Raw genomic sequence first — 72,089 nt, forward strand, 5'->3', positions numbered from 1 at the left:
GAGAAGTCCATTTCTATGATTATTGGGGAGATCTCCAATAAGGAGTACTTGTCCCTCCATGTTATTGGTGGGACTATGCCCTAGCTGAACCAGATCGTAAGGTTCCCAAAAGGTGCTAAAGTCCATTAAGGATAAAGTGGCGATGGCCGCTAAGTCAACCGCTCTGCCCCTCGCTATGGCATCGGCTAAGTCAAAGAAGAGAAAGGGTGGTGTTAGAGATATGGGCCTAGGGTACTGTTGTTATTTCTTAAAGCAAAAAAAGAAATAATCCATAAGCGCATGAAATTACTAGTGTAGCATTTCACCTAGAATTATCTAGGGTATCATATTTCCACAAGGAACAGAGGTACTCTTCTAGCTAGTTCATCCAAGGACAACACAAGGGTAGAGTTCATAGAGGTTGAGATGGATTCTAAGGTTCTAGGGTCTAAGGATAGATAAACTCTACTTCTACTTGCTTGCTTTGGGCACAGGTGAATACTTGGTCTGCCAAGAATTGTTAGCCTGTAGCTCTACATAAAACCCGGATGTGGGGGATTACAAGGGATGGACAGGGCTGTCACCACCTACTGCTTGCCCCTCTACCGTGGGGAATGAGGCAAATGAAGGTAGCTTCTAGCCTAGACACCACGTCTACTCTATCGACTACTACTCTAGCATACTAGTAAGGGTTATGCGTCTTTATCAAGGCCCTTCTACTAGAGCATCCGCCGTGGGGACAGACGATGTGTAACAACCCAGGTTTTTGTGCAACCAAAAATATGAACTTTTTAAAAATTTTCTAGCAATGTGTGAAGCATGTAGTCACTAGGTCAAACCTAAGTCAAACTTTTCCCTTCCCCACCTAACTTTAGGAATCCCAATTTCAAAAACATTTTTGCCACAAGCCACTTATCATGGTGTTGACCAAGTCAACAACATGACAAGAGGTATATTCAAAACAAAATATTTTTAGAGTCAAATAAACATTGGTTCCGCTCGAATTCAACCTGTTAACTCTCACATGATTTTGATTTATATCTAAAACAAAAACCCTAACTCTATTCCCTCCCCTCGCTTCAAAGAGACTTTGCAATATAACTTGATGCACTCATATAACTTAGTTGCATATTTGAGTGCCTTGAGTTGGTTCTTCGTTGGGAGTTTATTATTTGATTGTAGGGTTAAATTAGCAAGTTCTTTGGACCTTTTCCCATGGCAAGAATTAGAGAAAATTGCAAATAGAAAGCCCCTTCCTTCCAACCAGGCCAATAGGCCTTAGTCGTCTCAGCCTGACCCTCCTTTTCCCTCCTTCCACGCTGGCCCACGCACCTAGTCCTAGCCTAGCTACGCTGGCCTCCACCTCCCCCTCTTAGCCTAGGTCACTTCCTCCCCGCTGCCTTCTCCTATCGGCCCACCTATGCCTGTCCCTGTCCCAAGTAGCCGTGGGCCTAGCCCTAAGCCCAAGTGCTGCACCCCTACAACCAAACCCTAGTGTGGAGATGCTCTTAGGTGGCCGACGCCACCAGAGCCACTCCCCTTGGGCCTTTCTCGATGTTAGCAAGTAACACCTCTGGTGTTTTAAACCCTAAAATATGCCATGTCATCATATGCATTGCACATCATTTTGGTGTTAGTAAAAACTTTGATATGCATTCACTAAAACAAATTTATTTTTATGGTTATATGTGTTGACTTGTATGGATGAATCAAATTCAAAACTTTTGTATTGAATTGGATTCCGAAAACCCTAGTTTCCAGCATTTAATTCTACCCTGGAAAACCTAATTCAAAATCTAAGTACATTTTGGGGTTGAGCCTAAAAGGAAAAGTGTAGAGCTTGTCAAGGTGTACAAATTTGGTTGTTGGAGTTTTCAAAATTGTTATATAAAATTTGAAGTAATTTGAAAAGGCGATAAGTTCTTAAAGTGTCCTCTTTTGATTTTAATGTTACATTTTAAAATGTAGACATAATTTGAGTATGGTCGTTAAAGCAAAGTTGTAGAACTTTGAATTTGGAGCAACTTTTATTTTTGGAGATTTTTGAGTTACCATACAAATTTGAGAGTAATTTGAAAAATGGATCGAGTGGCAATTCGGTAAATATTGTGAACAGTGCTAGCGGGCGACACCTCACCGTCGGTGATCTTTCGACGGCTTCCAGTCGCGCCCGTGGCCACCTCCGACTTTGCGCTGGCATGGAGAAGTTACTGCGTGTTGTCTCTGTGTCCTTGGCCGCGCTATAAAGCTGAGACGACGTCGCGTTCTCCTCCGTTCCTTTCCCCTGTTTTTCCCGACGTCGCCGCTCAGCTCCGTCGAGCTCGTGCCGTCGCCGTAGCATCCACCTAGTCGTAGCAAAGCCAGTCATAGCTCCGCCTACTCCTTGCGAACCTAGCTGACCAGTTCTAAGCGCCTGATTTCACCGTGATATGCTACTCGCCGTCGTTCTTCCTCGCGGCTAGCATCGTCGCCGTCGAGCTTGCGTCATCGTGGCCATCACTCTACGATGCGTCTCTGTCCTTGTTAAGCATGGTTCCATCTTCTCTATGTTGCCGTGATGCTCTATGTCTTGTTGGTTGATCCATACGTCCACCGCAGCCACCGGAACGCCGCCATCGACACCAGCTGAACCGCCGTACTGGACTTGATCGACAACAAGCTTTTCTGTTGCTCCTCCGGTTCAGCCATCATCTCGAGCGTGTTTGGGGTGAGCTTCTGAGTCCTCCCAAGCTTTTTGTTTAACCACTACCGGCCTCACTTCGCCGGCGTAACATAGCCATGCCGCCATGGCCGCCATGGCCAGCGTCGAGATCGAACCAAGCCATTTTAGTTTAGCTAGTACCCCCAATGGGTGCGCCTTGTTGTGGGGGACATGTTAGTGCCTTGGCCGTCAGCGAGAAATCACCGGTCAGCGAGCTTCGCTGCCGTGGTCAGCGTGGGGCACTGTGCCCACAAGGGTGACCCACCTGTCAGTGACGGTTTGAATTAGAAATGGAAATTTTTCTTTTTCAGAAAATAATGAATAGTGTAATTTTTTTTATTTTGTATAGAATTAAATAGAGCTCCAAAAGTTATGAAAATTTTTGTGTGACCTCTATGAGATGTAAACTATTTAGGAAAAATATTAAATGTTACTTTTCAGTATATTTTGAATGTGATAAAAATTACTCAAATTAATTAATAAATGGGTTTCCATGATTTTTCTAGGCTTTAATAATTATCCAAAAATTATGAAAATTGTTTTTTCCACTTAGTTATCATGTGTGAGTCTTCACAAAATTTTTTAGCTCATTTGGAGAAAATTAATTTATTTCATAATTATTAATCTGTTATTAATTAATAAAAACAAATAGTAAACCCTAATGACTTAGGTTTTGTTTGAATTTTTGGATTGCGTGATGACCTTGGGTCATTAGCATATAATGATCCTTGGCAATTAAAGTAAGTGTTTGAGTTTATGAAAAGGGTTATTCAGTTGTTGGTTTGCAACTGTACCGCGAAGGAAAGTTGTATTCAAATTATTAACTTTTGCATCCATCGTCAAGCATCATGTTTTATATCATGCATCATATTAAACATGGCATTATTACTACGTGTAGTGAACGAAAGTGAGAACGTGGTAGTCAACCAAGTTGTTGAGGAAGTTAATCCACCTGTTAAGGTCGGGTTTGATATTTGTGGAACATCCCCGGAACCTGACTTTTCCGATAATCAAGGCAAGCCCCGGATGCATTTAAACCTACCTTGTGTTTTATAAATTTATATCGCTTTTGCTTTTAAATACTGCATTAAGTGATTAGGAGTTGAGTGAAAACCTAATTGGTGCATTACCAACCTTGTTTTTCCATATCAACCTTGTTACCTGTTTCAATCCGAGAATGCTTAATTATGCTTAGCCATGCTTAGAACGATAAAAGTCAAGTGATTACCGATCACCTATGAGATATAAATGGTTTCTTGGATACGACTGGTTATTTATGTTATCATGAGATCTGAGCATGTGGAGTAATAAATCTAGACCAGGCGGACTCAGTGTATGAGAGCCACAAGACATGGATGTCTTATGAGCGGGTTCTTTCCGCCTATGTTGATTAAGAACCGTATGTTGTTGAATTGCATGAGGTGAGACTTTGTAGTACTAGCCACATACTTCGGTAAGCCTTAACTCAGCTATTCTATTATGAGAATGGCTACTCGTGCACTGGGAGTGGAGAGATGGTGGGAGTAGCATGTACCCACGTGGCAATGGGCTGGATTGGTGGAGTACTATGCTCTCGGGTGGCGTGGACTCGTTCTTGTTTTAGAGGATCTGAGGGTGGGTTGGTATATGTAGGTCAGGGACTTGCATATGTCATGTGGATGGGAATCCCCAGCTGGGTTATAATCGGTTTGAATCGTCATTGCTCCTCGGTTATGGAGACTCAACTCACTGTTCATCATCGTAGTTAATAAATGAAACTGGAGAAAGTTTTGAGAAAAAGTTTGATATGAAGGTCATGATCTCAATACGGATCATGGCAGATTCATATGTGATTTTGATAAGGATTAAATGTTGAAAGAAAGAATCTTTTTAAAGAGCTTTTACACAAAAGAACCTTGTTTATTGCTAAAGCCTTACCTTGAATCCCCAAGCCTGCATTCCTGAGTCTTATCTATTGTTACTTCGGTTAAGTCTTGTTGAGTACCTTTGTACTCAGGGTTTGTTAAACCCTTGTTGTAGGTGAGCCTCATGCATAGATCTGTCTTGGATCGTGCTACATGACGGTTATTCAAATCAATGATGCCGAGTAAATGTGTGGCCCTTGGGCAGGGCACTTTCTTTGTGTGTTATGTTTATGTTACTAATGCCACTCCACTACTATGGTTTGTAATAATAATCGTACTTAGTTTGTAGGTTTGAAACAACTGTTTTGTAAACTAAGTTACTATAAGACTTTTGCTATTTCACTCTGATGTAAATTAATGAATAAACTGTTGTAATACTGCAATGACTCTGTAATGGATCCTGTTCAAAAAAATCATGGATGATTTGGGGTTCTCCGAGGACACCCGACAGTCTTCTTAAGTTATTGGGAATATATGCATAGTCATCAGAGGTCATTGGACAGTGACAGGTGCATGTGGGCCCTATAATTTAGGAGGTTCTACCACATCGCTCCACCTGCCCGTACCTCATGATGCTCGACATGTGGACAAGGAGTATGGACGCTGAGGCATCCCACTATCGATGCCATGTGAACCGTAGCCGTGCATGCCCTTAAATAGTGCCACAACCACTGCCCTCAGCCTGTCCCTATACCTGCCACTACCACTGCTTCCCTCCTCTTCCTTCTAGCCACCACTAACTCTAGGAGCTGCAGCCACCGCCCATTGTCCTTGCTAACCCAACAGCGCTCAACGCTGTTCGTTCCTACGGGCCGACACACTGGTGGTGGTGAGCACCCCATGGACCTCGATGAGCTATGCCCCTATTCAGCCATGCTGGAGCTATGTCGACCTCAAGCTATGCCCCGACCTTACCCAGCTAGCTATGGAGCGGCCATGTCCATGGTGCTAGGAGCCGCTACCTTGAGCCTCTGCCTCACCCTCGTTCCTCGATGAAGCCCTGATGTGCCATGATGACATCGACCCAGAGTCGACCCTAGCCAGCACAGCCTGCCTCACGGACATCGTCGACCAAGATGAAGCCGCCACCACTCTACCTATGGACTCAGCCTCCGCACCAACCACACCCGCATCGAGGCCATTGGTGCCCTACCTTGCCATCATGTCATGCCATGCCGACAACCCTGCTTCGACCTGTGACCCTAAGTAGCTCGTCGTTGGCTCCCTACTACATGTCATTCTAGAGACCAAGCTCCACCACCTCCCTGAGCTTGCACCAAGCCAAGGCACCAAGGCCACACATTGCTACTCCATGACCACATCGGAATCACTGGATGCTGTTGCTACCGTTGGAATGAACCTCGGTGGGCTCCTCCAACAACAACACCATCATGATAGTCTCACCACATAGCCATGGGTGAGCACCCTAGCCAAGCTCCCTCCTTTCTATACCAATTGTTGTTCTGAACCCTTTTGCCTTTGCCATGGACCGATCGGTGACCACCACTGTGATGTCGGCATCGCCTTGGCCAAGAACTGAAGCTGACGAATGAAGCGTAGACATGTCTTTGCCCATGCCATGACCAACCACTACTTTTCCTACGGCAAGCTCCAAACCAAACCCTGTTGTGCGACTACAATGACGTAGTTGGGCTAACCACAATGAGCCCAACCCATGTCAAGCGGCCTACCATCCGCAAGCCCATGGGTGAGCCTTTCCTCAACCCAAGCCACACCTTTTTGATGCCTCCATTGCCACCATTTCCTAACCAGCCTTTGCACTACTAAAGCTGGAGCCGTAGGAGTCACCTTAGGACCTTGGAACCACTCTGAGTAGGAAGCCACCACCTAGGACCATCACTGCCTCAGCCATAATCACAACCCTACTTGTCCACAGCCTCACCACTAGTTGAAGGCGCTTACCAGACACAGCACCGTTCGAGCCCTTGGAGCTGCTACCAACCAAGACCGTGCGCCAATGATGTCGTGCGCATGCACGACAATGCCATGGCACCAAGCTCTCCCTGCACCACATCAACTGCCGCTGATGAGACCCATGGTGAGCGTCGAACCCCCAAAGGCCCTACCTTTTTGCACTACCTGTTTCGACCTTCGATGTTGGCTGCTCTGGTTTTGCCCTTGTTTCCCGATCGGGCTAAGGAAAGTGGTAGCAACCTACTCAAGCTAGCTTCAACAAGCCCTAGCGGAACTTGCTAAACCTCACACCAAGGAACACCACGTCTATGGTTCCAACTCTCCTGAATACTTCAGCGACCTGGTTACCCAGTTCATCAGGATGGTTGCCAATGACGATGAAGATATGGCTGACATACTAGAAGATTGGGAACATGCAGAGGATTAAGGGCTCATCTTTGATTTTGATCAGGATGAGTATGATTAGTTCCTCCTCAAAAATCATGAATTAGAGGAGGAACCACCCAAAGAGGAATCCACCAAACCCTTGGAGCACCCCAAATGCTACATGAGCATACAAGATCCTGAGCCACCTCAGGAGGAACTCGAGAAGCTTGAGTTTGGTGGTCCTACCCCTCATTGGGAGATGCTACCATCCCTAATGCCACCTATGAGACTAGCGACGAAGTGCGCCTCTACCTTCTTTTCTAGAATGATGATCTCAAGGCAGAGAACAACCACCTTCATCAACAGCTTGGCAAGTCTCCTGACACTCAGCAGATTCAGCCCATGAGCACCCACCCAATGGGTGGATAGAACCTGGTGGACCGCCCCTACAAGACCATCAGGTTGCTTCAATCGGCCACTAGAGTTGAGCAAATGATGCTCTTGATGACTCGACAGCCTCAACCCAATCGAGAGACTCCCAAGGTGTGCCATGAGCCCGCGCTATGTGACCAATGTCAACGCTCTCCAAGGATCAAGGGCCAACCAATGGGAGGCCCTATGGCACACTATCCCCTCAACTCGATCTACGGTTGGCCAGGGAATGGACAAGATGCCCACCTATTGATCAACATGTAGAAATAGGAATGTGGCACTCATGGCCCCACGCAGCGCTTGATAGACCCTAGGAAGTAGGCTCAACCACTAATCATACTCAGATACACTATCCTGAGGATTGTCCCAAACTCCTACAAGAAGCAGGCCTACCAGGACATGTTCAGCAGATCATGAATAGTCCATGCCAGAACTATGGCTTCGTTGTAACCCACCTCGCTAAAGATTGCGTCGCCTATCATCAGTGTGTTACTCTAGAAGCCCAAAAGCGGATGGAGCAAGATGAGTACTCAGGAGACCATGATGATGACCATGACGTCGATGCAGCTGCTAGGATCTCCATGCTCATCTTTGGTGGTCCCTAAGCGTACCAAGACTGATGGCTATAGAAGCTAACCTATAGACGGATCTATGCGACCGCACCAGCCACCCGCTATACCTATGCTGGTCTGAATGGCTGATCACCTATTATCGAACTAATCATTCAGATTTGGTGGTTGAGGTGGGTCGATTCCCTCTGGTGGTGACTGCAGTCATTGAGAATGTGAGGGTCATGAAGATTCTCATGGACAGAGGCAGCGACATCAACATCCTTTACAAGGATGCCTTCGACAAGCTCAAAGTGGACATAAGGAAGTTGCATGCATCGTAGTCTCCCTCCATGACTTCATTGTCGGGCAGCGCATCATGACCCTAGGCATGATAGACCTCTCTGTGACATTCATCGATGTGGTACACTGCCAGAAGGAGATGCTCTCCTTTGAAGTTGTCGACTTCTAGGGACCATACAATGCCATATTCAGGAGAACATGTTATGCCAAGTTCATGGCGGTCCCAAACTACACCTACCTCAAGTTGAAGATGCTAGGACCATGCATCGTGATTACATTGTCAGGAAACTTCTAGAATGAATATCAATGCGAGAGGGACATCGTTGAGTACTCGGAGGCCAACAACCTAGACTCGAGAGCTCCTAGCCTGCCCTACTCCATGTTAGGGAAGAAGCTCCTATCGATGACTCTTGGACAATAGCCCACCGCCATCCTTGACCCATTGTCCTTAGCCCCAACGTTGGCTCTGACCCCCACAACCATCGTCATCAAATCTTGAAGTGGAAGCCGACAACTCATGGTTATGTTTGCCCTTTATTTTTCTCAATTTTAGTTATCATTTAAATCTTGCAAAGAACATTTATTTGTTACATGAATAAATCATGATCTCTTGAGTACCTTATGAAGAACCTCTCTGGGTTGCTTGGGGGCTAACCTTTGCAGTCACCATGTACGCTCTTATCCAGCACGTTCATATATTACACTAACTTATCAACGCACTCAGGGCACTACTATGATAACTACATACGTCGCCCACTCATACTTTCTTCTTGATCGATCAATGTCTCATAGGCCTTGAAATGGCGTGACCTAACAAGACCTTGCATTGACTCGATCAAAGTGTTTCATTCTGGTCGAATAATCACTAGGTAGTTGGTCCAAAGCTTAACTAGCATCAAATACTAAAGACAATGAGAGAAAGAGTGCATAAAATCAGGTGCAACACATTACAAGATGGCCTCAATCGCCGCCTGAATCCTCTAATGAGTCAGGTATACTGCCTTGCACTATCATGGAGAGATCCAAACCATAGATTATAGCCTTAGAAGGCTATATGGACTATTTGTTGAATCTGATGGTACAACAAGGGATCCGTGTCAATGGGTTTGCCCTGATGGAGCCGATGTTCAGGTCTGTGTAGATTGTCCCTACGGTCACTAGCGCCATGTGTGCCCCGGTGGATAAGCTATACTAGGAAACTTCCTCTAGATGCCTTGTGATCCTCCTCAGCTAGGAAACCACCTTTGATGAAGAGGCAAGCCCTCTTAGGCTGAGGATAGGCCACCAGGTAGGCAACTGCGGCCAGTCGTGACTACACCCCTGAGCTCATCCTCAAGGGACAACACTTGAGATACATACTTTGCCTCCATGGCCAAAAGAGTCCCTTGCGTGTAGCCACTCAGCCTCAGTAGCCACAACCTCTAGGTTCGTGTAATTAGACTTATGTTCAGCAAGCTCATTCTTAAGGCGCCTTGCCTTAGTCGACTCCACTATTAACAGAAGTGTTAGTCGAAAACCCACATACAATCATGACACAATTCATTGCTAGAAAGTATAGACACCTTGGATCTACTTTTGAAGCTTCTCTATCTCTTCCTAAGCAAGCACTCACTTCTGCCTTTCCCTCCAATATGCGGAGCCCAAGGCACCAAGGGCAACCTTCTCTTGAGACATCCCAACAATGGCTTTGGCAGCGGCTAAGAAGGGAACAAAGGTTTTACAAACCTCATCAAACATGAGGGAGAATGGTCTTAGCAGGAACCCTACCTTGGGCCTCATCTTGATTGCACTTTAGAACTGCAACCTCCTTCTCCAGCTCAGCTATCCACACCTTTACGTCATCATCTAGCTGAGAAAACCAATCTCGGATGAACGCGGACTTGGCCGAAGAATTCTTCTGAAGATACTACAAGCGTGAGACAACATAAGTCTTAGCTTCATTCATAATGAATCAACCAAAGACTTGAGGGGAGACCCATCATGATCCACTACGTGGTCCTGAGTGTAGCCCAAGGGCAACGTCCACTCGGTCCGACCACTAGGCGGATGCTCGGGGGCTAGAACTCCCAGCATGGATTATACCTCTAGGGTAGCGCTAAGGTAATCGATGGCCAAGATGCTCTTGGTCTTCATGGTGTCAGTAGGGCTTGTAGCATGGAGAACAAACTATCTGCATGCTTCACTATTTCATCCATCTCTTCAAAGCCAGAGACAAGATGACATCGTTCCTCAACATCATTGAACAAGCTCTCGTCTTTAGCGCTGAAAGCCTGCAACAACGGACCTCCCCCTACTCGTTTGGTCTGATACCCAAGAGGGACCAGGCAAATGTCATCCACCTATGGAGGAAAGTCAACCCATAGCAACACCCTCTTAAGGCTATCCTCTAGAAGAATTCCCAAGGATGACCCTGATGGGTCAAGCCCATAAACCGGCTCAATGATAGGCTCTTTTACTCGGGCACCCACACTGAGAGCCTAAGCAGGTTCACCCTACATAGGCTCCACCTAGATCATTAGAGAAACATCTTCCTAGGCATCCTTCAAATGTGGTGCACCTATGTTGAGACCAGCCATGAAATCATTAAGGCTACCAGCGACCCAAATCTTCTTTGAAATACTCAAATCCTCACTCTCGTTCGGGTGAACTCTTGGAGCTATGATCTTGCTAGTACTATCTAGCATGATTGCCTCAGGTAACCTCTCGGTTGATAAGGTCTTTGATCGAGAGCTACACCCAAAAAGCAAGCATTAGGAGCTCATCGCTCGACAAAATCATGAGATGAAGGAATTGAACTTACATGTTCAAATCCTTGGGAACATTCAGTAATGTAGGCTTCTTCAGTCACCTGCACAAGGTCCCAGAACCTTGCTAGAAGGGGACATACTCCACCTTCGGGCCAAAGTCACCAACAACCGAGACCATCCCAGTTGATGGCTTGTCTTCGGTAGGCCTAGGCGACCCTAGAGCCCTCGACACTACGAACAACTCATGGTAAGCCGAATTAACATACACCAAGGCCACAACTAGGCCAAAGATGACCGATGTACCTAGCACCACCGATGCCTGTGCTTGGTGTTGTCTCTTCTTCTTCCTCTTGGGGGGCTCCATTCCCCTTATTGGTGCTTGCAGGCTCTGCTGTAGCTCTACGCCTCCTCATCTGTATGCCCGAACTTGACGCACTCACTCTGACTAGCATGGCTTGGGCAAGGAGCAAGGACAATCGCACTCAACTCCTCTCGTAGTGATGACATCTCACTATTACTAGTGGATGCCCCCCACACCATCAATCCTCCTCTCTTGGACCTTATCCAAAGGGGACCTAGAGCGGTAATTCCATGGTGATCCTACAAAATGGAGTAAGTCATTGAACAACTGACACCTTACCGAGTTCTCATTGCCTCTTGGCTTCGAGCTTAGGGGCTCCACCAGACGGTCTTTGCCTATGAGCTAGGATTTTGTACCCAACACCTTGTTGGTAACAACAAGCACCTAAACCATGGTCATCGGCTCGATGGGCTCCAGTTGATGGACTCAAAGCATTGGGAGAGTCGCACATCCTAGGATGCGCGTTCCCTCAGGGGCTAGATCCACCTTCGAAAATAGGCTACTAGGCAAGCCTTACTAGTAATCCCCTCTCCTTTGGTGATAATCCTACAGGTCACTTTCGAGTTCATTCACTTCTTCTATTTTAGACTCAAGAACTTCCTCTTTCTCTGCTGCTGGTAGAGGGGGTGGGAGCTTGTGGGAAAAAGCTAGAGCCAAGTAGTTGTAAACATAAAACCACTTCTTCACCTAGTTTGGGATGTTGGAAGGGAGATTGAAGTGAAAAAAGGAGATTTATCATCCACCTTGATCCAAAGGCTGACAGCGACCTTTCGGTCCAACTAAGGAAGAACGTTGAAGCAATGGCAAAACAACACCTAGTGGGGTTCGATCCCCATGAAGTCCTCGCAATAGGAAATAAACATCACTAGAAGCAAGATCCCATTCAGGGGTCAGGTGATGTATCTACACATCATGGTATTAGAGGAGATCTTGGACGAACCAGTGGATGGGCACCCCAAATCCTGTGGCTAAAGAAGTTGACAAAGACTATGATCTCATTGAAATCAGGGGCGGGCACATCCTGGCCAAAGGCACACCTATAACCCAGAAGTTCCCTCGGTGCTAGGAATACCCCAACCACAAGATTCTTGATTCCTCCTTCGTCGCCGTCGACACCTCCCATGGAGAACTAGGGATAGGACCCTTGTCCCCCCTTGCTCTTCGAGCTCATATCTTCTTCACCTATTGACCTAATGGTTTTGGTTTTCTTAGGCCAGGGTCTTTCTCGATGCCATTACTACAACTGCCGAGAGTGAGATCTAGATGTGATGACTGTCTGCTAGGTAAAGGTAAGCAGAGGAGTTAGAACTACTGCTTTTGTCAGTGGCGGCAAAGGGATGGGTTGTCTCTACACTCGGCTACTTAAAAGGGGTGGCTAATTCTAGTCGAAACCCTTACGAACGTAGGACCCAAGGCCCAAAATTGCTAGGTGAAACTGTGTGGACCAACATTTGGGCCCCACCAAAGCCTGGCGTAGCCCACCAAAGCGGCAGGCGCAATCGGTGGTTCTGGCATATATCCAGCGAAAGCTGAAGCCTTGCCATCTCTAGAGTGAGGAGGAAGTTCGGAGGGTCGCCTAGTCGATCCTAAAGCCTTAGGCCTCGAGGCTACATAAATCTCTTAAATGTTCAAACAGGATCGAAGTACCTTGTTTTAGCGGATGTATGCCCCTTTGTGGGAAACTAGAAAACTGGTCAGCCCTTGATTGCAACCAAAGTATGAGCTCCTAGAATCTAGGAAAAGAGTTTCATGACATCCTAGAGGTTTATGTGTTCGCTATTCGCCCAAGTGATCCTTGAGCATTCGGGATCACTGGCTTCTGGAGCCACGAATGACCTACACCTAGGTTAGAGTAAAATTTTAGATCAAATCACCTACATAACCCATAGTTATACTAACTACCCATTGGGTCAAGAAGGGGGCCCATAAAAATGCAAGGTCGGTTTGACTGAACAAAAATCAGTCAAAACACCCTGATTTAATTGGGACACATGTAGCAGTGTTCAAAATCAATAAAAGCCATTCTTTTCTGATTAAACTATCACACCTTACATTATAAGATATGCAACAACCAAAATCTATCAGAAACTACTATAGTTATGATATCCTTGTGGGTGCAGGATCAACTGTGCACCCTACGATGGACACCTTGTGAAGCAGTAGAAGTCGGACGAAGGCACACGGTGACCTTCATGTTGCCTTCGAATCTTCATGAGTAGGGATGATGATTGGAAGATGCCTTGGGGAGGCCCCACCTCATGGAGCTTCCTCTAACATCTAGGAGGAGGAGGAGCCTCGAGAGGAGGACAGGCCCGGCACCATCTTCTACTGATGTTGAGGTGGAGCAAACAATGACAACCAGGTGGCCTCAAGCCTCTGAATCAGTTTCACGAGATCTCCTAGGTCTAGATCTATAGGGCAAAAGGTTTCCTAGCAATTGCATGGACACCCTTTGCCCTCTAGGGTTTCCCATGGATATTCTAGCCTAGAGATCTCCTATGCACCTGACCATCGGCAAGCCCAGCCACCGTGCCCTCGATGGCTCAGGCCACTAATGGTATTGTTCCTCCCCATCTTTGTGGAACTTCCTCTAACACCAAAGGAGAGCGACCACTGACTAGGCCACCGTGGAACTCGATCCTGAAAGCACCGTAGACCATGGCGCGTGGGTTGAATCACCACTCTTGCACTCAGTCTAAGGCTAGGGGATTTGGGGAAGAAAGGACGAGTGAGACTCACTAGCCTCCCTACCTTCTGCTTAAATAAGCGCTTCGAAGATGGTAGTGGGGGGGTCGGTGGTTGTCATTAAAGGCAGACCCAGGCATCGAGAGAGTTCCACAAAGTAAAAGCGCGGGGAATGGAACGGTTCGAGTCCCCAGGAACCTCCATCCTTATCTTTCACAGGATTCAATGACGCGCAAACTGATGCGTTCAAACGGGTGGGGGACTTCCACCCACATATTCTTTTTCCTATATTTCATGAGCACAAAAATACAGAATTAAATCATTTTAATCCTATTTTCAAAAGAGGCAAATTTTGGGGTGTTACAATTTTACCCCCTTAAGATGAATCTCATCCCTGAGATTCGGAAGACGTCAACTAGGGAGATAGGGATGCTCTGTCTTTGAATTCTTCTTTACTTTCTTGTGCAGTTTCATCTTCTTGATAAGGATCTCACTTTACTTTGCACACGATATCCTTGCTCCGAGTAACTTACCAAACTGATTTGCAAGATTCTGATAGATACTACAAACATTCCTCAAGTAACTCCAATTACTAGGCCACCTTTCCTTTTTAGTCCATACTTATTAGACATCTTTCTTCATATGTTCACCTCACAATGGAGCCTCCTTACTCTCTTGATCGGAAAGAGAATCTACCACCAATCTTCAAAACATTAATGATTCTGATTAAATTGCTCGAACTTGGTATATAATTCTTAGTCCTTGCTGTCATCGAACCTTCTTAGCACAATTCTCCGTTGCTAAGGTCATCGGCCATGACTTTTGCTTCTCCAAGTGATAGCATTGTTCCAAGTCATAATCAATTTCATTCCAACAAGGATATCACAAGCTCAAGACCAACTTAGTGAAGGTGTCATGTAGATTCTTGTGATCCTCCTAAATGTCACTTTTACGCCCCAGAAGATAACACTTACATGCTCCACAATGGATAACTCCACATAACATGTTAGGTAGTTCAACTCATGCTTCCTTAGTTGACTTAATGAACAAGCCACTACTTTTCTTCTCGTATAAGGACACATCCCACACCTTGATAGGGTGCATCACAGTGGATATAAAGTCCTTGTCCTGATTTGACAAAGCTAATACATATGTTTTACTTCAACCTCTTCTTGGATTCCTATCGACAGAATATCATCGGCAGTCCTCCAAGGGGTATCCCATGAAGGTAGATTGATCGGTAGAGGAGCATGAGATCAAGAACAAGAAGGCAACAGAGACACACGAGTTAGACAGGTTCAAGCCGTCAGTATGACATAATACCCTACTCTTGTGGTCTGTTGGTTTGTATTAGCTATCGTATGATATTGCGTGTGTTTGGAGGGGGTCCCTGCCCACCTTATATAGTCTAGGGAGTAGGGTTACAAGTCAGGTTAGATCTGAGAGATAACCAGGAAAGTAATAACTGATTATAGGAATCTTGGGAGCATACATATCCTAACAGATCTCGTAGTATCTTCAGGATATCTTCCCGGTGTCTTGTGGGAGGCACCGAGCAGAGTCATGCCCCGCAAGGCTTCGTCTTGTGGGCTGGGCCACCCCTATGGGCACAGCCCATGTGGCCTGCCATGGGTATCTGGGGTCATACACCCCACTAGCTAGTCCCCGAGCACCTTGTTACCCATTGTGCAACGCCATCTTGAGCTCATTTGAGTCGGTGCGAATAACGCCGAGCAGTCAAACTCATTGTCCAACCACCGTGATGAATTGCCGAGCAGCGTGAACTATCGCTGAGCAGCGTTAACCGTTGTCCGAGCAGCAGTGACCTATCACCGAGCAGTGTGACCCAAGTACGGCTTGCCATAAGGGTGTAAGAAGCTCAAGTTCAGAATCGAAAATTTCTTCGCAGTAGACCAAGTGTGCCCACTTAGAGTCCAAACAAAGTAGTAGGAGTGAATCTTCTTCTATAGGCATGTAGTCTTCTAGGAAAAATCCTGCACACTCACCATGAGGTGAAGTGTGCCCACTTAGTCCCTGAGCCTGATAGTAGATGATGTAGTCATGTGGTGCCAGGGTCAGAAACTAGAAGAATAGTAGAAAACCAACTGAGCAGGCAGCGAGTCCCCGTGCATGGCCCAAAAAGAAACAAAGCACATTCACCGCAAGGTGAAGTGTGCCCACTTAGTCCCCGAGCCTGATAGTAGGTGACGTAGTCACGTGGTGCTAGGGTCAGAAACAGAAAAACAATCAAAGACCAGCCGAGTAGGTAGCCAGTCCCCGAGATGCAAGCGGAGACATCAGAGAAATCAAAACATGGAGAAAAAACCAGAGTAATGGCTATACAGTGTCGGTTACTGAGCCTCAATAAATGGTGGAGAAGTCGGCGATTTTTCAGCGAGTAGCAACTGATGGCAGTGATAAATGGGCGACATGGGCTACGGTTGCGTAGAAGCCTAGGTAACGGCCCATATGCCACATCGGAGAAATCAGAGCGGCGCAGATTGCGGGAACGGTTCCCAAAAAACCCTTGAATGCAGAACAGGTGGGGAAAGTCCTTTATAACAGTGCCACTGCATACCCCATTCCCACCTTTTCCACTTCATCTTCCTCCTTATCTCTCGCATCACCAAATCCGCAACCACATTTACCTCCGCTGCCAAACCCTAACCAGATCTGGGAGATGACAGTCGAAGAAGGGAGCTGCGAAATTGAAGAAGACTAGTCCCAAGAAGACGGGCATCGTGGCCTGACGCGACGAGGAGTGGGTGCCAGTCAGTGAATAGGAGAAGCGGAGCTAAACAGATTGGTGGAAGCCGGTGTTCTCCCTGACCATGCTAGCGCCAGATGGCGGCCAGCCCTCGGTGAGTCCTTCCCAACACCCCATACTGAGGAAGCAGTGGTATTCGAGGACTATTTCTGGTGCGGGTTAGGATTTCCTATTTACCCATTTCTGAGGGATCTGTTGGAGCTCTAGGAGGTAACTCTATGCAACCTCCACCCCAATACCATTTTGCACATCTCAATCTTCATCCATTTTTGTGAGGCATACCTCAAAATCCTACCCCACTTCAATCTATTCTGTCACCTATTCTGGCTGAAGAAGAGAGGCGGCGTTGGTTCTAAGATGGTCAGCAGGGGTGTACCTTCAGCTGCGGGATGGAATGGCAAGCGAATACCTGACCGTGCCACTTAACATGTCACTAAAGGGGTGGAACACCAAGTGGTTCTACATGAACCAAAGCCACCCAGCGGTTCGCTGTAACGCCGACCACATCCTAGAAAGCCTGAGGAGTTGGTCGGAGCTGTCAAGCAACGACAATATGGAGCAAGTGAAGGAACTTCTTGGCTTAATAAAAGCTTGAGGACCAATGGCAGATTGGTAGTGGCAAGTTTCATAGTGCACCGCGTTTAGCCCTATAAAGAGAGGGCGCACCCAGGCTTCGAATTCAAAGGGGAGACCGATGGTACTCGAGAGAGGCCAGAATTACTGTCCAGGAACATCATTGAAGAGCGGACTACTGAGCTATTCGCTCTGCTTGCCTCATTCAGATTGTTAGGGTACACAAAGCCCTTTAACTACAAGAATCTGCCTCCTCAGGTGAATATCCCGACTGTGTGTTTCTGAGAAGTTTTTTTATTTTGTCATTGCCAAGCAATAAACTGATCCTACTCATGTGAAGATCCATTCGTAGGATAGGGCAGTGTATTTCTCGGAGCATGCTGAGAAACGATTGGCCACCGGTAGTGGATGCACGACCACCAGCTCAACCTGAAGAAAGCTCCATTGGCGTTTCCTTGGAATTCGGAGGTATGGATGTCTGGTCGGACAGGAGAGTCCTACCCCGATGTCAGGCGAAAATCTAGGGGAAGAGACCTGATGGTAGATGAGCTAGCCTAGAAGAAGAGGAAAACAATAGCTACTACTCCCTGTAAACCTAGGCGGTATCTCACTTGGCGATGATTAGACCAATCAAACACGAAGGACCACGGAGCGGGGGAGACTGAATCACTGATTTGATACAGTGCAAGGCAAATGATAGATCTAGCCCTACCCACTTAGACTGAGCAGCAACCAGAAGCTGGCCTCGGAGCGGGGGAGATGCTAGTAGACCCCATCCTAGAGTCCCTGAGTGCTCGGGAGCACATGGGGGAGCCAATCGCTGCCCCTGGTGGGCTTGGTGGCAGCGAACGACTGTCTACAATGATGAACGAGTCAGTGACAGCACCTTTGGCAATAGCAGAATTAGGAGCGGAAAAGCTTTTGGCGCTAAAGGAGCAGACGACACTCCCTAATGCTTCGAAGGGCATGGTCGGACCTGCTATCCGACCACCGAGCCCCTAGGTGGTGCCCTTGGCTGCAATAGAGGAGCATGAGGTGGAGGAGATCGTGCATGACGAACCTCGACCCCAATCAGTCTGAATCCTCTAAAAGCACGGTGACAAAATAGTAATTGTCGAAGAGGAGGACACCACCAAGGAGCTTAGGAGACTAGAGACTGCCCTTACCGGTGTGATGAAACATATCAAGGTTAATACTGCATCTAGAAAGGTCCTGGTTGTTTTTTGGAATTGGATAACGATACTATCATTGTGCATTTGCAGGAAATAACTCGAGTTACCGAGCAGCACCGATAGCTGATAAAGCGAATGGAGCCCCTTGCTGAGGAGAATGAAAAACTCAAAGAGGCTAGGAACCTCTCGGAGAAGAATATCTAGAGGGCCCAATGCGAACGAGACCTTGCGGAGTCCAACGCGTGGGACCTAGAATACCAGAAGGGGGTCCTAATCGAAAAACATGCTGCTGTGTCCGAGTAGGTGTAGAGCCAGTCTGAGCAGCTGGCCGCTGTCTCTAGCCAACTGAAAAGTGCTTCCGAGCAGCTAGAGAGGAAAACTGAACAACTTAATCGTGTATCCAAGCAGAAAGCATGTATGATATATCAACGAATGTACTTTTGTATTACTAAACATCCACATTTTTGGTGATAATAGTTGCGCTTGTAGAGCAAGATGCTGAGCTCGGCCAAATGCGCTAGGCCATTGATTAGCTTCGCCAGGAGAAGGCAAAGGAAGCAGAGCGGGCGGACAAACTTGCTGAGGAGCTAAAGGTGAATTCCTCCTTGTTGAAATTACTACTGAAGTAGCTTCCTTATATGATGGATCATTGTAACGCTTGCAGGCTATCGTCATAAAGCCAAACCATAGTTTGACGTGCTAGTGCAGGAGGCCAAGGTCTAAAAGGAGAACTTCGATGCTGTAATCACCACAATTAAGCCGATGCTTGATTGCGTCGACCTAGAACTAGCCACTCAGTGTGATGGCAAGCGGCAACGTTCAGACATCGTCATCCAAAGGTGCAAGGCAGCATGGGAGAACTTCAAGATCTTCAACCATGACACCATTATGACCATCGCTACCCATGTCCTTGTGGTTGTTCGGTCCCATTACCCAACCATCGACCTTCAGTCAATAGGGGGTGGGTTCGCCGAAGAACTGAGCGATGTGGGGACCTAGCAGCTGGAGGATGAGGTGGAGGACGCATCGAAGATGCTAGCCAGCGATATAGATCTGTTTGGTGAGACGGATGGTAATGGCGGAGCTCAGTAATCTGCTCATAGATTATCATCTATAAAATCTTGACAGTGTAGTTAGAACGCGTGAAAGCGTAAGAAACAATTATTTATCGAATAAATATTACAAGGTGCATGTATGTGCAGTATATGCAGTTTGCTTGTATGTTGGCAAAAAAATCTTCGCAGTTTCAATCTTGACGCGATTATGCGTAGTTCAAGTGGCATCCGAACAGTTGGTTTGCTACTAATCCCTATGGCCTTGGCCAGCCCATAGTCCATAACATCGAGCGCGGAGCCCGTGCACATGTACAAGTAACAGGCGTGACCCAGGAACCGCAGCCAACCACCCATGACATAGAGCGCGGAGCCCATGGCATGTGTAGGGAGAGATCGGTGACTAAGTCTTCTCCATGAAAAACAACATGGAATGTGTGCTGCTCGGTGGTTGTTGTATGAACTTGGAGATAAAGGTAGAATAAGCGGCGTCTAAGTAATGTATTCTATGCTGAACTCTCGGCCTTGGTTGACCCATAGTCCATAACGTTGAGCGTAAAGCCCATAAACATGTAGGACAAACAGGTGTGACCAAGGAACCACAGCCGACCACCCATAACGCAGAGCATGGAGCCCATAGCACGTGTAGGTAGAGATCGAAGACTGGGTCTTCTCCGAAGAGAACAGATAAGAAAGTATGTTGCTCTCCAATCGGCGAAATATCCTAGAGATGTGGAGAAAAGTGTTTGACGATTTGGAGAAAACGTGTTCGGCAATTTTGGAGAAAACATGTTCGGCGATTACGTTTTGGAGAAATCGTGTTCGACGCTAACGTTGGAGAAAACGTGTTCGGCGATTTTGAAGAAATCTTTCGGCGATTTTGGAGAAATCTTTCGGCGATTTTGGAGAAACGTGGTCGGCACAGTTATGGCGATTACGTATTGGAGTTCATTATGAAGTAGCATGGAGCTCGGCGACTGCGAGTGGATGTTAAACCACAATGGAGACAAAACAGAGATAAGTTATGGGGACCAAAACTTTACTCAATATAAAAGTGGAGAGTACATATCTGGAGTATTTCAAGGATAGAAACGTATAAGGTGTTCGATGTGCCACGAGTTGGGAACATCAACTCCTTCTAAGTCACTTAGGTGATAAGACCCTGGTCGAGTAACCTCTTTGACAACATAAGGCCCTTCCCAAGGGGAAGAGAGCTTGTGCATCCCTTTAGTTTTTTGTTTTCTGCAGAGAACGAGATCACCGACAACAAATGAACGACCTTTGACATTTTGGTTGTAGTACCTCCACAAGCCTTCTAGATATTTAGCTATGCGGACATAGGTGATTAGGCATTCTTCCTTAGCCCTGTCGATGTCCTCTAACCGAACAACTGTGGCATGCTCTTCATCATAGTTTTCCACCCTAGGTGCTCACAAAGTAATGTCCACTGGTAGTATGGCTTTGGAGCTATAGACCAAGAAGTATGGAGTCACACCAGTGCTATGACTAGCTTGAGTACGCAGTCCCCAGACTATAGCTAGAAGCTCCTTGAGCCATCTGCTTCGGTGCTTTTCTTCTTTCTAATATAGTCGCTTTTTGAGGGCATCAAGGATCATGCCGTTCGCTCATTCGACCTGGCCATTGGCTCTTGGATGGGCAATGGAGACATATTTGACAGAGATGCAATGGTCTTTGCAGAAGTCCCAGAAGTGATGGCCAGTAAACGTAGTTTCGAGATCGGTGATGATGCTGTTCGATAGACCAAATCTGTGGATGATATCTTCGAAGAGCTCGACTGCTTTCTTTGCAGTAGCCGAGATGAGCGGTTTATATTCAATCCACTTGGAGAACTTGTCGATGGTGACATATACGTACCGAAAACCACCTAGTGCTGGTTTGAAAGGCCCGATCATGTCTAGTCCCCAGCATGCAAAGAGCCAGGAAGCTAGGATGGTTTGCAGCTCTTGCGCCGGCACGTGTATTTGCTTAGCGAAGAATTGGCATCCTTCACAATGTCGAACGAGGTCTTCTGCATTAGTGACGGCTATGGGCCAATAAAAACCAGCTCAGAAAGCCTTGCCGACCAGTGTTCTCAAGGCCGCGTGGTTGCTGTAGGAACCAGAGTGAATTTCGAGAAGTAGCTTTACTCCCTCCTCTTGGGTGATGCATTTCTGTAGTATCCCTTCCTTGTCACTTTTCCTTATCAAGTTGCCATCCACCAGCACGTAAAGCTTGCTTCAACAAACTAGGCATTTAGTTTCAGTCTTGTCAGCGGGTACCTCGGTGCTGGTGAGGTACTTGATGAATTGCTCCCTCCAATCGGCGACCGGCGAAGTTACCGCAAGTACCAATTGCTCGGCAGGGGGAACCTCTTCGATTTCCTTATCTTCTTTGATGGATGGAGCTTGGAGATCTTGAATGAAGACCCTCGGTGGGATCGCGGCGTGAGAAGAGCCCAGCTTGGATAAGTGGTCGGTGAGCTGATTTTGGTCGCGTACCACATGGTGATATTCGATGCCGTAGAATTTTCCTTCGAGCTTCCTGATTTCGGCGCAATATGCATCCATCTTCTCACTGGAGCAAGACCAGTCTTTGTTAAGCTGGTTAATGACTAGTGTAGAATTGCCGTACACCATGAGGCATTTGACGCCGAGCACGATGGCTATACGGAGTCCATGGAGACATGCCTCATATTCGGCGGCATTGTTGGAGGCCAAAAAGTGTATCCGAAGAATGTACCAGAGCTTATCCTTGGTTAGCGTAATGAACATAATGCTCGCTCTAGCACCATTGATGTTAAGGGCGCCATTGAAGTACATCACCCAATGCTCAGGGCAAGTGGCAGTGATAGGCTCTTGGATCTCAGTCCACTCAGCGATGAAATCAGTGAGCGCTTGTGACTTGATGGTAGGCCTGCTTCTAAATTTGATGGAGTAAGTACTGAGCTCAACGACCCACTTGATGATGCGGCCATTGGCCTCCTTGTTGTGGAGAATGTCCCCAGAGGGAACTCAGTGACCACGGTGATCTTATAATAGTCAAAATAGTGTCAGAGCTTGCGCGACGTAATCAGGATTGCATATAACAGCTTCTGTACCTAAGGATAACGAGTTTTGGGCTCATTAAGTACCTCTCTTATGAAGTACACTGGACGTTGCACCTTGTAGGCATGCCTGACTTCCTCGCGTTCGACGACAATAGCTGTGCTGACAACGTGGGAAGTGGCAGCGATGTAGATCAACATAGTTTCATCTAGTCGTGGCACTGTCATGATCGGAGGCTTTGTTAAGAACGACTTTAGTTGCTCGAAAGCTATGTCTGCTTCCTGTGACCAGGAGAAGCGCTCAGAGGCCTTGAAGAGCTTAAAGAAAGGTAGCCCTTTTTTGCCAAGGCGTGATATGAAGCAGCTTAAGGTGGCCATGCAGCCTATAAGCTTCTGTATATCCTTGACGCATGTTGGCCATTTCATATTGGTGATGGCAGAGACCTTGTCAGGGTTAGGTTCGATGCCTCAAGCACTCACAATGTAGCCCAACAGTATACCAGATGGAACTCCAAAGATGCACTTTAAAGGGTTCAACTTCCATCGATATTTATTCAAGTTGGTGAAGGTTTCCTCAAGGTCGATGATAAGATTATCGGTGGCCTTGGTTTTGACGACCACATCATCGATATAGGCTTCGATGTTGCAGCCAATCTATTGGTCGAGGCACATCTGGATGGCCCTTTGATAAGTTGCTCTAGCGTTCTTGAGTCCGAAGGACATAGTTTTGTAGCAGTAAGCACCGAAGGGCGTCATGAACGATGTCTTGATCTGATCTTTTTCCTTTAGGGAAATTTGGTGATAGCCGAAGTAACAATCAAGGAAGAAGAGCAGTTCGCAGCCAGCGGTGGAGTCTACAACCTCGTCTATCTGAGGCAGGCTGAAGGGGTCTTTAGGGCAATGTTTGTTAAGATCAGTATAATCAACACACATTCTCCATTCTTTATTCTTTTTTTGAACAAGAACAGGGTTTGCTAACCAATCTGGATGATACACTGCTTTTATGAATCCGATAGCTAAGAGTCGTTTTATTTCTACCCTAATAGCCTCCTTCTTGTCTGGCGCGAATCGAATGGAGTTTCTGCTTGATCGGTTTGGTGGTTGGCGAGACATTCAAGGAGTGCTCGATCTTCTCCCGTGGTACCCCTGGCATGTCTGTAGGTTCCAAGCAAACACGTCGATGTTGGCACGTAGGAAAGGAGATGAGCGCACTTTCCTATTTGGGGTCAAGGTGAGCCCCAATCTTCATGGTCTTGGAGGGATCGTCGAGGCCGAGGCCGACCTCCTTGACTTCCTTTGACTTGGCAGAGGCAGTGGGAGGCTCCAGCTCTGTGATCTCCAAGTCTTTAGCAGGCACTGTCTTGGCTTTGGTGACCATGCTAGCCATCTGGATGGAGAGGTCGGTAGCTTCGGCGAGTGCAAGACTCTCTGTCCTGCAAGCATAGGCGATGGTTAGGTGGGCCCACAGGGCCAAGACTCTAGCAGGCGAAGGCATCTTTAGCACTAGATAGGCGTAGTGCGGCATGGCCATGAACTTGGCTAGAGCTAGCCGACCAAGTATGGTGTGGTAAGAAGTGTTGAAGTCGGCGACGTAGAAGTTGATATGTTCAATGCGGTAGTTGCTTGCCGTGCCGAACTGAACTGGTAGGGTAATCCCTCCAAGTGGTTTAGAGGCCTAGCCTAGCACCACACCCCAGAAGGTGGAGTCGGAAGGTGTGAGATCGGACAAACCGAGGCCCAGCTCTTTTAGGGCTCCAGCGAAGAGGAGATTCAGAGCGCTCCCACCGTCAATGAGCACTTTTCTGAAGAGCACCTTCTATATGGTTGCGTCGAGGACAAGGGAAAAACGCCCCATGTAGGGAATATCCACCCACTAGTCGGCCCTGCTGAAGGTGATGGGGACCTCGGACCATGGGCGATAGCTAGGGTTAGCAGTGGCGTCTTCCATAGTAATGGAGAGCACTCGCCATGCGGCAAGCTTCCGCTCTCTTCTACTCTCAGTGGAGGCGAGGCCCCCGAAGATGGTTGTGACCACCTTATCATGGTCCTAAAAGGCATTGTTGTTGCCCCCAGGTGGTCGGCGACCTTTAGCTCCATCATTGGCGTCGTCGTCGAGCCTCTTGTCCTGGAACTCCTTAGCCAAACCAATGTAGTCTTTCATCTTGTGTTTGGTGTTCTTGTGAAGAGGGCACGGGCCATCGAGGATCTTTTGGTACTGCTCATCACAATTGCGCTTGGCGCAAGGTTGACTGACGGCGGCGACAATGTGTTCTGGCCGACGGCGGTGATTTTGGCTAGGCCTGTGTCCTCCTGTCTGATCATGGCCATTGTTGCGATGGTAGCTGCAGTCATCGGGGCAGTGGTCGTTGTGGCGCCAATCATCGAGGCGGTCATCGTAGCGGTGAGACAGGCAATGAGTGCCTGCATCCTCATTGAAGCGCACCTCGGCTTCCTCGGCATCAGCGTACTGGTTGGCCATAGTGATCATCTCGTTGATACCAGTGGGCAGCTTGTGGTTGAATTTGGAGCGAAGCTCACAATGGTGGAGTCCTCGGATAAAGGCTGGTGATGACTTCAGCTTCCATGATGTTGGGAATAGAGTTCCTCATCTCGGAGAAACATCAGATGTAGCCGCAGAGGAGCTCAGATGGCTTTTGGTTGATGTGGCTAAGATCATGCTTGGTGCCGGGTCGACTACATGTGGCCATATAGTTGTCGGTGAAGACTTTCTTCAGCTCTTCCCATGATCTGATGGAGTCTAGCGCAAGGCTAGTAAACCAGTTCATGGCAGGTGGCGTGAGCATGACGAGGAGATAATTTGCCATGATGCTGGTGTCTCCTCTGGCGGCATGGATAGCAATGGCGTAAGCCTGTAGCCACTGTGTCGGGTTCATTCCTCCTTCATAGGGCTCGACCCCAGTGATCTTAAAACCATGGGGCCACCGAAGTGTTTGGAGTGCCCTTGTGAAAGCTGGAGGCCCCTCACGGTTGTCGACACTGTCATCTGCGGTGTTGCGGTCAGGGATAGGCTCGAGGGCTGAGTCCGGGTTGCCGTACTCCTTCTCATACTCCTAGCAGCAATGCACTTCTTCTTCATAGCGACCGAAGCGACATTGCTCGATACGTCATCGCGCATCTCGAAGGTTGCTGAGATGCACTCGAGCATCCTGTTTGACCTCTTGGTCATGTTGGCGATGGTGTTTGGCATAATGGCCCCAGGCTCCCCCTAGAGAGGTAGGGACTGGTTGGCGAAACGGCTTTAACTGGGGGGCGATTGGATCTTGGCGCAGCTAATTGGTGAATCGTGCTTGTAGAGCACGATGGTCTCTAATCCTCACAAATCTCATTGACCTAACAGTGAGCCGCTTTAAGCATGGCGGTGATCTTGGTGAGCTTGGGTGTTTGAGGGAAATGAGCGAGCTCATTGGCGGCTACTGCCAGATTGGCGCTTGGAGTCTTGAAGACATCATGGCCGTCGACTGCGGAGAAATTCTTCATCGAGGTCACGATGAAGCGGGAGCGGTCTTCCTTGTGAATCGAGCCGATTATCCCTGAGCACCCTCGGCCCTTGCAGTGGTTGCCTTGTTTTCTTGATGCTACATGCAGTTGATGGTCTGGTTCTCCCAAGCAACACGCTCCTCCTCGATTTCACTGTTCCGAGGAGGGCTGTCGATGCTAACATTGAAGATCGCACCACCCCGGAAGGGTGGAAGGAGGAGTTTTTCGGAGAAGGTTTCGGCGAGGGTCTCCAGTAGAGCCCTGAGTCTCAAAGCCTAAAGTTTCTTCTAGGATGGTCTGGAGGGGCACCCCGGGGCTCCGGCCTAAGTGTAGCATGTTGACGGCTGGCGGAAGCTAGATGGTGACCTGATCGGCGAGTAGATCGGCGTAGTCCACTTGGTTAGTGAGTTTGCCTCTCATGGCATTTTGGTAAGCGGCGGTGGCTTTGGTGAACCTGAAGGGTAGGGCCATAACCCCTATAGTTTCTCGAGTAGCCTCCGATAGATCTAGATTGGAGGGTGGTCGGCGCTGAACCAAAGTGCCCAGAGCTGATTCGGCGATGGAGAGATAGTCGGCGAGCTTCAGTCTGACCCGATCGATGGATTCGATCAGATTGTTGTTGTTGATCTGCCTCCTCTGGTAGCGAGGAAGCGGACGACAAGTTGTTGCTGAAGGAGACCTTAGAATCAACTTCGAGATCGGATCTGCTGCTGCAGGTGTGGGGGTGGTCGGTGCAGAACCGATCTACCCTAGCATGAGGAGCTCTCCAACTCTGTCAGTGTTAATGACCCACGAGATGGATCCGACCGTGAAGATCTGGCCGGGCTGCGGAAGGGACGAAGAGCCTGTGGGAAAAGCCATCTTGTTTGATAAGGAAATAGCATGTTGGCCCCTACCTGGCGTGCCAACTGTTGACAGAATATCGTCGGCAGTCCTCCGAGGGGTATCCCATGAGGGTAGATTGATCAGTAGAGGAGCGTGAGATCAAGAACAAGAAGGCAACAGAGACACACGAGTTAGATAGGTTTAGGCCGTTAGTATGATGTAATACCCTACTCCTGTGGCCTGTTGGTTTGTATTAGCTATCGTATGATATTGCGTGTGTTTGGAGGGGGTCCCTGCCCGCCTTATATAGTCCGGGCAGCAGGGTTACAAGTCGGTTAGATCTAAGAGATAACTGGAAAGTAATAACTGATTACAGGAATCTTGGGAGCATACATATCCTAACAGATCTTGTAGTATCTCCAGGATATCTTCCCGGTGTCTTGCAGGAGGCGCTGAGCAGAGTCATACCCCGCAAGGCTTCATCTTGTGGGCTGGGCCACCCCTAGGGGCGTAGCCCATGTGGCCTGTCGTGGGTATCCGGGGTCGTACACCCCACAATTCCTTCAAACACTTACCTGAGGTTTCTTGATCCAAACTAACTTAAAAGCTTCTCCGGTAGCTCTACCAATATCTTGATGATCTTGGATAAACTTCACTTGAACCTCTGATAGGATCTTACTATTCCAAGGAACTCCACGTCACTCTTACATACTTGGGTGAGTTGCAACCAAACGCATCATTAACTTTCTTGAGTTCTTCTCCCTATTTTTACCATTAAAATAACATATCCCAAGACAAGAACTTCCTACAACAAACTCACTTGCTAACTTAGTGAAATGTTGAGATGTTATGAGTCTCAATTAAATCAGCTGTAGATGTCCAATATCTCCTGCCTTTGTCATCCATACCAACCTATCCTAGATATGTTGAAGATTGACTCCCAATTGTTAATAGCTTGAAGTGATAAACAATATAGGAAAATACACGAGCTCCTTGATCCAACAAGTAACACATATTTAGCAAAGATACCTGCACTTAATAGTGGCTTCCCATCTAGAGACATAACCTATACTTTCAAGTGAAGCACCAGAACGTATGAAGCCTTCGTCTTGCAACTTCTTTTGCTTGGCTACCCCCTTAAGAATAGATCAACTAGGGGACAAAAAAGGGTAGCTTCACTTTCTTCTAGATGAGCAAACTAGTATCACGACGTCCTGACATCCCAATGAGACTCTTGTGTATGGGCAAGGACAAGAAATTCTGAAATTCCTCGCGAGCAGAAAAACAGCAGCGTAGTAAAACAGCTATACCTCTCATTCTATTAATCCAATGAAGGTGTAGCTTATACAGTTTGAAAGTTTATCAAATTCTCCACAACTTCCTTATAGAATACCTTTCCAAATTCTGCAGTTAACTTGGTCTAAAAGAGTACACAAGAGAACTGTTCCTGGTTCCAAACAGCACAGATTCATTGCCTTGTGATTTTCGTATCTCCATAACCAGAATAGCTATCAGGATGAGTCTTGCGCTCGGAGAAAGATATCGAAGTGTACTATTGTCTAGAATTTTTCCATAAATTTAGGTCATCCAAGAACAGAGATATAAGCCAATAAAGACAGGTTGCTCCCAAAAGACAGAATAGAGAAAATAGGAGATAAGCGAAACCCATCTATTTATTGCATTAATCCTTATGCCTTAGGCCTATAAACTAAATGAAATTGTGGGAACACCCAACAATATCATTGCAGTCATTACAAAGATGCAAAACAATCATAAGCATAATGACAATTCAACAAGCAATAAAGGTACACAATTCAATCATTGACTCAACTTGCGATACTATCATCCTCATTGTACTAGGGTAACAATCCTGTCGGTGTAGAAAGTGACCAACAAGTAAATATTTATAGTTTTGCCGTACGTTGTGATCGGAGTTGGCCTAGCACTCAATGACACAGGGTTTATACTGGTTCAAGCAACGTGCCCTATGTCTAGTTTTGAGTCGGTCGGTGACTTTATTCTTGAGCCCAGGTGCTCGAAGTTTACAGTGGGGTTACAAACGAGAAGGAGAAAGATGGGGTGTACAAGAGGTCCAGTCGGATCTGGTCGGAAGGGCCGAGAGCGACAGGAGCTCCGCTATGAGCTAAGCATTCAAGCGTGTGCTTGAGGTCCAAACCTGGCTGTTCTATGGTTGTGAACTAGTGAACTTGGTCGATCTAATGAATGAGGAATAACTGGTATGAACTTGAATCAACTGAGTTTTCTTGGGAGAGAGCGCATCCCCTTTTATAGATGAAGGGGATGGCTTTGCAAGTGAGAGGGAAGGAGTACGTTTGCTTCTAAGCCTTGTTGCCCACGTCGGCGGGTACATGATGATGGTAGGCGCCCACAACACTGTTCGTTTGTCAAATGCACATGGGAGGTCATGTCATTTTGTTCGGGTATGGCAGATGTCGGTACCTGCAATACTGTCGAAGCCTAGAGGCATGTGAGGGCTTATACCATGTTCTCCTGGTACAGTAAAAGCCGGCACCCACAACACTATCAATGCCCAGAGGCATGTGGGGGCCTTACCGCATGGGAGTTAACGGTGCCCACAAAACTGTAGGGAAAACATTGGCGCCTACAACACTGTTTGTGTTAGGGCGGTTCTAGAGTACTGTCCCTATAGGTGTATAGAGTATGGTCCCTGGTATCATGTTTTGACTTGTGCACCTTGCCTCGCTTTCTTCATTCGTTCCCTGGTCCTTTCCAAGCGGGCGTCCCTGGTTGGTTGCTCTCAGTCGGCTCTGGTTACGCCAGTCACAGAACAACAGTGAGCAGGGTGTTTACATCCCCTGGTCATAGACGTGAGGTCAGAGTCAGAGGTAGTACCCTGCCAGGCCTTCTAGTCGGAGAGACCATTCATAGGCGGCTGGAGACCAAAGTAAGTGCTCCGATCAGAGAGGTGGGCTGGAGTCGACAAACGGGTGCTGCTCCTCCTCGGCCAGACCTTTTGGTCAATGACTAGATCGCCCTTCTGGCCTATTGTTTAGACTCTTGGGCTGGCCCATGAGTTGTGTGTTGTTTTCTTGGGCCGAGCCTTTGCGGAGAAGTTGGTCTACGAGGGACCCTAGGTTTATGAACCCAACAGGAGCCCCTGAGCCCCCGGGTGATTCGGGTAGAATTGTTTGTGGATTTTTGCCTTGATGGTGGGTGCGCGCGAGCACACCCGTGGGTGTAGCCCCCGAACCCTCGGGCAGTTTGGGTAGAACTGTCTACGGGGGTTTTTCATGTTGCCAGCGGGGGAGGTTTTTGTTTTATCAACAGGTGCGCGCGAGCACACCCGCGGGTGTAGCCCCTGAGCCCTCGGGCGATGCAGGCAGAATCGTCCGGGGGGTGTTTGTCAGTGGGCGTGTGTGCGTGTTTTTTAGTTTGAGACAGAATTGTTAACCAAGGTGTCATTGCGCTGCCGTGGCGTTTAGTTTTTTGGGGATCAGGTGAGATAGAACTCATTGATCCTGGCGTTGGTGCACGCCATGGGATCGGGCGAGTCAGAGTCGCAGATGGGTCCTAGCGTCGGTGCGCACTGTGGGATTTGAAACAGTTAGTTTTTTTGGGATCGAACAAGATGGAGCTCGTGGGTCCTAGCGTCAGTGCGCGCCGTGAGACCGGGTGAGTCAGAGTCATGGATCCTGGCCTTGGTGCAGCCTGTGCAGCCGAGGTACTTAGTTTAGTTAGTTTAGGAATAGGGCAAGCTGAAGCTCGTGGATGCTGGTGAGGCGAGTTCGGGGTCACAGACCAGGCGTTTGGTGTGCAGTCGAAGCATAGTCGGATGGGGCGAGTTTAGGGTCGAAGACCTAGGTGTTTGGAGTGTAGTCAAAGCATAGCCGGATGGGGCGAGTTTGGGGTCATAGACCTAGGTGTTTGGAGTGTAGTCGAAGCATAGCCAGATGGGGCGAGTTTGGGGTCGTAGACCTAGGTGTTTGGAGTGCAGTTGAAGCATAGCCAGATGGGGCGAGTTCAGGGTCATAGACCAAGGTGTTTGGAGTGCAGTAGAAGCATAGCCGGATGGGGCAAGTTTGGGGTCGCAGACCTAGGCATTTTGTGTCTTGAGCCCTCGTGCCCCGTTTGGGCTTTAGTAGGGGTCGGTTTGAGTTGTGTGTGTTACCTCGTCCTCGGTTCCTCATAACCGGAGGGGCTAAGTTTTGTCTCTTGTCTCAATCGCTCGGGCTCGAGTGACATGCTCGGTGATTTCACTAACGGGTATGATCAAGTGGAATCCAGGTCCGTCGTTCGTGACGGGGTCAGCATAGCCCTCTTGTGACATTCCATTGCTCCTTTACCTACAACCCTGACAGATGCCTAGGTCATTCCGAAGACTGACCCGGGTGGCCTAATGGCCTCTCCTCGATGGAGATTCTGTGGGCTTGGCAGAGGTGTAGGATCAAACAAGAAGGTTGAGATGACCCTATCTGCCAGACTAGGCGAGGGCCGCATGAGGCTCATCTGCATTTTTCCCCCCTGGCTCTGTAGTTGCTCATGTCGAATGAGGCAACTACCACTTCATGATGCAACATAGAGCATTGTGATGCATTTTGCTGCACGTGCGATGCTTAGTTCTCGAACCCCTGGGCGGTTCAGGGCCTGAATCATTCAGGGGGCACAGGCGTATGGAATGAATGCACGTATGGATGTATGAAATGATTTAAAATAAAGAAATAGCGGGGGTCAATAATGTTACCTTGATGACTCGAGCGATGAGGATTGAAGAGCTCTAGTCGGAAATGTCCAACCAGGACCCATGCTCATCGTTCATGATGGAGTCAGCATGGCCTACATGGAGCATCCCTTTGCTCCTTACCTATCGCTCATTGTGTCTTTCTGAGTCATTCGATCGACTTAAGAAGCCCGATGATCTCTCCTGGCGGAGATCTCATTTTGGATTTTTTCTAAGTCCCACCTAGGGTTGCGGAGAGCTGCCTACGCATGGTGACTCTTTGGTTTTCATGTCTGGTCATGCGATAGTGGTGGGCCATACCTAGGCTACGTCTCATCTTACTAGGCGCCGTTCCGTTTGACCCGGTGTCGTTCCATCGTTCAGCGTGCGTCCCATTGGTTAGGGTGTGTCCCATTATTTCCCATCCACATTGAATGGGGTGGAAGGGAGAGACTTTTCCGCTCTGATCTTTCTCCCCTCTTTGGCTATCATGTTTCTTCCTTAAATAGGGGGAGGGAGAGGGCTCTCCATCGTAGTCCTTTGCCTGTTCTCCAACTTATTGTCTCTTCTCCTTCTTCCTCCTCACTGAGAGTGCCTGTATGCCATGACAGTTCCTAAGTGAGAGAGGGGGTGAGTGAGGGGGAGGACTTATAGATTCTTTCATGAATCTAGAGCATGATGTCGAGCTGGAGGCTATCCAAGGCAGTGTCGGCCATCTTTGCCTGAGAAGGGGCGGGTTCTACCGAAGGGGGTGGCAGTGCTGGATTCATCTGTGAGGCCTTCTTTGGGGATGGAGCTGTGTGTGGACTTTCTCTTGTGGATCTTCACCAGGTGAGCCTTGTTGGAGGGGAAGTTGCTTAGGATTGTGCCGGTAGAGGGTTCCACGCCTATAGCTGCTCAGGTTGGTCAGCTAATAAAGTTTGATGAGATCTCTTCTAGCCACGGTGGCCATACCTCGGTGGCCGCATCCCTGCCCAAGAGCTATCTCAACTGCATGAGAAGGTCAGGAGCTCCATGCTCTTCTACTGAGCATCTATGTGTGCAATGCCCTTGAGGTACCTGTTCCACTCGTTGAAGTCGAGGGAGTGGAATTGGGCAGGTCCCTTGAGGTACTTGTTGTGCTCGCCGAAGTCGAGGGAGCTGAACCGGGTAGGTCCCTTGAGGTACCCGTTGCATTCGCCAAAGTTGAGGGAGCAGAACCGAGTAGGTCCCCAGGTTCGGCGGCGTTTAGGCAATGTCATCAAGCGGCTACAGTAGTATTTGGAGTAGTAGTAGAAAATGTAATAGTTGAGTTCATGGTTGAGTCCCCGTGTGAACAGTTTTTTGTATCGATGAATACATCAATACTGCCTTTGTGATATAATCACTATCTGTTCTTTGTTTTTATCCTAGCATAGCTATTGTTTTTGTCCTTTTTTTACACCTGTCCATCAGTTCCATAGGCAGTAGCTTTTTAAGAACCTAGGGCATGGCTCGCGGGGCTCAGCTGCTCGCAATCGTAGGTCGTGGCGGGGAGCATTCGGTTAGGAGTAAGAACAAAGTTACGTAGGAACAATCAAAGGAAAAGGAAAGTGCTTCCATTCAGGGACAAAGTTGTTTACCATGTGACAGTAAAAAAGAGAGTAAAAAAGAGGGGTAGTGTCGGGTTCATAAACTCAGGGGTCCCTCGGGGACCGGCTTCCACGCCAAGGCTCGGCCCAGAAGGATGGCCTTTTCTTCTTCTGGATCAGCCCAAGAGTCTGAACTCAATAGATCGGAGCACTCGCTTCAGGCCCTGGCCGCCTTCGGCCCATCTTTCCGACCAGGAGCACCTCAGGCTCATGCCGACTCCAAATGGCCTCTCTGATTCAGAGCACTGGCTTCAGGCCCCGGCCACCTTCACGCTGGCCTCCGCTTGGAAAGCCTGACCCGAGGACCTACCTCTGACCTCGACCCTATGTCTCTGACTGGGGTTCATAGAAAAACCCTGCTCATCGCTATTCTCTGACTGGTGCCCCAGAACTGACTAGGGACCATCCGACCAGGAGACGCCCGCTCAGAAAAAACCAAAAGGCGTGTGGAGAAAGGCAAGGCATGGCTCACAAGTCAAAACCACTGTACCAGGGACCATACCCTACATGAAATAGTGCTCTGCAGCCACCCAGACACAAAGTATTGTAGGGGCCGCTAGAACCTCCCATATGGTAAGCCCTCCGCGTGTCTCTGGACATCAATCGTGGTATGGGCTCTAGGATTTGCCATACCAGGGTGAACATAGCGTGGCTCCTCACCTGCCACTAGGCATCTAGAAGTATTTGTAGGTACCAGTGTCCATCCTTCCTGAAGAAGATAGCACAATCCCCCATGCACATCTGACATCCTATAGCGACATCGATAGTACAGGGGGGCTTCAGCCATTATCCAGTTTTCATCACCATAGGCAGCAAGGCTTAGAAATATCTGTACTCTCTCCCTCTCACCTGTAAAAGCCATCCCCTTCATCTATAAAAGGGGATGCGCTCCCTCCAACCAGGGAGGATCGTCTTCTTCAAGCTCAGACTCACTAGACAGACATCAACACTCCCAACCGCAAGGGCCACCCAGTTTCGACCACGACCCTTCTGGTCGGAGCCAACCGAACCTCTTGTATCCTCCCTCCTTTCTCCTTCTCGTTTGTACCCCCACTATAGACTTTGAGTACCTAGGCTCAGGAATAAAGTCACCGACCGACCCCGAATGGACGTAGGGCATGTTGCCTGAACCAGTATAAATCCTATGTCATTGAGTGCTAGGCCACCTCCGATCACAACGTACGATAAAACTACAAATATTTACTAGTTGGTCACTTTCTGCACCGACAGTTAGGCACCGTCCGTGGGGAAGACGCTATACGTTCAATAGTTTTTTGGTAATCGGATGGCCCATTTTTCTGCCACCCCCACCGTGGTGGGCTTGGGCGATACGATTTGCTTCGGCTCGCTGGAGTTCCCTGCACTCTTGCCCACCGGGATGCAGGCTCCACCCATCTTCGAGCCATCCCTAGGCCTTCCACTTCAAGAGCCTAGACTTCATCACCGACCGGTTCGGCATACTCCACCTCCGTGAGAAGGTTTGCGACCCGGCACCCACCGGAGGGTCGTCCCCCATCGACTCCAGGATGCATGACTTTGATGGCGCGGCATCTGCGCCCCATTCCGAGCAAACTCTTTGCTCAAACCCCGTGCCGCCATACGGCCGGTTCCCCTATGGCCTTGCGTCTTCTGCGGATGCATACGCCCGAGGACTCCAAATGGTGCTGGCGCCGCACCCTCTCATGTCTGAGTTCATGGGGATGGAGAGCTATGCTCCCAACTATTTCCTCGACATCATGGATGACAACATCGGGAGTGACGGCTCTAGCATCGGTGATGTGGCGCCTAGCCACCGTCGGTCTTGGGAGTACGCTGTGGCGGATGCCACAGAACAGCCGCTAGGGGTAACGGAGTCCATCTAGACCCACGCCCCACTAGGTCCTCATGCGGAGACCCCCGAGCTCACACATGAGCATGGGGAGGATCTATGACAATAGTGGCCACATCAGTCGCCAACCGCACCAACGCACTCGGTGCACCACGCTGTGCCCTATGCGCATGGACCGGCGGGCGGCGATTGGGGCCGCACCCATCAGCCCCAGCGCAATGCTCTGGTTCAGGGGACCAACCCCCCCAGAGTTCGCTTGGGCCAGTTAGAATGTTGCCGCTGCAGCAATGCTCCTACATGACCTGCCCGAGCTGAACGACCCTCGTGGACAAGCAATCCACTAGAAACTCCAGGCACTGTTGGAGACCACCGCCATTCAATAAGCGGAGTGCTCCGTATCGCGACGCTGGCTTGTGACCTCGCTCCCCGTCCGGGGAACAAGGACGCAGCAGATGGGGCACTATACCCTATCATCGCCACAACCACTGATTGCGGCACAAGAAGCCACAACCGCACCCCGTCTTGACTTGACGACCACCCCGTGCCGACTCCCTATCTATGCGCGGCTCGGGCCGAATCAAGACGTGTGCAAGTATCGGCCGGAGTCTCAGCCCTAACAGCCTAGAACCACGGACCTTTGTCCAACACCCCAGCAAGCGCCTTTTCTACCACGCTTCAACGGGGGTCGCGACAAAGGTAAGGCTAAGCGCCAGGATCAAGACGAAAGCCCCTCCACATAGAGGGGAAAGAAGAACAGAAAGGATCGCCACCGACCTGGCCAACTCCACGTTGGCCACCATGGCAGATTACGTGGGCACTCAGCCCTAGCAAGACCCTCCTAGGCCACTTCCACGATCTCATGGAGAGCCCATGCACCAACCACAACTATCCCGTCAACCATCTCTACAAGGATTGCTAGCTCCTCAGGCGCTTGCTGAGGTAGGCCGGCAGGCCAAAGGAGGAGGAAGACGGGGAAGCAGCGACCGAAGAAGGGGGCGCAGTGGACAAGGATTCGGACAATTGAAGTGATCCGATAGGAAGCCCACCGACTGAAGGATGACGACGACGACGCCCTCTCCGAGGACCTTGGAACAGCTATGTCTTTTACTCTTTTCATAAGTTTTAGTCTTACCTTTACTTAGCGAACGCTCCTATAAGAGCACCCTGACCCGAACACTTTTTGGCTTGGGGTGCTCGGGGGCTCCACTAGGGGGCTCTACTACCCCTCTATTTTTGTTTTTATCTTAAGTACTCTTTTACTTTCACATGGAGAAACTCCTTCCTAACCAAACGAAAGGGCAGTTCATTCCTTTGTTTTACCTTACGTAGCTTTGCTTTGAAACATTCTGACTGATTGCACCCTGCCTTTTCCTACGGTTATGACTGGCCGAGCTCACAAAGTTGCAGCCTGTGGAACAAATGAGCAGGTACGAGAAAGAAAGAAATTTAAAACAAAATTATGCTAAGGCAAAAATAAGGAATGAAAGGGAACAAACTTCCCTGAATGGAGCGACTCCATCACAAGAACAAAAACCAATTATAGTCATTAAAACACACCATGAAACGTCTTACACGGGGGCTTCCCCACAAACTTAAAACTTTTTACGTTTACTGCCTAATTATATTTTTACATGCTACTGGACCGCCCGGCGACATCCAAAGATGATGCAACCGACGAAGGCGCGAGCTACTCACTTCCTGACCCCATGGCATCTGCTGGCGGCGCGACCGATGAAAGCGTAGGCTACTCACCTGCTGGTGGCATGATGTTCGGCTTGACCAAGGCCGAGGCAACATTTCCCCCTGAACCAGGCTCTGGGCTATCCGTAGGCTTGGAAGCATTCTCTCCACGCATGCTTCGGGCCATGTCTTGATGGTGAACGTCCATCACCCACTCGGCGAAGACTTGCTCTGACACTGACCGCTTGTGCGGCAGCAAGCTTACCTCGATGGATTGGATGTCCTCCATGCTCAGACCTTCAGCATACCCACTCTAGATAGCGTCAAACTCTAGGTTTAGGTGGTGCATCACCACCGAGGTCAGCACCCCCGACACTCCATAAAATAGCCCGCTCCTGACGAGGTCCTTGACCACGTCTAGGACCTTCGCCAACTAGACCGTGGGCGCGCTAGTACTTGGCACTGACCCAAAGATTTCCGAGACGACAAGCTGGGCAACGTTGCAGATCTGGTCGAGATCCCCTTAGAGAGCACGTCGCTCTTCACTGGGACTTGGCCAGCTCCTCGGTGTTCCAGCTAAAGCTCACCTTGGACGTCTATAGGTCTCGCTCTAGTGCCCTCACGTTTTCACGCAGCTCTAGAGGAAGGGCGACACACTCAGAAGTAGGCTGAGGGAAAAAGCAACACCACTATAAAACAAAAGGGCACGCACCAATGCGAGAGGCCTCAAGGGTGGAGAAATCCTCTGCCTGTCGGGCCACCTGCTCGCATAGCCGGGTACTCATGTCTTCCATCCCCATCACCTGGCTCTGGAGTGCGAGCACTTCTTGATCCACCTCCGACTGGGCCCTCTGTTCCACCTCTAGGGCCTTCTGTGCCCTCTCCAGGGCAGCCCACTCTGGCTCAAGGGCCACCAAGGCCTCTTGAAGCGCCATCTCAGTATTGGCCAGGGACATCCACAACCTCGCCTCGATCTCCTCATGGCGAGCCTTCGCCGCCTCGAGCCCTTGCTCGGCAGTAGTCGCCCGCTCCGCCGCATGCTGCCCCTCTGCCTGCGTCGTGGCTGCCTCGACCATCTGGATTTGGGACTCATGGCAAATGGACTCCGCCCGGTGCTCTAGCTCAGCCATCCGAGCGTGTTCCGCCCAGAGGAAGTGCGACTTGTGGGATGACGCCTTCCTTATTTCTTGTGAAAAACAGGCGTTATAAAAACAACCGATGAAAGATTCAAAGGGCAAGGAGAAGTACCAAAAACTCACCTCCGCGGCAAGCTGTAGGTTGACCTCAACCAACTACCGAGCAAACTGAGCCTGCTTCTGGGCGTTCTCCAGCTTCACGGATAGCTCGGTGAGCTCAGACACCACGGCATGCCCTTGTCCGCCAAAAATTTCCCAGAGCTGGCGCTCCCGGGAATCTCGAAGGATGAACCTCACCTTCGATGGGTCCTCGGGGAAGGGCCACTCTAGGTCACCCTCCGATGAACCGCCGGAGGGCCTAGCCTCCGACCGGACCACCACCAGCTCCCACGGCGCCACCACCGGTTCCACCACGTTATCCGCCTTGTCGTCAGACGGGATTTCCACCACCATGTTCACATGGGACATCGCCAGGCGTCCTAGCTCTGTCCCAGCCACGCTTCCCTCCGGTGCCTTCAGCTCCGACGGTAAGGATAGGTCGTGCAGCCCTCCACCCAGCGAGATAGGGAGTTCTCTCTCCCTCGTCTCCTCCACCACGACCGCCAAAGAAGGGGCCGCGAGCGTCACCTCCGCCATCGGCACCGGGATCGCTGCCAACACCGACGCCGCCGCTGCTGCCTTCTTAGCAACCCCCTGGGGGGCAACACCCCTGGGAAGGAAGGCCTTGCTGCCACCACCTTGCTGCCACCTTTGCTCACCGCCATACGCTGTAGTGTGGGCCTCCAAACATCCTGCACCGGGGTCGGGGCGATGCTCAACCCCTGACATCCCCTGGCCGCTAACAAAAATCATGGGTAAGCCACACTCCACAAAGACTCGACCAGCAAGAATCGAAGCAACAAGGAAGCATACCGGGTGGCGAGCGGCATGACCCGAAAGGCAAGCTCCAACGACCACGGACCTATGGGCCGAGGACCGCTCCTAGGCTGTGACCCATGCCCCCTCACTTCGAACGGGGTCAGAGTCATCCCGACCGGCTCCTGCCCGGCCTACAAGTCGCTGTGACCTCCGGCTCGGGACTCCCCGACCGGAGCAGCGGGCTGGGCGTCCTCCGATGGCAAGTCACGTATCGACCGGGTGCCAGTCTGCCCCTCATACAGCCTAGACTGCTCGACTATAGCCGTGGTAGGCAAGGCCTCCTTCGGCTGCAAGTCCATCGTTGGCACCGGTTTCGTCGCCGCACAAGCGCACGTCTGCTCCTCGGACTGCCCGGCTCGCTCGACCGTGCCCGCCACAGACGACGACGGGACCGGTGACGCTGCCAAGGGGCGTGGTGACCGCGGCTGCTTCACTGCCCACTCACCAACGACGTCCACACTCGCTACGTGCTTCCTCGATGCAGGAACCACTGCACGCCGCGCGGCCTCCTGCTCACCACCAGCGGACATCGCCGTAGGGCCGCGACGCTCTACAACTTCACAACGACCTCCCGACTCTCCTCCTCTTCGGAGAAGACCATGTTGTCCAAATCTGTAGGAGGGTCATCCGATGCAAGTTCCAACTCGACGTCGCTCCTACGTTCCCTGGCCGTCATGCACCGGGCGACCTCCTTCTTCTCTTCCTTCTGCCGAACCTCCTCAGTTCTTCTCTTCCTTCCGCCGAACCTCCTTAGTTCTTCTCTTCTTCCGAGCATCTGCCACTTCCTTCTGAGCGGCTTGCTAGGCCTAGCCCTCTGGTCCCTTGGGAAGGTGCTGGCCAGGACTTGTACTTTCTGAGCCCCTATGGAACATATGACCCCCAATCAAGAAATAGGAAAAGCAGAGAAAAATGCGTGGATTAGAGAAGGGAACAAACTAGGCAGGGACACGATCGAAGAGTTGAAAGGAATGGGCCTCCCTTTGAACCCTCTCCTTGGACCTCAGCTACAGCACCCAGCCAATATGACTCTAGACCTCATCGTCTGGTAGTTCTTTCGACTGACAGTATGGTCTGGGTCCTGTGAGGCCAGTCGTACATCCACATCGGACCGCACCCTCTCCGCCAACGGCATGACCCAGCGGCGGTACAGGGTGTGAAACACCCACACCTTGTTGAGACCACTCTTCACTGAGCTTTCGAAGCTCCGCCTCGATGACTCCCACCTTGTGCTTCTCCTTTTTGGCGCAACCCCACGACCAACTTTCTTTTTTCTCTGGCCTCCTACCGATGAACACCGGGAATGGCGCCGTCGCCGGATTCTTGATGTAGAACCACTCCCCATGCCACCCTTGGTTGGAGTCATAGGGGAGGTACCTAGGATATGAGTCTCCCATGCTCGGCTTCCTCTGCAGGGTGAATCCTCCCACCGGCGTGATCTCAGCCGAGTCCCCCATCGTCAAGGCTCTCGGGGAGAAGAGCCGCCGGAAGAAATCCGCGTGTGACTCCATCAAAAGAAAAGCCTCGCAGATGGTAACATATCTAGCGAGGTGCAACACCCCCATCAAATTGAGATGCTATAGCTCCAGGCCCCACTTGTTGAGAAGCCCGCACAGGAACCAGTGCGCGGGGTATCCCAAACCTCGCTCATGGAAAGTAAGGAATGAAACCACCTTGTTGGAATGAGGTTGTGGGAACTCCTCCTTTCTGAGGACCCTCCAGTGCGCCACCTCCTGCGGTGGCAAAAACCCCTTCTGGACGAAGGCCTCCAGCATCGACTTCCTCACGGTGGATGACTTCCAGTCTGACATCCTCACTCCGGATTGCAAAAAGAATCAGTAAGTTCTTCTCTTCTGCTCTCACCCTCTCCCTTCTCTTTCCTAGAGACCGCCACATGCTCTCAGGAACACTGACGGCAAGAAAAGAAGGGGGGCGACAGAAGAAGAAGAACAGGCAAAAGAATGGAACAAAAACCTCTCCCTGCTCCTACTTAAAGGAAAAGGGACGGTGGTTGGGGAAGGATGCGCCAATCAGGGAAGGCAGAACGACAGAGCGAGAATTTCTCTCTCTTTCCCATTTAATGCAGATGGGACGCCCCCCTGACCGACGGGACATGCCCAGCACGACAAAACGGCTCCTGATTAGGCAGGACGTGGCCAGGCCATGGCCCACCAGGCATGAAAACCGATGCACCACCGCACGCGGATGACTCCCCGTCTCCCCAGGCCAGACCTAGAGAGACCCAACAGTGAAAGCTCTGCCGGGATAGATCAACCGGCCTCTGGAGTCAATCGATTCACTCAGGATAAGCACCTGAGATACATGTAGGAAGCGAAGGGGCGCCCCATGTGGGCCATGCCGACTCCATCTCGAATGACGAGCGTGGGTCCTGGTCAAACATTTCCGACTGAAGCTCTCCGAACCCTGTCTCTCAGGTCATCAAGGTAAGCATATGTTCATTAATACAAACTGTTCACACAAGGGCTAACCCATGATTGACAAGCGCAGGTCCTGGACGGATGTTTTCGACTGGAGCCCGACAAACCCCGTCTCTCCAATCTTCAAGGTAAAACACTATCAAAGCCCCTCTATTTTTATTTAAAAACATTCATACATCCATACGCGCATTTCATTCCATACGCCTGAATCCCCTGGATGGTTAGGGCATGAACCAGCCCGGGGGCTCGGGAACTAAGCATCGCATGTGCAGCGAAATGCACCAGAATGCTCCGTGTTGCGCCACGAAGCGGTGGCTTGCCTCATTCGACATGAGCAACCAAACAGAGCTAGGGGAGAAAACCGTAGATGAGCACCGTGCGGCCTTCGCCTGGTCTAGCAAACATGGTCATCTCAACCTTCTCGTTCGATCCTGAATCTCTCGCTAGACCCATAGAATCCCCATCGAGGGGAGGCCATCAGGCCACCCGGGTCGCTCTATGGAATGACCTAGGCATCTGTCGGGTTGCAAGTAAAGGAGTAGTGGAATGCCACAAGAGGGCTATGCTGACCCGGTCGCGGATGACGGACCTAGATTCCACTCGATCACACCCGTTAGCGAGCTCACCAAGCTAGTCTTCGAGCTAGAGCAATCAGGATAGGCGACGAAACTCAACCCCTCTGAATTGTGAGGAACCAGATGGGGAAGCAGCAAAAACAACTCACAACCCTCACAAAGGCCCGATAGGGCTTAGGGGCTTAACTGCCATGGGACCGTGACTCCGAACTCATGTCGATGGGATAGGTGACATCCAGGCTATGGCTCTTGGGACCATGACTCCTGAACTTGCATCGATAGGATAGGCGACATCCAGCTACAGCTCTTGGGACCGTGACTCCTGAACTCGCGTCGACAGGATAGGCGACATCTGGCTATGGCTCCTGGGACCACGACTCCTAAACTCATGTAACGGCTTCCTAAACTAACTAAACTAACTCTCTCAGTCCACGGCAAGCACCGACGCCTAGGGCTACTTGTGACTCCACCTTACCCGATCCCACGGCGCGCACCAACGCCAAAGATCGAACTCTGTTGAATCCAAAACTAAGTTATTTCCATTCATGGTGCGCACTGATGCTAGGGCTTGTTTCAAAACTAAAAACTTCCTCGTCCGAACCCTGGTGCGCACCGACACCGGGATCATTAAGTTCTGTCTCAATCCAAATCCCTGTGCTTAAAAACACCTCGGCTGCACAACGATGCCATGGTTAAACAAAATTCTGTCTGAAACTAAAAACATGCATATGCGCCTGCTAAGACAACACCCCCAGCCGGTTCAGCCCGAACCATCTGGGGCTCAGGGGCTACACCCACGGATGCGCTCGCGCGCACTTGCCGGCAAGACAAAAATCCCCCAGACGATTCTGTCCGAATCGCCTAGGGGCTTGGGGGCTCCTGTTGGGTTCATAAACCCGGGGTCCCTCGGGGACCGGCTTCCATGCCAAGGCTCGGCCCTAGAAGGATGGCCTTTTCTTCTTCTGGACCGTCCCAAGAGTCTGAACTCAACAGACCTAGAGCACTCGCTTCAGGCCCTGGCCGCCTTTGGCCCATCTTTCCGACCGGAGCACCTCAGGCTCATGCCAACTCAGAATGGCCTCTTCGATCGGAGCACTGGCTTTAGGCCCCGGCCGCCTTCATGCGGCCTCTGCTCGGAAAGCCTGACTTGAGGACCACCTCTGACCTCGACCCTGTGTCTCCAACCAGGGTTCATAGAAAAACCCTGCTCATCACTATTCTCCGACTTGGCATGCCAGAACCGACTGGGGACCATCCGACCAAGGACGCCCGCTCGGAAAGAACCAGAAGGCGTGTGGAGAAAGGCAAGGCATGGCTCACAAGTCAAAACCACTATACCAGGGACTATACCCTGCACTGAAACTAGTGCTCTGTAGCCACCCTGACACAAAGTATTGTAGGGGTCGCTAGAACCTCCCATATGGTAAGCCCTCCGCATGTCTCTGGACATCAATCACAGTATGGGCTCTAGGATTTGCCATACCGGGTGAACATAGCACAGCTCCTCACCTACCACTAGGCATCCAGAAGTATTTGTAGGTACCGACGTCCATCATTCTTGAAGAAGATAGCACAACCCCCCATGCACATCTGACATCCTACAGCGACATCAACAGTACTAGGGGGCTTCAGCCATTATCCTAGTTTTCATCACCATAGGCAGCAAGGCTTAGAAATATCTGTACTCTCTCCCTCTCACCTATAAAAGCCATCCCCTTTATCTATAAAAGGGGATGCGCTCCCTCCAACCAGGGAGGATCATCTTCTTTAAGCTCAAACTCACTAGATAGACATCAACACTCCCAACCGTAGGGCCACCCAGTTCCCACCACGACCCTTCCAGTCGGAGCCAACCAAACCTCTTGTATCCTCCCTCCTTTCTCCTTCTCGTTTGTACCCCCACTATAGACTTCAAGCACCTAGGCTTAGGAATAAAGTCACTGACCAACCCCGACTGGATGTAGGGCACGTTGCCTAAACCAGTATAAATCCAGTGTCATTGAGTGCTAGGCCACCTCTGATCACAACATACAACAAAACTACAAATATTTACTAGTTGGTCACTTTTTGCACCGACAGGTAGTATTCAGTAATGTATCCTCATAGAGCCCCCGAGCGACCCGGGCTAAAAGTGTTCGGGCTGGGGAACTTTACAGGGGCAAGTGTTGACTGAAAAGCTGTAAGACCAAATTTAGGGAAAAACGATGTAGCTGTTCAATGTTCCAAGTGTTGGTTAGAACGGTGCCGTTGTTGTTCTCCAGTCAGTAGGTTCCCAGTTGGATTACTTCGGCCACTGTATAGGGCCCTTCCCATGGTGGAGAGAGTTTGTGTTTTTCCTTCGTTGATTGGGTCCTCCAGAGTACGAGATTGCTGACTTCGAATATCCTCCACCTAATCTTCCTTTCATGGTACCTATGAAGGGTTTGTTGGTAGCGAGCAAAATGGATGACGTTCATCTCATTAGCCTCCTCGAGCAGGTCGACTGTATCTTGTTGAGCCTCCATGGCTCGGTCGCGGTCAAAAGCTTTAACTCTTGGGGCGCTATGGTCGAGGTCAGAGGGTAGCACTGCCTCAGTTCCGTGGGCCAGGAAGAAGGGTGTGAACCTTGTGGATCAGTTTGGGGTCATTCTCAAGCTCTAGAGGATCGCTGGGACCTCCGCAACCCATCGTCCGACGTACTTGTTGAGTCAGTCAAAGATGCATGACTTAAGTCCTTGGAGGACCATGCCATTGGCATGCTTGACCTGACCTTAGTTCATGGATGTCTGACTGAGGCCTAGTTGATCCTGATGCCGTATCCTTCACTGAAATCTAGGAACTTCTTTCCGCGGTGAAGTTAGTCCCGTGGTCGGTGATGATACAGTTTGGAACACCGAACTAGTAGATGATGTCGAGGAAGAATTTGACTACCTCTTCCAAGTGGATGTTGGTGATGGGCTTGGCCTCTATCCACTTGGTGAACTTATCGACTGCTACGAGTAGGTGAGTGAAGCTGCCTGGGCCCTTTTTGAGGGATCCCACCATGTCGAGGCCCCAGACCATGAATGGCTAGGTGATCAGGATGGTTTGGAGCTCCTATGCTGACAAATGGGTTTACCGAGCATAGAACTGGCATCCTTTGCACCTACGAACGACCTCTTCTGCATCTCGTAGCGTGGTGGGCCAGTAAAAACCTTGGCAAAAGGCTTTTCCGACCAGCGACCTTGGGGCACGTGATGTCCGTAGATCCTGACATGGACCTCGAGAAGTTGCTTCCCCAGGTCAGTGGGGATGCACTTCATGAGTACCCCCAATGGACTCCATTTGTAGAGTTCATCACCGAGCACGATGAAGGTCTTGGTGCATCGAGCGATTCATGGGGACTCAATCCTTTTGGGCAGGAGAACCTCCTAGAGGAGGTAGGCGAGTAGCGGCGCTCACCTAGTCGGTTTGATCGAGGGTCAATATGATGACGTTGGCGGGTGACATCATCATGGAGGTACTAGGATCAGAGCCCCCGAGAGCTAGCTTGGCATCGGGGTCGGAGCCCCTAGGCACCGGTTGGGTGTCGGGGTGTGTCTGGACCGAACCTTCTAGGATGTGGGCGGATGGCTCATGGGCGTCGTTGATGAAGACCCCACTTGGGGATGGATCCCACCTGGTGGCCAATTTCGTAAGAAAATCAGCGGCATCGTTGTCCTTTTGGGGGATGTGATGCAGCTCGATCCCCTGGAATTTGTCCTTGAGCTTGCACACCTCTTGGCAGTATGCTGCCATGAGGGGGCTTTTGTAGGAGGACTCCTTCATGACCTGATCAACGACCAGCTCCTAGTCGCCATGAAAGTAGAGTCGCGTAGCACCAAGCTCGATTGCGATGTGCAGTCCATTGATGAGCGCCTCATACTCCATGGCATTGTTTGAGGCTGAAAAGTGGAGGCGGATGGCATAGCGAAGCCTACTCCCATTCAGGGGAGATCAGAACCACTCCAAGTCCCTGAGCCGAGCGCCATTATGGACCTGTCGAAGTACATTGTCCAATACTCATGGGTGATGTCCGAGGTCGGTAGCTATACCTCTATCCATTCGGCGACAAAATCTGCGAGAGCCTGAGACTTAATGGTGGTATGGGGGATGTACCTCATGTCGTGGCCCATGAGTTCGAGTGCCCACTTAGAGATCCATCCTGCAGCATCACAGTTGCGGATGATGTCCCTAAGCAGGTATGAGGTGACGACTGCGACTTCATGGTCGGTGAAGTAGTGCAGGAGCTTTCGGGTCGCCGTCAACACGATGTATAGGAGTTTCTGCACCTAGGGGGTACCAGACCTTAGGGTCGGTGAGTACTTCACCGATGAAGTATACGGGCGCTTACCACATGGTTGCTGGCGGCAATGTAGAGGAGAAGGGGTTCTCCTCGTTCAGGAGCGACGAGGATCAGGGCTGACATCAGGGACATTTTGAGGCTATCCAGGGCCTGCTGAGCTTGCTCAGTCCAGACGAAAGTGTTTGTCTTTTTTAGGAGCTTGTAAAGTGGCATCCCTCATTCGCCGAGCTGGGAGATGAATCGACTTAGGGTAGCCAGGTAGCTGGTGAGCCTCTATACGCCCTTGACATTGCGTACAGGACCCATGTTGGAGATGGCCGTGATTTTTTCAGGGTTGGCCTCAATGCCGCACTCGGACACAATGTATCCTAGTAGCTTCCCCTTCGAAACCCCAAAAACACATTTTTAGTATTTAGCCTGATGTTGAATCTTCTGAGGTTCGCGAACATTACGGCCAAGTTTGCAATCAGGTCATTGGCTTGAGTTGTTTTGCCTACTATGTCATCAACATATACGGCGATCGTTGGCCTTGGCCACTCGGTTTGATTAGGCTGATCGAGCGGGTCGATTTGGTTGGCAAAGCATTGCTGCATGCACCTTTGGTAGGTGGCGCCAGCGTTCTTCAAGGCAAATGGCATGGTTACGTAGTAGTACGAACCATATGGGGTGATGAATGAGGTTGCGAGCTGATCGTATTCTTTCATCGCGATCTGGTGATAGCCCGAGTAGGCATCCAGAAAGGAGAGGATCTCACAACCCAAGATGGAGTCGACTATCTGGTCTATGCACGGCAAAGGAAAGTGATCCTTTGGACACGCTTTGTTGAGGCCAGTATAATCAACGCATATTCTCCACTTCCCGGTCTTCTTTTTAACAAGAACAGGGATTGGCAAGCCCAGTTGGAGTGGAAGACCTCTTTGATGAATCCAGCTGCCAGGAGTTTGGCGATCTCTTCGCCTATGGCTCTATGCCTCTCGTCGTCAAAGCAACGTAGGCGCTCTTTGGTAGGCTTTGAGCCTAGGATGAGGTGCAAGTGCATGCTCAGGCGACCTCCCATGGTATGCCTGGCATGTTAGAAGGATGCCATGCGAAGAAATCGTGATTGGTGCATAGGAAGTCGACGAGCTTGCATTCCTATTTGATCGGAAGCTGGGTCCTTGATCCGCACCAGTCTTGCTCGGGTCACCGCCTTGGCTTCCTCGAAGCGGACGGAAGGCCATCGAGGAGGTTGGTTTGTTGTAGCCTAGGACTACCTAGGATCAATAATTCCCCAAGCCGCAGGAGCTCGGATGAGTTGACGACCGCAGTGGCGAACTCGTAGTGCTCACTATCGAACGTGAAGGCATGCGAGAAGGCACTGCTTATGGTTATGACGCCATTCGGTCCTAGCATCTTCAGCTTGAGGTAGGTGTAGTTGAGGATTAGCCATGAATTTAGCGTAGCATGGCCACCCTAAGATGGCGTGGTAGGACCCTAGGAAAGTCCACCACTTCAAAGGTGAGGACCTCCGAGTGGCAGTTGGCTCGGTTGCCAAACATGATAGGCAAGTCGATCTACCCGAGCGGGTATGCCTGTGCTCCCGGGATCACCCCGTGGAAGGGAGAGCCTGCTAGGCAGAGCTTTGATCGAGGGATGTGCATGGCATTGAGGGTGTCGACATAGAGGATGTTGAGGTCATTGCCTCCGTCCATCAGTACCTTGGTGAGATGCTTCTTGCGGATGATGGGATCGACGACAAGCAGGGTAGCGTCCTAGTCTCATGACATGGGATGGATGGTCCCTCTGATCGAAGGTGATCAGAGATTTTGACCAGCTGAGGAAGGAGGGGTAGGCCATCTCAGCGGTGCGTACCTCCCTATAGCGTACCTTGTGCTAGCGCTAGGACCAGATGACATCAGATCCACTGAAGATCATGATGCATTCATCAGCGTTGGGGAAAATGTCTCCGTCCTTGCCCGTCGCGTCTCCTTTCTTGGCTGTCGCCTCTTTGCCGTCCCCTTCTTTCGGTCGGCCCACCTGTCGTAGGAAATGTTTGAGGAGCTTGTAGTCCTTGTAGAGGTGTTTGACAAGGTAGTCATGGTTGCTGCACTGAGCTATCCATGAGTTTGTTGAAGTGGTCATGCAGGCCCTGTTGGGGCTGCTTGCCTGTGCGGTTAGTTGCGGCGACCAACGTGGTGTTGTCCGGTCAGGTGCTGGTCCTTTTTGTTCTTCTTGCCCCTCTATGTGGAGGGGCCCTCGTCTTGGTCTGTGCACTTGGCCTTGCTTTTGTCCCAGCACCCGTTGAAGACCGCTCTGACCACTTCCTTGCTAGAGGCATCATTAGTGGCGACATTCGAGTAGGTCGCGGGTAGTACTGGGGCTTCAGGCATCCAAGCTTGTGGATCAGGGACTCATAGGTCATCCTAGAGAGGAATGCGCTGATGACATCTGCGTCGATGATATCAGGGAGGGAGTTGCATCATTGGGAGAACCTGCGGATGTAGTCCCACTAGGGACTCACTAGGCTCCTATTAGGCAACTCTTGAAGTCCTAGGAGTTTCTAGGGCGGACGTACGTCCCCTGGAAATTCCCGACAAAGACCCTCTTGAGGTCTGCCCAGTCGTGGATGCTGTTGTGTGGGAGGAATTTAAGCCATGCCTAAACATGTTCCCCCACACAGATGGGGAGATACTGAATGATGAAAAAGTCATCATCCACCCCTCCGGCTCAGCAAGCGAGACCGGGGTTCGTCTCCCCGGTGTACTTGGTGATGTTGGTGGGCGATCAGAAGCGATGTGGGAACGGTGCTCTCTGGATACACTGCTCAAAGGCCCATGATCCTAGGCCCTCAGGGCTGGGACTCTGATCGTTCGGCTAGCAAACATGCTTGGGGTGTGTTTCACCTCTCCCCTCGATGGTTCGGCCAGGATCCGTGTCGCCCGCTCCCGCCTCCGCCCGATGGACATCATCATCGTGCCGGGCCCGACGCTGGTTGCTGGCGACGCTGCGAGCATCCTAGTGCGGACCGGGCCGCTCGCATACCGGTGGTCAGTGTGGAGTCAACACCATGTCGGACCGAGGCGCGGCCGCTGCCTCCCAAGCCGCACTTGGCGGCTGTAGCGGCGAGCGAATGGAGCGATCCATATGACGCATCCCCGTTCCCTCGGTGGGGAGAGAGGGCCTGTATCAAAGTCGCAATGCAAAGCTTTCCGCCTGTTGAACAGCGGTGGCTTCTACTAGAACCCAGAGGTTCTGGTAGACTACCCGCTCCTAGGGGTCGACTGGCACAGGAACGCTGTGCAGAAGAATTGTTGCAGCAGCGATGTTCTGGCTAGCCCGAGTGAACTATGGGAGATCGTTCCCCTCGTTCATGATGTCATGTTAGACCTAGCAGGCGTGACCCTAGGCACCACCCACCGGGCCATGCTCATGGGGCGCAACCTACGGTATCGACCGTGCCAGCACAGGCGGCGGCTGGTTCTGCCGCTGTTGTCGTAATTCCTTAGCGTGCGCTTGTGCAAACACGAGGGCCCCCAAAACGCAGGTCCAGAGGGGTGTGAGTCTACGTAGATTCCACTACCACAGGCGGCTGTCCCGGAGCATCCGCCATAGCACACTCCCATGACGAACGGTGGTGAGGTGCCACATCGCTGATGCTGGAGCCAATGCTCTCACCCTAATCATTCAGGAGTGCGTGGAAAGTGGCAGGAGCATGGCTTGCCATTCCCATGAATTCGGATGTGAGGGGGGATAGTGCCAGCATCCTTCGGAGCCCCCAAGCGTACGCATCTACGGGGGATGTGAGGCCATAGGGGAACCAATCGTACGGTTTTCGTGGCATGGGCAATACGGTCCCTCCGGATGATTGGCGGGAGATAGTAGATACAGAGTAAATAACAGTATGCATATTACTTATAGTAGGGTTTGAGTAGAGAGTTTGCTCGGAATGGAGCACAGATGTCGTGTTGTTGAAGTCATCGTGTGTCCCTGAGCTGATGGAAGGCGCCCCTCCGATGGGCGCCGAAACGAGAGCCTCCTCATGGAGGCATAGTACGCCGAGCCGGTCGGCGACGAAGTCCAGGCTTCCAAAGAGGAAGGCCTGGGATGGCTCGAAGACGGGTGGAACCCGCATCCCAACCGGTTGGAGAGCAGGAAACTCGAGCGAGCCAAAGCGAATTGTATCGCCTGAGCCCGCCACGGCGAGGGTGGCGGAAAAGTGGGCCATCTGATGACCAAAAAGTGTTGAATGTACAACATCTTCCCCATGGACGGCGCCAACTGTCGGTGCAGAAAGTGACCAACAAGTAAATATTTGTAGTTTTGTCATACGTTGTGATCGGAGGTGGCCTAGCACTCAATGAGATAGGGTTTATACTGGTTCAGGCAACGTGCCCTACGTCTAGTTTGAGTTGGTCGGTGACTTTATTCCTGAGCCTAGGTGCTCGAAGTTTGCAGTGGGGTTACAAATGAGAAGGAGAAAGATGGGGTGTACAAGAGGTCCGGTCGGCTCTAGTCGGAAGGGCCGAGAGCGACAGGAGCTCCGCTATGAGCTAAGTGTTCAAGCATGTGCTTAAGGTCCGAACCTAGCAGTTCTATGGTTGTGAACTAGTGAACTTGGTCGATCTAATGAATCAGGAATAACTTATATGAACTTGAATCAACTGAGTTTTCTTGGGAGAGAGCGCATCCCCTTTTATAGATGAAGGGGATGGCTTTACAAGTGAGAGGGAAGGAGTATGTTTGCTTCTAAGCCTTGTTACCCATGCTGATGGGTACAGGATGATGGTAGGCACCCACAACAGTGTAGGTTTGTCAGATGCACAGGGGAGGTCATGTCGTTTTGTTTCGGTATGGCGGATGTTGGTACCTACAATACTATTGATGCCCAGAGGCATGTGAGGGCTTATATCATGTTCTCCTAGTACGGTAAAAGCCGGCGCCCACAACACTGTCGATGCCCAGAGGCATGTGGGGGCCTTACCGTATGGGAGTGAACGGTGCCCACAAAACTGTAGGGAAAACGTCGGCGCCTACAACACCATTTGTGTCAGGGTGGTTCTAGAGTACTGTCCCTATAGGTGTACAGGGTACGGTCCCTGGTATCGTGTTTTGACTTGTGCACCTTGCCTTGCTTTCTCCATTTGTTCCCTGGTCCTTTCTGAGCGGGCGTCCCTGGTCGGTTGGTCCCAATCAACTCTGGTTGCGCCAGTCAGAGAACAGCAGTGAGCAGGGTCTTTGCATCCCCTAGTCAAAGACATGGCGTCAGAGTCGAAGATAGTGCCCTGCCAGGCCTTCCGGTCGGAGAGACTGTCCATAGGCGGCTGGAGACCGAAGTAAGCGCTCCGGTCGAAGAGGTGGGCCGGAGTCAACAAATAGGCGTTGCTCCTCCTCGTCCAGACCTTCCGGTCAGTGACTGGATCACCCTTCTGGTCTATTGTTTAGACTCTTGGGCTAGCCCATGAGTTGCGTGTTGTCTGCTTGGGCCGAGCCTTTACAGCGAAGCCGGTCCACGAGGGACCCCTGGTTTATGAACCCGACAAATCCTAAGACTCATCTTTAGATTACACAAGAAGGTGATGAGGGACAGTTCTAAAAGCATATCAAACCAAGGAGTGAAGATGAGAACAAAGACTTTAAAATGAGCACCAAGGTAGAGATGAATAACAAGGGTAGAGATATAGTAGAGAAGAAAATATTAAGGTTCATAGAGCAAGGGTTTTTTTAGCAACTTCTAAACCTTAACATGACCAGTTTATACTAGACTTGCATCCTACAGTCAGCATTGCTTTGATACAATTTTGTAGCACCCAGTTTTAAGAACAAAACCAGACATGCAACATATGTGCGCCTAGGAAGTCAAATCTCACATATAGCTACAAATAAGGGTAATATCAAAAGACAATGCTCAATATATAACATACTTAGTATAAAGGATATAACCTTAGACAGCAAATAGCAAAAAGACAACTCTGATCTTTGGGTGAAGACTCCAATTCCACAGGGACAACTGTCTGGTTGAACACAAGCCTAACTCCTCTAGACTAGCAATCTGGTACCCATCTAGGATTTTTCCAAAGATTTAAAAAGTAAAGCAAGCATAAGTACATGTCGTACTCAACAAATATAACATGGGGTTCATAAGGCTCAAAAGGCTTACACTGGTTTAACTGCGATTAGCTTTTAATGGTCACAATTTTAGCATAAGAGTAGCAACAAGTTTATCATAAGCCCATGTAAACACATGATCGAGTAAACATCAATAATGAATAGCATAAACAGTAATCATTAGTGAGCATCTTTATCATCAGTATCATCAGTGTTCATCATCTATTTTGTACGGGTTCCAAGGCCGCTCGTGACCGCGAGCACGGCTGATATACCAGTTTTACACTCTGTAGAGGTTGTACACTTTCACTGTGAGTCGTGATTTACCCTTTTACCTGAGGCGGCCAACCTCTTGACCCACTACCAAGGAAGGTTAGTAGGGTTCACTATGAAGCCTTTCAAAGGTTCATCTAACAAGTTAGGGCCGCTAGGTTTCTGTGGCCTACGAATATAGGGCTCCCCTTCCAACAGGTATAATGACGCGCAGCCTATACACTAACGGACAGAGGCCGCACTATATCCAACCTGGAACACACCCCTCTTGCGCCATAAAGGTAACCACTAACAAGCTAGAAAAGATCCTCATACTGAGATAAAGCCAGAGCCATATAGCCCTCACAGTTGTACTGTAAGTCCCGGATGATCACTTACAGATAAGTCCTTAGGAAGAGGAATCTAGAGCACCATAAAATAGCCCAATGCTCTAGCCCCCTTATTCTATGTTGCTAAAAACATCTTTTAACGTTTATTGCATATTCCATTAGTCAAGTTACAAGATCATGGTTGTGGTTGAGCACTAGCATCATACTACCCAATGCAATACCCCATAGGTAACAAGGCACAAGGTACAAAGTACTGGGGAATCCTTAGTGGTAGTCAAGGTAGACACATGCAGCATGATAAGTGATTAATGGTGTATAGGACAACAAGGAAGATCTCATGCTATACTTGCCTTAAACACCGATCCTTCGGTAAGCTTTAATCTTCAACGTCCTTCTTCTTCTTCTTGATCACCACATATACCTCACCGACTAGACGTAATCGTAGAACACCACACAAACATCCATACAATCATACACGAAGCAAACAATAGATCTAAATTAGGACAGTACACCAAACATAAAATCAAGATAAAAAGTTTGTAAAACGAATCTACATCTCGCTACAATCACACAAACGTGAAAAGCACTCTAATCGGAGCTACGGTTTAAAAAGAAACGGCTACAAAAAGATCTACTCATAAGAGAAAATATACAACTATAAACTTCATCTGTTTTAACTATATAAAAGCATATACAAATTGAATTAAGTCAAATTTAGATTTGAATTATAAAACTAAAGTAAAACAAATCATATTTTATTTATAAAATCCAGTTGCATAATTATTATTCAAGTTAGAGCTTAAACCATGAAATTCCATAGTAAAAATTATTACTAACGCGTAGATTACGTTGTTACGAATCCAACGCAACTTGAACGGGTCAAAACAGGGCTAAAACGTAGAAGATATGAATTAAACAAAATTTCCTTTAATAAAATAATGGATTAAATCAAACTTCGAATTTTAAAAGTTAAAAATTTATTTAACAGTAGGATAAACATGTAGATTATGAAATTACGAACCTAATGCAAGTTGAACGGGTCAAATCAGAGTTAAACCCGAGAAAATATGTCCTACAGAAGATAGTGGCAATCTTGTAAATAGATCGAACTTGATTTTTGAATTAAAATAATTAAAATCTGATTTCTAAATCCGACCGAGGACTGCGGATCCTATTTAGCAAAAGTTCAGGGGCTCTTTTGAAAGAAACCAGGGACGACGTGTTAGAACATAGAAAACCATAGGGGTTTTATGAAAATTTGCCAAGGCGAAGGGGTATGGAGGGATGTAAGCCGTTGGATTAGATCTGGGCGGTCTGGATTGGATCGAGGGAGAGAGAAGAGAGGGGCTGCCAGTGGTGGGTGGGACTGCGGCGGCGCCATGGCCGGAGAAGTCGGTTTCGGTGATTCTGACCATCATCCTTCATAGGAAAAAGATGGGGAGCAAGAGGGAGACTCGGAGAACTCGATGGAGGTGGCGGATTTCCGGCGGTGTATGGTGGCGCTGCTTCTAGCTTCTAGGCGAGATGGCTGGCTACGACGAGATAGGGAAAACGGCGTGGGGCGTGGCTGCTATTTAAGAGGGGCGGGGTGGACTTACTGCGCATGCCAACGCAAGGACGGAGTCACGGCAGACGCGGATTCTGCTCCGGTAGTGTCCAGCTCGAGCACGGGAGCAAGGTAGAAGAGAGCCCTGACGGGCGAGGCCCGCTGTCAGGGAAAAGAGGGAGAGGGGATGACTCGGCTAGGCTGCTGCTCACTACTGGGCCACGCAGGGAGGAGAAGCAGGGCCTACACGTGGGCTGCTGAGGAGAGGGAAAGCAGGCCAAGCAGGTCGGGCGGGCAGAGAGGGAAGAGATCGAGCTGGGCTCGCGCGTGAGGGGAAGTTTAATAGCTGGGCCAAAAGAGAGAAAGGAGAGAATGGAGTTTTCTTTTTCCAAATACTTTTTCTATTTTTTTCTTATTTCAAAACCAATTCAAATATGAACCAAACCGAATTCAAATATTATTCCAAATATACTTTTCAATTCAAACAAAAATGAGAAATTTTGGTAGGCTTCCCAAAAATAAGTTTTACAATCCTTTCAAACTCTTTTATTTTCTAATTCTCTTTTCTTCTTTTCTTTTACTTCAAAGCCATTTTTAATTTCATTTACGAAAGCAATTTAAACCATTTTAAATTTTCAATCAAAACCACTCAACCAAATAAATCAAATGCAAGGGCATGTATGCTCAAACATGTTACTACCTTATGATAAATTTTAAATTAATGAAAAATATTCTTTTTCCTATATTTCATGAGCACAAAAATACAGAATTAAATCATTTTAATCCTATTTTCAAAAGAGGCAAATTTTGGGGTGTTACACGATGGGAACACTTCTCTACGGTAGCAGGGTTCTCTTAAACGCCTTTCTGGCTAAGATGAGAACAAAAACACGTGCAGAGATTTCTCCTATAAGGTCCCTAGCATAGAGGCTCATCTCATGAGGCCAGACCAAAGAATGGCAGGGATTTTCAAAGACCAGCTACTCCATTAAAACAGGCAGGACTACATATGGCTTTCCCTTTCGGGAGGCCCCGACCACACGGACCACAAGAGGTGGCTTACCTTAGGACAAGCGTGGCACCTGCTCCTGCTCAGGACTACTGGTTTTACAAAGTGGAAGTAGAAATTAGGACTGAAGCTCTCGCTCGCTCCTCTCACTCCTTCACGCTCTCTCTTCTGGCTTCTGTCTGATCTCTTCTTTCATCTTCAGCGAGGCCCTTCATAGGAGCGTCGTGGGCTTTATTGTTGGACACGTCAGGGACAGCCGGTGAGCTCTAGTAGCGCCACCGCCCCACCGATCTTTCATGCTCTCCAGCCATCTCCAAGCACACTACTGCGGCGTCTTGTATCTCACAGCTGTGTGCACCGCATTGCGCAGGCTTATCTCTTTCTTCCGGCATGGCCTCAGGTGACCACACCATTGTTCAAGCGCATCGGGACCTGGTGTCAGAGCGTATCCCATAAGCTCCTCACATGCATCATTAGGAGAGGCTCCTAATGCCCGCTTTGAGCTCATGACACCTCATAATACATCCAACTGTGAGTATATTTTTATTCTTCTTGTGGTTGGGTAGGGGCGTCTTCCCGCACGCACGACTGATAATATATATTATCAATCCCGAAATGTGGGAGAGGGTCCTCTTTTGGGGAGAGGGTCCTCCACGCGCGGATTAACGGAGGTGTTTTGATGGAGGCGGACACCGTGCCCGCCTCCATTAATAGAAAACGACGCCTCCGTTGATGGATCCTATAGTAGTAGTAGTAATTCTAGTAGAATCTAGAGGTGTATTCTTTTTCTAGTGGTGGATTTAGATTTGTATCTAGAAATTGAATCCTTTTTGCCAGTGACGGTGAATCTAGATTTGCATTCTCAAGTCATCTTCAACCTTTAGACTTTAGAGCCCTTCATTTCTCTCTTTCATCTCTGACCTCTAGAGGTCTATTATTGTGGAAGCAAGAGGCTTTAGTCTTTGTCCGCCTCACCACTAGATCCGTCTCTACTTTTTAGGACGGGGAAGTATGTATAGACACTCTAACCTATAGATGTATATATATACATACATGATCCATATGCGGTGGATTAGTACTCTATCCATTTGAAATTATTACACAAACCTTGTCAATTTCTTTTTGTTAGCATAAAGCTTTGGCCGACAAATGTTTTGCCTCATTGCTACTAACTATCCATGTTAATCTTCACGTAATACGCTAGAAAAAAGTCAGCACACATAGAAATTATTTAAAAACAGAAGCACTTATTAATTTAATAAACTTTCATTGACGTTAACAATAATATCCACTTGATCCATTCCATTTCTAAACAATTAATCTTCACAAAACACGATAGAAAGAAAATAATTGATATCTAATATCTAATACCTAATACTACATAGTAAGTGAACAATTGTTCGTGATATTGTTCTAACAACCTCCCGTGTCACATTTAGTTTCATGAAGTTTTGGTAACGGAATGTTTATTAGAGAGATCTGGATTCTGCCTTCACAAGTATATTTATTGTTACCGTCCTCTGAACTCTGATGCTCTCTGCACATGCACAATTAATTAATTTATTAGATTATGAGAAGAAAATGCAAATACATCCAATGCTATCCGTTCAGGTCGAAGTATATGTTTGTATAAATGTTTAGGGGAGAAAATCAGCGCCGAGAAACATATTATATACTGCTGTGTTGGTGTACTGCCGTACATCTTGCAGAGGTTGACCACTATACTAATAGTTTTTCTTTGATAGGTAACTTTTACTTATGTATCTGGACATATTAATATCTAAGTGTATAATAAAAACAATATATTTAAAAATGTCGGAATGACTTATAATTTGGTATAAAGGGAATATCACACCTGTAATATTAAGGTCCTATTTGGATCTTGAGGCTCCAAATATATTGTCTAAAGTTTAGCCAACAAAGACTATTATTCATTCATTAGACCACATAAGTGTGTGTTCAACTAAACTTTAGACCATATAATCTAAACAGGGTCGGAATCTCATGGAGAAGAAACTTTGGTTATGCACATCTACCGTCTCGAGTTGAATTGCGATACTTGGCTTCGGCTTCATCCTTCGTGGGATACCATGGGCTAATTATTAGCTAGCTAATTTTAGCGCAAATTAGTTCTAGTGCATTGAAATAAGAGGGCTAATAGGTTGGCTAATTCTTTAGCCAAGTATTCAACTAGTTATTAGCCAACTAGCTAGCCAATCATAGTTAATGTGGGCTAATTTTTAGTCCAACTAGTAACTAGTCATCATGTATATCAAAACATGCCCTAAATCTTATGAAAAAACACATTATATAATTGCGATGGTGATGTATATCTCACGTGTTGCCAACATAATTATTTATGATTGTCTGGAGCAACAACTCTTTGCTGGACAATTTGGATCACAATGGATACTGAGATAGAATGATGTTTGATAAATGTTAACCATTTTTTTTCTGCAGATTCTTTTCAGGGGCACATTGGTTTCGATTTTGAGCTAAATTATAGCAGATGGAGATAAAGAGTGGATTTACGAGGCCCGTAGGCTATTAAAATCAAGAATCATGCAGTGCCTCACGTTTAATGAATAATATTTTAGTTACCGTCTTAATTTTTAGTTTCAACATATAACAAGTTTAAATTCGGTGATGTGGCTGTATTAAGTGTGAAATAATGGTTGTTCTTCGAAAACTGAAACTGCATTTTCCTGTTATTATCTAAAAATCTCCCATGCACGGTGCACATATAAATATAAATATATAAAGAGATATACACATGGTCTGCGGATTTTGTCAAATGACAACGAAGCGATCCTGATTCTGGAACCCTTGGCCCAGACTTAAAGAACACCGATTGAGATGTCCAATATTTGAAAATAAAAATGCAATAAGTGTGTTGTCATAAGAGTAATTAAATAGAGGAAATTATTTCCTTGGCTCTAAAGAAAGTGCAGCTTAGTTTCTTGGCCCTTTCTCTCTTAAACTTACTTATTTGGCCTTAAAACAAATTTCCTTAGATTTCTTGGCCCTTCCATTAGTTTAATAGGCTAACGGTGTTAAGTTGCATATGAAATTACTATTTTACCCCTTGCGTTGAAAGCAACAGCTTAGCAACCTACAGTAGCGCTATATAGGTCTTTTAGACGGCCTACTATCAATAATTTTCCCAAAATAAGGTGCAATATTTTTTCAAGAAAGGAATAGTTATTTTTGTATATATTTGCATATATAAAAATATATATTCTTGCTTGAAAAAATGTATATACAATATAATGATTCCATGCTTGAAAAAAATATTGTACTGGTGGTTACAAAAGAGGTAGTACAATGGTCATCTCAATGTGATGGTCTTATGATTTGATAATTTGAGCTATGTGTCATTTGAACTAATATTGTCATTTGGTGTTTGTGCGCACCATCATTGTACTCGGAGGGTCTTGTAGTTTTACGAGGTCACACTATTGAAAGCCCTAGTTTGGTTATGGATAATTGGTGAAACCATAGTGAACTAATCTTTTGCTCTAAGTGACATGAGATAGGTTGGTTCACACCAAGGTGGAGCTAGGTGGCACTCAAGGATGATGGAGATGACCACATGTGATGATGATCAAGTGCTCTATTTTGGAAAAGAAGAAAGAGAAAAACAAAATCCTATGGGCTCAAGGCAAAGGCATAAATAGGAATTTTGTTTTGCCGGTCAAGACGCAATAGAGTGCGTGATCGAATTTATGATAGTTGGCCATACTATTAAGAGGCAAGCTCTATTAGACAACTCGGTCATCTAGTGCCACTAGGTGTTGGAAAACTATGCATTGCATATAGGGCGGCCGAGTGCACAACAGAGGTCAAGCGTCAAATGTTTACAAAAATCTCCTTTGGAAAATGCTAACTTGCTCTAAATATACTCGTGAAAATATTTGAGAGTTAGTACGTTTGAGAGGTGGTGCTTAGGTGCTCTCTGTGTTGCACTTTTGTATGCACCGGTGTGGTGCACCGGTTACCATGGCAGTGAGTTCACATTTCACAAGTTTCAGCTGAGCACTATGCATTGCATATAGGCCGACCTAGTGCACAACAGAGGTCAAGCGTAAAATGTTTATGAAAATCTCCTTGGGAAATGCTAACTTGCTCTAAATATACGTGTGAAAATATTTGAGAGTTAGTACATTTGAGTGGTGGTGCTTAGGTGCTCTCGGTGTTGCACTTTTGTATGCACCGGTTACCATGGCAGTGAGTTCGCGTTTCACAAGTTTCAACCGAGCACCATGCACACCGGTGGTGCATCGGTTATGAGCACCGGTTAGGAGACTGGTGGTCACCGGTGTTACACTGGTGGTGAGCACCGGTCACCACAGCTGTGTGCGCGCTCTGCTAGCCGAAGGAGAGGGGCACCGGCGGTGCAACCGGTGGTGCACCGGTCTTGTGCCCTAGTCGCCCAACACAGAGAGCTTGTTATCGTGGATGTGAGCTCCAGCAAGCACCGGTCATGACCGGTGTGGAGCACCAGTCGTCTGACACACCTTAATGGCAATATTTTTGACCATATGAAGTAGCCGTTGGAGAGGGCATCGGTGCTCACCGGTGCAACCACTGGTGCTACAGTGACAGCACCGGTGCACATGCAGTTTTGGCTCCAAGGGGTAATGGTTCACTCACTTACTTGGGCTTACAAATAGATAGTGTGGCCAGCCAAGGCCACTATCTTGCAACCCAAAACACTTGTGCAAACCCTTTGAGAGCAAAGAAACACACTCTACTCACTTGCATCACTTGGAATCACATTTGGTTGAGATTGGAGAGCCTGCATTGCATCAAGTTCTTGCATCTTGTGGCACTAGTTGGACGTGTTAGGCTGGTGGTTCTCTAGTTACTCTTGGTGATTGCCGTCACCTAGCTAGCCTGGAGCTTGGAGGATCGTTGAGCGAAAGGTGGTGATTGTTTCCGGCTCCGATCGATTGATTGTGATGGGTTCTTGTGCCTTCCCTATGGGAGACTCACCAAAGGCAACTCTAGTGGATTGCTTGTAGTGTACCCTCATTTGTGTTTGTTCTTACGGCGCTCTAGGGCTAAGCATGTAATGCCTATTAGCGCGTGAACCACCGAGTGTGTCATCACAATGTGGACTAAGTTGCCAGCAAGCAACCAAACCATGGGATAAATCTTGGTGTCATCTTGGTATTCATAATTGATTGATTTATCTCTTGGCTGGTTCGGTATACCTCACTATCACTCTTGTATTACATTTTATTGATTCACTTGTTTAGTGACGGTGCTTGTTTATTTAGCTAGTTGAATAGAGAAGTAACTAGTTATAGCTAGATGTAATTAGTTGTTTATCTTGCTAGCTCACTAGTGGTAGAAATAGAAGACATAGCCTAATTAATTGTGTGATATACATTTAGAGATCACAACAACTACAATTGGTAGGTGGCTTGCGTAGCACTCTAGTAGACCTAGAGCAAAATTGTTTATCGCCTTATTTGTGTCTAACAGTTTGCTCTAGTGCTTTATAGATTTTTTTTAATTTTGCTATTCACCCCCCTCTAGCCATTTAGGACCTTTCAACTATCCCATTTGTTTTTGGACCCTAACGTTTATTGGTCCGATGGTTCGCCTCGGTCCGGACCGACGGTCACCAGAAAAAGGTGCCAACCCCCCAGCAGCTATGTCATTGCTTCGGGCTATAAATATGTGTTCATACCGGACAATGAGGTGTGTAGGAGCTGAGGAATATACCAAGGGAGGTGATACTTTATTCTAGTGCTCCTGCCCACATAAGTTCTTAAGGAATCACTCATTGATTAGCGTAGGTGCTTTGCGAAGTGCTTAGGTTAGTTAGACCATGCTTATGCGCTTACTCTAGGCTTAGGCTTAATTAGTAGTTAGTGAGGTTTACATACCTCGAAAGAAGAAGATACTTACGCGCACCATGTTTGTGCTTGGGGGGCTTGTAGTCTTGCGACACCACACCAACCACGTTTGTGGTCTAGCCGCCACAGTGTACTGGAGGGAACGAGGCCTGCAATGTTTTGGACGGAAGCTCGACATTGAAAACAGTAGGGAGCAGTCCAGGAGAGGTCATCTTGGAGACCCACTTACGCGTGTGGAAGGCCTAGTAACTATCTACGGAGTTATCCGACCAAAACCTTGGTCCTTGTGAGGTCATCCTTACGAGGGGCTCTAACGAGGACTAGGGGAAGCGTGAGTTTCTCGATACCTCGATAAAAAACCGGAGTCATTGACAAGAGTTTGCATCTTTATTTCATTTAAGCTTTTCACATTTAAATTGTGTACCTAGGTTGTGTGCTTACTTTTGTAGTTTAATTTGCTAGTATAGTTGATTGGATTGAAACCTAGGTTGCATAATTCTTTTTGTGGTAGTTGTGTGCTTACTTTTCTCGTTTAGCTTGCTTGGCTAGTTGATAGGATTGTCTATTGCATAACTCTTTTGTGGTAGAGATAGCAACATACTTAGGAAGCCTTAGTTGCATATCTAGATAGATTACTTTATTGCATAGGTTTTGATAAGTGAAAATTAGAGGCTATATTTTTCTTTAGAATTTTACAAAGCCTAATTCACAACTCTTTTCGTAGGGCTAATTAATTTTGTTTCCTTATTGTCTATTATATTCAATATTCTTTTTTTAGTTTTCAACTTTCTTTTGTATTGTAACACAAACATTTCTTTGTTTGATATGTATACTCTTGCCATCTATGTATTTCGTCATGTATAATTGTTATCGGTTTGAACAATTATGCAATAAGATGGAACTCTTGGCCCCCTCCTACGAGAGCCTGCCGAGTCCAGGGCCCCTAACAAATGCGTCAAGTTCATCTTCCTAGCCCTGGGAAGCAGTAGCATTGTCACTCTAAACACTCTCGGCGAACAGGTACTTATCAACAAGATCAATGCCGTTGAAGGGCGGCAGGATATAGCCACCTTGGGAATTTACGTCCTGACCTTGTACAGCGGCGGATACAGAAAAAATTTTAGGGGAGGGGGGGCTGAACAACACATACCTCCGACTGCTGCTTGATCTTAAGTCTCAGCCCTACCTATGCTATAGAACTTTGCCTAAAAATTCATGAGAACTCTAGGAGGGTTCCACTGCTCCGGTATGGGTAGGGGGGCTCGAGCCCCCCCCCCCCCCCATTGGATCCGCCCCTACTTGTACTCAATGTCGAAAGGCCCTTGCATTATTCTCATGTTGCTGGTGAATCTGACGCTGGTCATCACCATGCTCCCAGGCAAGGAGGAGCAGATCAACGTACTATTGTTCCTCCAGCTGCAGAGGAGAAGCTGGATTCTTGAGCCATTGCCGTTGATTTGAGTGAGGCGCGGAAGGAGCAGCGACGTTTAGAATGGGAGAGGGTGAGTGGGGAAGAAGGATGATGGAGGGGGTGAAGCGGGAGGGAGAGGGGACCATAGGGGGTTATATGCAAAAGAAACGGTACCCACTCGGCCCTTACGTGCCACACTAGCTAAGGCCGGTCTCAGTAGGGTTTCATGTCCTAGTTTTTAACACATCTATATTTTGAAAACAGTGCATATGACCATGAAACTCTTACTCTCATGAAACTTTCATTATCTCTCTATCAATACAGTGCATGTCAACGTATTTAAAGTCTATGAAACTCTATGAACCCCCTTGAGATTGGCCTAATAACAATATTAGATTTATTTCTCAAATGAAGGGATACAAACCTACAGTAAACGACTTAAAAAGTTTATGGACATAAATTTAAAGTTTAAGAGTTGATGTACCTGAATAACACGACCGAAAAAGTAAATGGACCTACGATGCATTCACATGCAGTTCATGTGACCCACTCATGGTAGTGGCTGATGACATGGACTGCCAAGTCAGATCAAAAATGCCAAACGAAGGGTATGGACTTGTTGTCAATTGATTAAAAAATTTTATAGATCCAAATTTACAGTTTCAGAGTTGATGAAGACATAGTCCAAAAAGTCATCAATGAACTTGCCGTATATTTATCTCGAAAAAGGACATACACGTCATGCATGCCGGTTGCTAAAACAAAACGAAATGAACAAAACGTAGATGCGGACAAGGTAAAAAATCATAGAGACCTGGTAGGGTGGTAGTGATGATGATGATATGGTAATGTAAACCCTGATTCTTGATATATAAATCGTGTTTAATTATTTGAAGATAGCCATGCATGGTTGATTCCATTGAGGTGGCCCGTGACGCCCGTCGCAGTGTAGTTCTAGCAAAACACTAATTCAAAAACCATCGTCCTTGCTCATCAGTCAACAGTTGTGATAAGGAGATCGATTCGAATCGAAAGAATACATAGAGGCGATGTTCGGGAACGTTGCTCGATCGGTGGCGACAGGCTGCGTATTAATCTTGGCTTACTGGAGTAATAATCGGCTGGCTTCTGCAGTTCTACTGCAGTTTCATGAGCTTCTTGAACTTCAAGGTGATCACCGCGAAATGAAGCTCCAGTCTTCGCAATGGAACAAAATAAAGTCAGCAGGACCATTAGTATGGGCAAAAAATTTCACAGAAAGTTCAGGCACTAGACTTCCACGCGATGACCGAGAATTCAGCGCACGAAATGGCCAATGGTGCCTGCCTGATTCGTTTAAAAAAAAAGGCCAATGATGGAGGATGCACAAGTTTTCAGTTTTACATACAGTTTCCGAGACCTGCGAAGTCGCCGGCGCACGTGCTGACGAAAAGAGGAGAAGAAAAGTTAGGGAATGGACGCTTAATTAGGATAGGGAAATGCATGCGTAGAGGATGTTGATCTGACGACGTTAACATGGTAGTGACTGATGGTCCTATATGGCATGTAAAGGAATCTTCCAAGTAAATGTTCCCTGGACCGTACGTGCATGTTTTTCGCACCCACTTGTCTAGAAATCCAACTAAATTCATTAGATCAGACACTGACACTGTCTCAGCTCGTAGTGTGTGGCATTGGTCAGCAACAAATAAACTTGTGGCTTCATCTCCTACAATTGAAAAGAACAAAAGTAAGACAATTTTTTTGTGCGACTTTTTTTTAGGGTCACTCCTCCCTTCCGGCCGTGCGATACCCCGTATGATAGAAAAAGAAACTGTCATCCCTACGATCCCCGGCTGCTTTGAATGAAACAAACCGATCACCTGAGGCCACATGCATAGAAGGAAACAATAATCATGCAGAGAAGGAAACAATAATCATGCATGGAAGAAAACAATAATCATGCATGGAAGGAAACAATCATGCATGGAAGGAAACAATAATCATGCATGGAAGGAAACAATAATCATTTACTCTTTTTTTAAATAGTGGTCTTCATTTTGGAGCCCTTCGTGCAGTTTAATAATGGCTGGGGAGCTAGGCTTGCGAGAACTTACTCTTAATTGGGTTGCGAGCTAGGGATGTAGCACTTCAATGGGTGTCTTAGTTAAGTTCTACAATTATCAAAAATTGATGGTGCTGATAAGATTGACAATTCTATAACTTTGCAGTACCTTTCTTTTTTTTCAAAAAAAGAAGGGCAAATGCTACTTATGGTCGAATCCATGTTCTTTTTGTTGTTTTGATTTGATGCCCACAACCCACATGTTAACTTTCAGATGTGTTTGTAAAGAATCAAAAGGAGTTGGCCTAATGCCAATCTTTCTTCTCGTCTTTTTTATTCTTTATATTTATACTAGGTAGTGTGCCCGTACATTACTACGGGATAACTAACAATTTATACTAAAAACACATGGATCGCACGATAAGATAACAATACTGTAAAAATTAAATACCAACGTTAAAGTGACATTTAATCCAAAAAGCAAAGTTTATGAATTTAACACAGTCACGGAGTGCGCGGCGTTGCAGGCTCACAAACTCTACTTTATAGACCTTTCCGTGATGCGGCTAATATAATCTTTTATATTGGTAGGAAGAAATCTCTGATATCCATTTCTTTCATTGTAATCCATTTATTTGGACAATGTTTGAGGTGAGGGCACGGTTACAGTTTTTAGTAGCTTTGCGATATTGTTCGAAGCTATGAGATGATTGATGTCTTGCAATGATCCTTTCATTAATTTAGTTTTTTTATCTATGGTTAATTGTTTATTCAGTCTATTTTATAGGCACGTCATAGATAATGGATGACAAAATTCAAGCATCCATAATTTATCTCTTTGACTTTTAGCATGAGTTTTGTTTTTATTTTTTAATTGATATATTGTCCTTTTGTTTTTACTATAGCGTTAGCACGGGCATGCATGAAAAACGAAGATGTCTTTACACTGCAGAAATCTTATAAGTAGATCATGCATAGATTATTCTTATATTGAATATTATATATATACAATCACCTAAATATTCTAATTAAACTATAAAATTTTGAATTAGGATACGAGGTAAGACATGCAAATAGATATTTCAAAACTACCTGTAGAGTCCAAAGAACTTAATAAATAAATCCTTCTGGATGCAATGCAAATTCTCTCTAATCTTTCATTTGGTGTAATTAGTGTTATCATAGTACCCGCATGTATTCATGAGAAATAAATCGTTGATAAAACGTGGACACTTTTTGGTGCGACATTCCAACATGGGTCCATCGTCCTGCCAATATCCTTGAGGTAGATCACATAAAGAATGAGAGCCCCTCTATGAGATTGCTCACAAGAGACTCAAACTTATATCTGATTATGGTAATGTTGAATTACTTTGCATCAAAAGCATCGGCAATGATAAACAGTGACATGGGTTTTAGTATGCATAGTGGAGGAAAATTCAACCTTGGCTTTCTCAGTAGCTTTTCTGAGCCTTTGCAGTGCTAACTTGTCCTTACTCAGATAGTCAAGAGGTGCACCATAAAATTATGCACCACTAAAAAAAAGTGTCACCATTGGTTGCCTTGACCTGAAAAATGTGTCGAAATTAAGAATTACAACACCTAATTTAACATCTTGGAACAGACACTCAAGTGGATACCTTATTCTACAATATATGTCTGCGTGGAATAGTCATAAAGTCACACATATTTATATGGTGAGTATAACATACTTTATTTTAAAATTTTATGAGAGATTTTTTTAAGACTCGCAGTATTATCCATGTGACAGACACTAATATTTACATATATACTCGAACCTATGTGTACAGGATTATATGGAGATGCAACGGAACTTATTCATGGATTTATTGGCGCGTGAAAGAAATAGATATCGGAGAATTCTTTCTGCCAATATAAAATATTATCTTAGCCATATCACGAAAAAGTCTATACAGTAGAGTTTGTGAGCCAACGACGCCGTGCTCTCCATGACTGTGTTAATTTCACGAACTTTGCTTTTTGAATTAAATGTCACTTTAACGTCGGTATTTAATTTAACAGTATTGTTATCTTATCGTGCGATCCGTGTGTTTTTAGTACAAAAGATTTAGTTGTCCCGTAGCAACGCATGGACACGCTACCTAGTTCCAAAAAAAAAAAACTTATGGCTTCAGTAGCTGACACGAACGGTTAAATTATTAAGCTGAAGCTTCCTACTGATTGAAACTTGGTCTGACGACAATTGTAGACGCGGCTGACAAAAGAGGGACACGAAGCACACAGACCATCAGCTTATATTATCGCTCTCATGATGTTATTGACGCAAAATCGCGGGCCAACTGAATTATAATCAGATGTACGTATAAAGGACGACCGAATCCGACCGCGGACCACACGAGATGCATTCAGCCTGTTCGTTTGGTCGTAAACGGTCATAAATTTTCAGCCAGAACAGTATTTTTCTCTCACACCAAATCAGCCAGCAGTAATAATGTAGGATCATATACGATCATATCAGTACCAGCCGAACAGGCTAATTATTGTGTGATGATGATATGAACATGGCCACTGTCACTGAGCTGTGCTAGATCTTGATGCATGACACAATCGTCATCACTGGCGTACGAATACCAAACAACAATTAATTACTCATGACAGTCTCTGCGACATGGGTCCTCAAGTCGTGTAATGACATCATAATCCTGAGGGATACGCGTGGAAGCTTCCTTCGTGTGTCAGCCGTGACGATTGCGAGGTGGGGTTTTCAGACAGATCCCAATTAAGTCAGGATCCTCTGGCGCCCACAGCTCCATGCAAGCAGCGGGACGGCGACGTGAGCGTGACCGACCGGGGCACGAGTAAAGTGTGTGTGGCGTACTGTATTGTCTGGCTTGCCATCCCGTATGGCCACGTTACCCAATATTATGGAACCAGATTTTCTTCCCATTATATTTGCACTAGAACACTGCGCGGCGTTGCCGCGCCAAGTAGCCTTCCAGCTAGAGATATGAATTGTCATAATTCTCGATGTTATTGTACATAAGATATATGGTCGCACGCACATATAAAGTCTGTCATAGTCGAAATTACACTAAAGCTGAATGGTACAAAAACTGAGAATTTGTAGAGCAATCTAAATTGTTGTAATAGCTTACGTCATGCTATCTATGTAGGAGTATTTGCGAAATAATTGTTGATGTTGTATAATACACTAATACTCCTAGCAACTGTAAAGGAGAAAAAAAAAAGAAAAAGAGATGGCTGCCATCATAGGGCCTTGAAGACTTGAGGGTACTCATAAAACAGTAATTTTGAGTACTTTTGTTATTTGCCTTTCATCTGTGCGTGGGATGCTTTAGTTCTCTTCAAATCTGTCATGTGTTTTAATTATGGTTATTATATTTTGAAATTGGCACAATAGCCATTTTGGTCCTTCAACTATTACTCGAGGCTCAATTTCATCCCTAAACTTTCAAAACGGTCATTTAGGTCCTCAAGTTTTAGTTTTAGGCTCAATTTTATCCTACAACTATGAAGATGATCGTTTCAGTCCTTAAATCTTGTATTTTGGGCTCAATTTCATCCATAAATTATCAAAGTGCATTTAACTTTTATTTTGAACTCAATTTTGTCTATTCAAAAAGAAAATTTTATATTTTAGGCACAATTTCATCCATAAATTATCAAAATTATAGATCTGCTATTGTTTTCCATGTATTCTTAAAGAATAAATAGTGTTCGATGCAACTGGAATTGCTCCCACAAATATCATTTAGTCGGATATATGTAAATGGTACCATTATAAGGTAACACTAAAAATAATAGCTTGGAATTATTAATGGCCACGAAAGAGTTTTTGGATTAATATTATTTTTCTATCTCCAATCACTAGTGGTGTTGGAGCTAACTAGATGCAACAGTGCAGCGTTCCACGTAGAACGTAGACAAAGGTGAGTTGAAAATAAAAGTTTAAAGAACAAAATACACTTTAATAGGTTATAAATAAAATTGAGCCCAAAATGCAAAGTTTGATGACTAAAACAATCATCTTCATAGTTCTAGGATGAAATTGAGCATAAAAGTAGAGTTTGAGGACTAAAACAGCCGTTTTGAAAGTTCAGGGACCAAACTGAGCCTCGAGTAATACTAGAGGGATCAAAAAGGCTATTCTAATACACTTTGATAGGTTATAAATGAAATTGAGCCCAAAATGCAAAGTTTGAGGACTAAAACAATCATCTTCGTAGTTCTACGATGAAATTGAGCCTAAAAGTAGAGTTTGAGGACTAAAACAGTTGTTTTGAAAGTTCAGGGACCAAACTGAGCCTTGAGTAATAGTTGAAGGATCAAAAAGGCTATTCTGCCTTTGAAATTCGTTGCTTGTGGCATAAAGGTAAAAAAGGAGTTTATCTGAATCACCTCTTTATCATCGTTGAAGTCTTCCGAATCTCTTCTATCTGCACAGTTGATGTCATTGCATGATGTGGAAAAAAAATAACTTTCAGCAGGTATAATCGGAGCTTGATTAACAACAATTTGACGCCTATTTACCTGCGAATGAAAAGCTTTGTTGACCACGCTACTCAGGAAGCTATATGAGAATGTTTTTTGTGGAGCATTAGAGCTTACCGTGTTTAGGTGTTGGATATTTTTGAAGACATTGCAGGTAGTGAAGGTAATGAAAGAGTGTATGTGTATCCAAGCTTGGCTCTGTCAATACTAATCTTCCTTGTGTACGTAATTTTCCTATGTAGATGTGACTTTAGAGTACCCTGCATACATTAATTATCAAATACCATCAGTTTATTGAATACGAAAGTATAAATACGGAAGGAAATTAAATTCTTATCAATTTTTAAAGGCCAACAACTTTATGAATTTTATTTGTCTTTATACCAGATACATGGAACATAGCTAAAGACAAAGAAAGTGTCTCGTGACATCAAAGGATGGCAGGGGGAAGCACTATTTAACAGTCAAGAGATTATCCATTAGTACATTTGTCAGTTAATATGTAATAATGGTAGCAGTGAAACCTATTGGGTACATTGCCAGAAATACTTTAGCACGGTGTGTATTGTTTGCATAATGAAGAAACATTGACAGAAAAATATGCAGTTATGGGTAAATGTGGTGTATATCCATGTTTAGCATTAATTGATTAACCTATAGGAATGGCAAAAGAAAGTGAGCATCACAGTCGCTGCTTGCAGAAATTGTTGGATTGCTACTGGCTTCCTCAAATGGGATAGGAACATGAAGTGGCCTCAGTTTGCCATTTAATAAGGAGGCAAAATGTTCATTGCAATCTGCTCTTTCTTAAAACTCTGAATTCAAATACCTGGACACAGAATACCATACGTTATTGTGTGAAGATTTTAGGAGAACATGTAACTGTGAAATTAACATCAAATTGTCTGTATATCAGCAACCTTTTAGTTTCGGTGGTAGAGACCAAAGGGAGAGACTGCAGAACTTAAGTGAGATTGTCCCTGGTGGTCGATAATCGGTCAGCAGATCTATCTGTTTCTTAACAAGGAAGTGACGTCATTCTAAATTCTTTGTTGCCCCATAAAGTCTTCTGAAGGAACCAAAGGAGTTACATTGCCTCTTGTTTGTCAAGCCATTTGACCTGAAGGTGAAACAAAAAAATATGTATGAATGCTAGGTATCAAAATAGGAGAAACAAACAAATTTGTATTGTAAATTTAAATAACAACTTTTACAAACTATAAGTTTGATTAGGATGTATAAGAAAGAATGTAATTCTACTGTCAAGTAAGGATATAAATATAACTTTGTGTTTCAAATGCCTATATGTCACCATGATATTGCTTCAGCTACACTATAATCAAATGCTTGCTGTTTTCAAATTAAGCCAGCGGGTATCTCATCGTAGCTGCAACAGACAGCGCGCACCTGTGTTAATACGAAATTTTACCCTTAAAACGATGAATAGGGAAACTAAAACTAAAAGTATCTTATAGAGCTAATTTTGCCAGACACATTTTTCCAATTGTCATTACATTTTTTGTATCTTACTATCGGGCAATTTGGGTTAATTGTGCATTATCTCAAAGATTGGTTGTGCTGTATGTAAGCAAGAAAGCACCTGTACTGTATACTAAATTGCTCATATGTGACCATAATAGGTATTGCTTTAGGTGTACGACAATCAAATACTCGTTCTGAAATTAAGCCTACAGCTATCTCACAACTATTTCATATCATCATGGGACAGGCCAATCTTCAGTAATTTAGTAATTTTAGAACTGGGAAATCATGACCAATATGCTAGCATATGGTGCTAAAAAAATGAAAAACCATATCTATTGCTGAAACAACCTTGTATCCAGACCTACCTTTTCTGTTGCACAAGCGTACTGAGAAAAATCTTTGACAATGCTCATAGCTCAGGTTGCTTTCCTTCCTTTTGTTGAGGAACTCCAATTGAGCGATCAGTAGCTTTGCCTACAATCATGTTATAAATTTGTAATCAAGCATATATCCTATAGAATTAGCATAAACTGAGCACTACTATGATTTTTCATTTATATATACAGTGGATAAGATTGAACTGATTTTTAGAAGCAATACTTATATGAGCAATGCTAATAATAAGGAGTATCTATTGCATTCTTAATTATTACACACGAGTTGAGGTGTGGAGCCTTACATCGTCATTCTCCGACAGCTTGGTGCTGTTGTTAAATTTGAAGCCTGATGACGAATAGATGATCTGCATCCAGTGGTGGTAGGCTGGTGCAGGACTTGGAGTGCGCACTGGTGGGTAGGAGAGGACACAAGGTCTTTGGCGACGGCCTAGGAATGTCCCGGTGTGGTCTGCGCTGGCGGCACTCGCGCCGGCGGTGGTGTAAGTCAAAGATCGATCACAGTCACCAAATATCACAATGGCTAGATGAAGAACACACAAGAGCACAGGATATGTGACCCTGAACCCCAGAACGCGGAGGACAGAACTATTTTTACTCAGATATGGGAACACAGAGTAGTTGAGGTTACAATAACACAGCATACATCACAGAGGGTAATACACAAGCTTAACTAGCTAACACATGCCCTCAGACTCGACGCCTAAAACAAGATACAACGGTCGCTGCTGTCCGCGCACGACGTCGCCCATGTTCCCTGAGCGCGGTCACCAACCGCTGGTCGCCTCCAACTGCACTCCTTTTGAATCAACGTTTTCCGCTTCTTCTCCAGCTTTAGACAGCTCCAACCACCAGTGATTACGCCAACAATCTCCCCCCTAATCCTGGTGGGAGCTAAGATCTCGAACACCCATCAAATATCTCATGGTTGCCAGCTTGACTGCCGGCAATGGCTTTATCAGTCCATCTGCCTTCTACACATCAGTTCAAACTCTGCGCATTGCAATCTGCCCACGCTCCACACATTCCCTAATAAAGTGATACTTAATATCAATGTGCTTGCTTCTTCCATGAAAA

At 47.2% G+C, this 72,089-nt stretch overlaps 1 protein-coding gene across 1 annotated transcript; it reads right to left on the bottom strand.

Annotated features, from left to right (window-relative positions):
- Positions 1 to 9,776: 9,776 nt before the first annotated feature.
- On the bottom strand, positions 9,777 to 37,838 carry LOC136454639 (uncharacterized). Its single transcript, XM_066454999.1, has 3 exons — positions 37,512 to 37,838; positions 9,936 to 10,074; positions 9,777 to 9,865 (listed from the first exon to the last, which is right to left on the bottom strand). Exons 1-3 carry the CDS (start codon positions 37,836 to 37,838, stop codon positions 9,777 to 9,779), a joined length of 555 nt encoding a protein of 184 aa, XP_066311096.1.
- Between the last annotated feature and the right edge of the window lie 34,251 nt (positions 37,839 to 72,089).

The sequence above is a fragment of the Miscanthus floridulus genome, chromosome 5, assembly GCF_019320115.1.
Source record: "Miscanthus floridulus cultivar M001 chromosome 5, ASM1932011v1, whole genome shotgun sequence".
In the NCBI taxonomy this organism is placed as follows: Eukaryota; Viridiplantae; Streptophyta; class Magnoliopsida; order Poales; family Poaceae; genus Miscanthus; species Miscanthus floridulus.

Excerpts from the sequence above, each read along its gene's own strand:
- LOC136454639 (XM_066454999.1), bottom strand. The coding sequence starts at position 37,838 with ATGGCTGAGCTAGAGCACCGGGCGGAGTCCATTTGCCATGAGTCCCAA. Across the intron at positions 10,075-37,511 it reads TGCTCGCACTCCAGAGCCAG|TATCTTCAGAAGAATTCTTC; the intron begins GTGATGGGGATG and ends TCACGCTTGTAG. Across the intron at positions 9,866-9,935 it reads CAATCAAGATGAGGCCCAAG|CCGCTGCCAAAGCCATTGTT; the intron begins GTAGGGTTCCTG and ends TTCCCTTCTTAG.